This window comes from Canis lupus, chromosome 35 (assembly GCF_003254725.2).
Source record: "Canis lupus dingo isolate Sandy chromosome 35, ASM325472v2, whole genome shotgun sequence".
NCBI lineage: Eukaryota > Metazoa > Chordata > Mammalia > Carnivora > Canidae > Canis > Canis lupus.
Window position 1 is genome coordinate 7,411,670 of NC_064277.1, and position 71,667 is coordinate 7,483,336.

At 40.4% G+C, this 71,667-nt stretch overlaps 2 protein-coding genes across 13 annotated transcripts; one reads left to right on the top strand and one right to left on the bottom strand.

Annotated features, from left to right (window-relative positions):
• Positions 1-5,900: 5,900 nt before the first annotated feature.
• On the bottom strand, positions 5,901-33,366 carry CAGE1 (cancer antigen 1). Of its 11 annotated transcripts, none has more exons than XM_025444942.3 (9): positions 33,224-33,366; positions 30,592-30,808; positions 27,453-27,540; positions 22,514-23,043; positions 18,519-19,562; positions 14,473-14,583; positions 12,189-12,269; positions 8,302-8,436; positions 5,901-6,541 (listed from the first exon to the last, which is right to left on the bottom strand). In XM_025444942.3, the coding sequence occupies exons 2-9, from the start codon at positions 30,679-30,681 to the stop codon at positions 6,521-6,523; spliced, it is 2,100 nt and encodes a 699-aa protein (XP_025300727.1). In that variant the 5' UTR covers positions 30,682-30,808; positions 33,224-33,366; the 3' UTR covers positions 5,901-6,520. The 11 variants fall into 11 exon arrangements, with proteins under 11 accessions (XP_025300727.1, XP_025300721.1, XP_025300734.1 ...); XM_025444936.3 differs by having other exon boundaries at positions 33,186-33,343; XM_025444949.3 differs by having other exon boundaries at positions 30,592-30,788; positions 33,186-33,337.
• A 145-nt stretch (positions 33,367-33,511) lies between these two features.
• RIOK1 (RIO kinase 1) lies at positions 33,512-58,988 on the top strand. 2 transcript variants are annotated; one of them, XM_025444907.3, is made up of 17 exons: positions 33,512-33,803; positions 36,601-36,808; positions 38,785-38,875; positions 39,233-39,302; positions 41,143-41,185; positions 44,032-44,124; positions 45,008-45,120; positions 45,222-45,302; positions 46,638-46,724; positions 47,121-47,258; positions 47,636-47,739; positions 47,971-48,077; positions 50,807-50,872; positions 53,422-53,541; positions 54,323-54,376; positions 56,141-56,293; positions 57,090-58,988. In XM_025444907.3, the coding sequence occupies exons 1-17, from the start codon at positions 33,733-33,735 to the stop codon at positions 57,198-57,200; spliced, it is 1,710 nt and encodes a 569-aa protein (XP_025300692.1). In that variant the 5' UTR covers positions 33,512-33,732; the 3' UTR covers positions 57,201-58,988. The 2 variants fall into 2 exon arrangements, with proteins under 2 accessions (XP_025300692.1, XP_025300697.1); XM_025444912.3 differs by lacking the exon at positions 33,512-33,803 and adding an exon at positions 34,140-34,341.
• The last annotated feature ends 12,679 nt before the right edge of the window (positions 58,989-71,667 follow it).

The following is a 71,667-nucleotide window of genomic DNA, read 5'->3' on the forward strand; positions in this document are numbered from 1 at the left end:
CCCACCAAGCAGGGAGTCTGACTAGGGGCTCAATCCCAGGACCCTGGGATCATGACCTGAGCCAAAGGCAGACCCTTAACTGACTGAGCCACTCAGGTGCCCCCCACGGATTTTTTAAAAGATTTTATTTATTTGGAGGGGGGCAGTGAGAGAGGCAGAGAGAGAGAGAATCTCAAGTAGACACTGTGCTGAGAACAGAGCCTGATGCCAGGCTCCATATCATGACCCTGACATCATGACCTGAGCCAAAACTAAGAGTCAGACACTTAACCAACTGAGCCACCCAGGCACCCCAAACCATGGATTTTAATAGTATGTTCAAGCCAAGCAAATATTGTTGATCACCCTATACTCAGACTATGATGGAATGAGGAAGAAAGGTTGTGGATTTTCACTCTTGAGTTTTCTGTGACTTCTGATTTGGTTTTGCATGGAAAAACATTTATAGGGACTTCACATGGGTAGAAACCACAGTTGCTGTGAAAGGGCTGGAAATGTTACCTGTGAATGCAGTGTTGTCTGTAGGAGAGAGAGCATTGGAGGTATTTTTCTAGGACTCAGCGGGTAGTCTATGGATGATGGTAAATGGTGAATATATTACTGAAAAGGATACTGACAAGTGTCCTCAAAGTCTGTAGACTACAGTCCATGATGAATAGGCAATGAAATGGAAGATCACTCAGAATAACAAGGCAGCATGGCTGGAAAAGATGGAAGGCCAGGACAGTAAACGAACTGAGACTTTTTTTATTACAACTTTCTACCTACTACTCCATGGATATTTTATAGTGCCCTACTTACTTAGGTATTCTTTAATCTTCCAGTAAGGACAAAAATTTCTTCTTAAAGTTCAGGCATTTTTTTTTTTTTTTTGGTAGGGAACTTTGTTTGCTATTATAATAGTTTTATAAATTGCATTAATTTACAGTGTGTTGCTCTTGTACACGCTGTTCAATTGACTTTGGAAGTTTTTCTTGTAATTATCAATTTTGCTAACATCATTTATAAATACCCATAATTTATCTGTAGATTATTTTGGATTTTCTGTATAGGCAATTATATCATTGGACAATAATGACAACTTTGTTACTTTCATACTAATCTTTACGATTTTTCTTCCTTTTTTCTTATGGCACTGGTGAGGACAGCTAGCATATTGCTAAATAGAATTGGCAACAACCATTATTAATCTTGTTCCTGGGATCCCTGGGTGGCGCAGTGGTTTAGCGCCTGCCTTTGGCCCAGGGCGCGATCCTGGAGACCAGGGATCGAATCCCACGTCGGGCTCCCGGTGCATGGAGCCTGCTTCTCCCTCTGCCTATGTCTCTGCCTCTTTCTCTCTCTCTCTCTCTCTGTGTGACTATCATAAATAAATAAAAATTTAAAAAAGATTAATCTTGTTCCTGATTTTTAGATGAAATACTTGGAGTGTTTCAGTTGGTTATTATATTGGCTTCGGTTTTTTTGGAGGGAGGAGATGGGAACATAACCTTCTTAGTCAAAAAGTATATTCTCTTGCATTTTTGTCATGAGCTCTACAAAAAAAAATTATATTGTTGTAGAATTCCTGAACCTATTGAAATGGTATTTTTCTCCTATAATCAGTTAATGCGGTAGACTTCATTAATACTTTCTCTTTTTTTTAAGATTTTATATATTTGAGAGAGAGAGAGAGAGAGAGAGAGAGAAAGCACATGCACACAAGCAGGCGAGTGGCAGGCAGACAGAGAGGGAGAAGCAGGCTCCCTGCTGAGCAGGGAACCCGACTGGCAATCGATCCCAGGACTCCAGGATCATGACCTGAACCGAAGGCAGATGCCCAACCGACTGAGCTACCCAGGGGCCCGTATTAATAGACTTTCTAATGTTGAAACTTTCATTGCTGTGACAAATTCAATTTGCTCAGGATGCACTGTTTTTTTTCATTGCTGGGCTCAGTTGGTTCATAATTTTTGTTTAGAATTTTTGCATCTATATTTATGATGTAATTAGCTTATCATTTATGTCTCAGGCTGTCCTTATCTGGTTTTAATGTTAAGATTATATTATTTTTCAATCTTCTGAAAGAATTTGCTTAAGATCGGGTTTATCTGTTTAGTAAATGCTTGGGAACACTCATCCATAAAATCACTGGGTTTACTATTTTTGCGAAAAAAATTCAAACAACTGCTTTAATATGTCTAATAATTCAGATTTTCTTTCTTCCCTGAGTCAATTAAAAAAAAATTTTTTTTCTAGGGATGTCTGGGTGGGTCAGTTGGCATCATTCAGCTCAGGTCATGAGATCAAGCCCCATGTTAGGTTCTGTGCTTAGCAGGGAGTCACTTGAGATTCTCTCTCTCCTTCCCTCTTTGCCCCTCTTTCCCCAAAATAAATAAATAAAATCTTTTTTAAAAAATTTAAAATATTTTTCCTACAAACTTTCCATTTCACTTAATTTTTCGAAGTCACTGGTATAAAGCTTTTTATTATCTCTCCTTAATCTCTGCTGGACCTGTTGTCATTTTGCCATTTTCATTTTAAAGTTTTCAATAGTAGTCTTATTGTCAGTAAATGATTTGGTTTTGTCTAAAATTTCTGTATCTCATCTGCATTTCTCCAAGAATGCAAGTAGATAAAACAATCTAGGTTGTACTGCTTCTTATCAGCACTTTGCAGATAGTATTCCACTCTCTTCTAGCTTTTGTTGCTGCTGTCAACAGAAGAGCTGTCAGTGAAACTGGCTTTCGTTTTCAGACATCATCATTTCTCTAAGCCTGGTTTTAAGATCCCCTCTTATCTAATATTCTTCAGTTTCACATTGCCAGGTTTCATTGCCTTGGTTTCTTATATTTATCCTGCTCAGATTTGTAGAGCTCCTGAAACGGGAGTCTCAAGTTGTATTAATTCTGCAAAATCCTCCGTAGTTCATTCTCCACTATTCTATTCTCTTTCTTTAAAGTTCCAGATGTCTTGGGAGCCTGGGTGGTTCAGTAGTTGAGCATCTGCCTTCGGTTCAGGTCGTGATCCCGGGTCCTGGGATCAAGTCCCGCATCAGGCTCCCCGCAGGGAGCCTACTTCTCCCTCTGCCTATGTCTCTGCCTCTCTCTGTCTCTCTCATGAATAAAAAAAATCTTTTAAAAAATAAAATTCCAGGTATTTTGGTTTTTCTACTCTGAGCACTGTTTCGCTTGATCTTTATATGTGTCTGTGTGATACTGTGTATCAATTTTTTCTATAGTTCACCAATTCTTTATTGTGTGACCAACCTGCTGTCTATTCTGTTCATTGAGTATATATTACATATGTATGCATTTCTGTGACACAGAGGAACTGGAAAAAGGGTCATGTTAGATGTGGTCATGGAAGGCCTTCTTGGGGAGGTGACATTTGAACAGACACTAAAGGTTGAGAAGGACAAAATGTCAGCCTGGGGAAAAACATTCCAGGCAGGAGAAAGAGCTAGAATGAATGCCTTGAGAAAGGGAAGTCTTGCCAAGTTCTAGGAGCTAAAAGGAATAATGAGGTTAAGGAGAGCCCAAGCTGAGGCAAGAGAGACAGTACAAGATAAGATTACATAGGGTTTTAGAAGCTGAAGTGAAGAGTCTGCATTTATATTAAGTGCAGAGGAGAGGCTACTCAGGGGTTAAAACACTTTAAAATACTGCGATCTGATTTGTAGTTTTTAAAATAATTTTTAGAGAGTTATAAATGATGTAACATTTTATATTAGTTTTCAGATGTACAATGTTTCAGTATTTGTAAATATTGTGAAATGATCACCACAGTATGTGTCTAGTTACCATTTGTTACCAAACAGTTACACTAACACTTTTTTCTTGTGATGAAAAATCTTAAGATTTACTCTTAGCAACTTTCAAGTATGCAACACTATTATTAGCTATAGTCACTATGCTGTATATTACATTCCCCTGACTTATTTTATAACTTGAAGGGTGTACCTTTTGATCTCCTTTACCATTTCACTGAATTCCCCCAGCCCCCCACCAACCACTAATCTGTTTTCTGTATCTATGAACTTGTTTTTTTAGATTCCACCTAGAAGTGAGATCAGATGGTATTTGCCTTTCTCTCTCTGACTCATTTCATTTAGCATTATACCCTCAAGGTCCATCCACATTGTCACGAATGGTAGAATTTTTTGTTTCCATGGCTGAATAATATTCCACTGCATATATATACCATGTTTGCTTTATCCATTCATTCATTGATGGATACTGAGATTGTTTCCATATATTGTCTATTGTAAATAATGCTGCAATGAACATGGAGATGCATATATCTTTTCAAGATAGTTTTCATTTTCTTCAAATAAATACCCAGAAATAGAAGTGCTGAATCATATGGTAGTTGTATTTTTAATTTTTTGAGGAACCTCCATACTGTTTTCCATAGTGACTGCACCAATTTCCATTACTGCCAACAGTGCACATCTCCACATCTTAGCCAATACTTGTTACCTCTAGTCTTGCGAATAAAAGCCATTCTACTAAGTGTGGGGTGATTTCTCATTGTGGTTTTGATTTGCATTTCTGTGATGATTAGTGATGTGAGCACCTTTTCATGTACCTGTTGGCCATCTGTATGTTGAACTGGGATATATTTGTGAGAGGATCCACCTCTCACCATGATGTTGTCACAGATGTCATGGAGATTAGGGTAGAGATAATAAGTCTAAAATTTCACAGAAGTGTTCCTGAACCAGGAGTGTATGCAGCAGGAAATTCTACATCTGAAACTGATCTGGCTACAGGTGTTACAGAGAAAGCGGTGTTTGGGAGAGAGATGCATGATGACTGAATTTCTGCAGCATTTTGGAAAAGCTGCCTTACTTAGACTGGGAAGAAAGTGAATGCACCTTGGGATCCCTGGGTGGCTCAGCGGTTAAGTGCCTGCCTTGGGCCCAGGGCGCGATCCTGGAGTCCCGGGATGGAGTCCCACATTGGGCTTTCCGCATGGAGCCTGCTTCTCCCTCTGCCTGTGTCTCTGCCTCTCTCTCTCTGTCTCTCATGAATAAATAAATAAAAAGTCCTTAAAAAAAAAGTGAACACACCTCTAAGGAAAGGGCATTTGAGTGGGGATTTGAAGGACAGTAGGAGATAACTGGGGTGAGGGTAGTCTGAGCATTCCAGGTGGATCTGCCTATGCAAATGCCATGAGGCAAAAGGGAATATGACACATTTGAAAAGCTATAATATCTCCAGTGTGGCTGAAACCAAGGCAGGGGAATGGTGAGATGAGATTGGAAAGGCAGGCAGAAACCAGATCTTGAAGAAATTTGTAGGTCATGTTAAGGATTTTTGCCTTTATGTAAAAGTGATGGTTTGTTCCCCACCCCTCTTTTTCCCCTTCCCATATGTTCACCTGTTTTGTTTCTTCAATTCCACATGCAAGTGAAATCATATGGAAACAAACCATAAGAGACTCTTAACTATAGAGAACAAACTGAGGGTGGATGGGGGAAGTAGGTGGGGGCTGGGCTAAATGGATGATGGACATTAAGGAGGCCACTTACTCTGATGACACCCAGTTACGTATAACTGGGTGTTATATGTAAGTGAAGAACCACCACATTCTACTCCTGAAACCGCTGTTGTACTGTATGCTAATTAATTAGAATTTAAATAAAAATTTGAAAGCAAAAAGATAAAAGTGATGGAAGAAATCACTAAAAGTGTTTCAAGGGCATAATCAGATTTATATTTCAGAAAGATCACTCTGGGTGTATGCACAAAGTGGACCTCACCAAGTTCCTTCTTTTATTTAGTCTTTTAGAAAAATCAAATATCATTAATGGCTTTTATAAGTAAGCAGCTGTTTCTAAGATCCAAGGTATGTGAAATATTTGAAGAAAGATACTTCAAACACCACTATATTTTAACAGAATAGACTGGGACCAATTTAAAGAAACTTTGCTTTAATGATGTATTTGATAATTTTTGAAGCATCACATATCTTTTAATAATATTAAAGCTAATCCACTATAGTCTTTAAAAAACTGTCTTCATGAATGTAACAGGCTATATTTGATGAACAAGATGACAATCCTGATCACAAATCGACTCATATGATATCTGGCAGTGGTTCTTGAACTATCCAGACATTATAATCACCTGGACAGCTTTTGAAATACAGTGATGCCAGAACCCACATGGTATTTTAGTTTATTGGATGTTTTGTAAAAAAAAATTCAAAGGAATTCTAATAAGCAGCCACAATCACATCCATTTTGGTACAATTTATATATAGACCTCAGATGTCAAGTCTCTTCTTGAACACATACTGGATCAGCCACTTTTCTGAAAATAAAAGTTCAAAATATTTTAAGAATAACTGGGGCACAGTAATGTGGCCTGAGTGATGAGTAGATATTGTTTTAGAAACATTAGGTTATTTATTATTTTTAATTTCATGAGCCCGTGATGATTGAGCATCGGCTGAGTTTTCTCAATTATAAGCCAAAGCAGAGTCTTATTTTACTTCTCTTGAGTGTGTAATAGCATCCTCTTCTCTTTCGAATTTAAAACTTGCCAGTGTCAGTCTGAAAAACCAGAAAATTGTTTTAATATTCATTCTGCTTAGAAACAATAATGAAAAATAAAAACAAACTTCCCAAGATACAAATACCCACACTGACTTTCAATTATCTTGTGGTGAGTTAGCTGTAAAGGAACCTCGTCATATTTGGGGTGTCTTTTTTTTTTTTTAAGATCTTATTTATTTACTCATGAGAGACACACAGAGAGAGGCAGAGACAGGCAGAGGGAGAAGCAGGCTCCATGCAGGGAGCCCGATGTGGGACTCGATCCCAGGACTCCAGGATCAGGCGCTGGGCTGAAGGCGGCACTAAACCACTGAGTCACCCGGGCTGCCCTGGGGTGTCTTTCTATGTAAGATTAGACCTTTTGCTTAAGCTCTAGTGATAGCCAGCACAGTATGAATGAAATTGGGGGAAGGATGAGGAAACAGCATATGAGAAATAAGGATAATAAATAAGCAAAAATTTTTTCAGAATTTAAAAACACTAATTTTGGAGTGTTGTCAGCTGAATCTCATTCTAATGAGAGAGTTTAGTTGGTTCTTAATAAATGTAAATGTATGTTTCATTTAGCGTGCCTTCAAAACTTTTTGTGAATAAAGCCTAAGCATTGCAAGGTCATTTTACTTAAATACCATGGACTATCTTCTGAAATTTTGGATGCTTCTCACTGATCCTGTCACCTTCCCCCTCCCTGAAATTAAAGGGAACTCTGAGAAAGGAAGATGAAAATCTGGTTATTCAAGTAGTCAGACATTAAGCAGACTATTTTATTGAAGAAATGGTCTTAATTCATAAAAATTGCACTTTTTTTTCTCTTCCTAGCAGTCTATGAACATAAGTTTGGCAAGCCAGAGAGCAAAATAAAATATCAGTAAAGATTTACAAAATTTAAAACGCTTTTTCAACTTACTGTGCAATCTGAGAGTGGGATATCTCGAGCCTTTGGTCAGCACATTCGCTGATTTCTTCATATGAGGAATTTCTATTTTTTACTTTTATTTTTAAAAATATTTTATTCTTTTTACTTAAAAAAAATCTCTACACAATGACATTCAATTATGTGGCTCCCAGTAATTTTACACAAGGCAAAAATCTTACAGTTTGAAATCAGGAATATGAATAGAAATAGAATTATAAAGTGCCTACTCATCATGAAGGAATGAAGTGTCAGAAAGTAGACAACTGTAGCATGGGGTCAACTCTAATCCACTTGTCTTCCACACAAGCAGTGGATGCATCCACTAAGGGTTAAAGTTAATGCAACTTTTAGGAGGTAAATTGCAATGTTAAGTTGGCAAGATTTATATAATTATCCTCAAAATGAAATCCCAATACTAAGATCTGAAATTGCTGACAGTACAGGTAAAGATAACATAATGCTCTTTGCTAGGTGTCCTCTAAAAAGCTAATAGGAGAATTTTATAGGGGCACCTGGGTGGCTCAGTGGTTGAGTGTCTGCCTTCGGTTCAGGTTGTGATCCCGGGGTCCTGGGATCAAGTTCCGCATTGGGCTCCTTGCAGGGAGTCTGCTTCTCCCTCTGCCTATGTCTTTGCCTCTCTCTCTCTCTCTCTCTCTCTCTCTCTCATAAATAAAATCTTTAAAAAATTTTTTTCAAAGGAGCATTTTATAATGTTATGAAGTAAATAGAATCAATATAAATATGTTCCATCATTCCTCAGCTCCTTTGTAGCACCAAAATTCTATTATTTAAGTATTTGGCATAGTTTTTAAAAACAAAGATTTCTATTAAAAAATTATACCTTATTTATTAAGTTGCCTAAATGTCTTTGATATTTGTCATTTTCTTCAATGAGTCTGTTGCAGTGGTCTTCTTTTGACTCTAGAAGATTTCCCAATTTTGCAGTTGGTAAAAATACTAACCTGGAAACTGTTAACTGAAAAATACTAACCATGAAAACCATATATGGATACTGAGAACAAATAAGAACAGTGGCCTAATCTTTATTCCAAGATTTCTTAAACCAAGTTGTACCATAGGTAAATCAATAGATGCTAATCCCGGTTAGACTGCGTTTAGAACAGATAGGCAGAAATTATAATTTTATAATTAGTTATAATTTTCTCCACTTTAATATTATTAAACAGCTTTGCAAATAATTTGACACTTGGTAGTGAATAAAAATATCAGCCTCAAATCTTCACTACCTTTTTTTTACCCTCTTTCCATTTATAACCAATATATAAACATATTTGATTCTATCTGAAATAAAGCAGTAATGTGCTTGATGATACATATTCAGGCTTGAAAAATATTCTTGATTTGCACAAATGATGGCAGGTTTTTAAAAAGGTTCAGCTCAATGTATGCCATGTTCTGACCTAAGATCAATGTTTATTTGCAAACAAAAAAAATTAAAAATTTTATTTCTAAAAGTGACATCTTGAATTAATGATCAGAAAAGGGTATTCACAAGGTCCCTCAGCAATTACCTCCATTTTCAAATCAATTTTAGAAGAAAAATGACAGAAATGTACACATTAAATACCAATGTTAAGAATGGCCATAAGTCTTCTAATGCTTTAGATATACTTATGTGTCTATAGTGAAATCCCCTAGAAGAAGCAATAGCAAAACAAATTTGCTGCAGAAATAGCAACTTTCTTATTCTTACTTATTTTTAAAAGGTTTTTTAAATTTATTTATTTATTTATTTATTTATTTATTTATTTATTTATTTGAGAGTGTGTGTACAAACAGGGGGAGGAGCAGAGGGAGGACAAGCAGACTTTCAGCTGAGCATAGAACTTGATATGAGGCTGGATCTTATGACCCCCCCTTTTCTCAGGCCAAGTGTTTACTGATGAGAATTTTCCACACTCTGGATTTGTTATCATGGTGTCATAATAGGTCTCTTTATCTCCTGTCAAGGTAGTTCGGTCTAGAATCCTGCCTTTGGATCTAGTTATTTTGGTGAGAAGACTTCCTAGATGTGCTGTGTATGTCTTCCTGCATCACGTCAGGGGGCATAGCTGTGCGTGTCTCACCTTTAGTGGGGTTGAGATGTGATTAGCAGGCTCAGGTGCTTGTCAGTCTGACCCATTCATTAAAAGCTGCGCCCCTAGGGGTGCCTGGGTGGCTCAGTCATTTAATGTGTCCTACTCTTGATTTCGGCTCAGGTCATGATCTCAGGGTCATGAGATTGAGCCCCGCATTGAGCTCCATATCAGGCTCTGTGCAGGTGTGGAGCTTGCTTAAGATTCTCTTTCTCCCTTTCCTTCTGCGCCCCCAACCCTTCTCTCTCCCTCTAAAAAAAAGAAGCTTCCCCTCAGTCTTGAGTGAAGGTTTTTAGCAGCCGTTATAATTGCCCCCTCCCCCCGCCAAAGATGCGTCTTCTCTTCTGCTTTTGATAGCTTACCTTTTCAGTGAAGAGCTCTCCCTCCCTCATCAACTATTTGGTTTCTCTGAGATACAGTTTGTACAAGTGGACTGCAGCACATTTAAAAAATGATATAGTGGGGCAGCCCCAGTGGCTCAGTGGTTTAGCGCCACCTTCAGCCCAGGGCATGATCCTGGAGACCCAGGATCAAGTCCCACATCAGGCTCCCTGCATGGAGCCTGCTTCTCCCTCTGCCTGTGTCTCTGCCTCTCTCTCTCTCTCTCTCTCTCTGTCTCTCATGAATAAATAAATAAAATCTTTAAAAAAAATGATATAGTGTCCCTGACATGCTTGCAGGTGTGTCCTCTTTCTCATTCCAGCTTCTGGGAAGATGGAGGTCCACTTGCATCGTCTTTTATGTCCGAAGCACAGAATGTACTCATGAACAACAGAATCTACAGCTCTCCTCTCACCTCCCTGTGCTCAAATTTTACTAGTCTTCAAAGTCCAGCTGCCATTCCCTTCACAAGGTGTCCCATGACTCCCCTCCCTGGACAGTATCTGTTCCTCCTCTGAACTTAACATTAGACAGACACTGCCTGTGTTTGACACTGGTCACTGTATCGCTTTCTAAGAAACTTCCCCTTTATCCCTCATGAATATTTATGTATTTTATCTTCTTTTCTAGGGTCCTTGGAAGCAGAGATCATGTTTGATTTGGCTTTCTGTCTCCAGAGTGACTAGCATTTTTATTTTTAGACTTTCGTGAGAAGTCAATAATTACTTATTAAATTAAAAAAATTAATGAATAATAAGAAACTTGTGAGCCCTCACCACGTTGGACTTTTTCTTCCCTCTCAAAGATGGTTGGTCATGCTATGAGTTTATTGCAGAATGCCAATGTTTAATAATTTAGAAATATGATAGACTTTTCTCATTAACCACTATTAACAATAATCACCTTTTCGCTATTAGAGGGATCCAGTTGGACTGTAACTCTGTATCTAGATACCAAGATCACATTTTAATTTACTTGTAACATATATTTCCTATTTCATCTGCCTTTATGTTTCTTCCAGCTTTATTGAGATATAACTGACATATAACTCTGTAAGTTAAGGTGAACAGCATGCTGATTGGACACTTTTTTATATTGCCAAATTATCACCAATGCAGCATTAGCTGACAGCTCCATTAAGTGACATAATTACCATCTCTTTTCTGTGGTGATGCCTCCACCTTTAGATGGTATCTAAAGTGAACTATTTCCCAAAGTACTCCTTAATCATGGTGTTATAAACAGCTATTGATACATTGATATTAAAAATGATGGTAGTAGGGCGCCTGGCTGGCTCAGCCGGGAGAGCATGTGATTCTTGATCTCAGGACTGTGAGTTCAAGCTCCGGGTTGGGTGTAGAGAGTACTAAAAAAAATAAAAACGTAAGAAAATAGAATGGTGGGACACCTGAGTGGCTCAGCGGTTGGGCGTCTCCTTTCAGCTTAGGGCATGATCCTGGAGTTCTGGGATTGAATCCCGTGTCAGTTCCCAGCAGGGAGCCTGCTTCTTCCTCTGCCTGTCTCTGCCTCTCTCTGTGTGTATCTCTCATGAATAAATAAATAAATAAAATCTTTTAAAAAAAGAAAACAGAATGGTGATAGCATATGCAAAAATACAAATGTGTTTCAATCACTGTGAAAAACAGCACATATTTTTTATTTCTGCATTTTGAAAGAAATAGTCTAAACAATAGACTAAACAATAATCAGATAGGACAATATGTAAAATATCAAAACCTGCAAATGCAAAGTATAGAACTTAAACTCTACACATAATGGTTGAATAATACTGCTACAGTACCAGTGTGTGACCATTTTAACGAACACATTATTTGAAGGTTGATATTCTTAAACTTGTTAATAAAATGGTGCTATGGATAAAAGTGTTAGCCAAGCAATAAAAGGTCTTTCTTACTAAGAAATCAAGATCTTCATTCATATTGTGGTACTTTATCAGCGTGGCTCCCAATAAGATAGGTATATCTCTAACATTCTTGGCTTCATCTGAATCAAAGCCTATAACCTGAGATTAAATATGTATTTGTGTTTGCTTCCAATACTTTCACATTCCTTGGAAAATCTGACAATAAATACTTTATAAGTTTAATAATCAAAGAGATCGTCAGTGGTTAGAATAATAGAAGTGTAGAACTTAGAGCTAGAAGGATTTCAACAAACTTACCAAAAGAACACAAATATCTGAAATTCTATTTTTGTATGTTAAACAGTACACAGTAAATGTTAAACTCACCTCAATAATCTGATCTTGAAATGCTGTTTCTTTTGCAATTAACTCTCTAAAAGCTGTGATTTTGGCTCTATGTTTCAGTACCTAAGGAAAAAAAGCATTTTATACTTCAAAAAAGAAAAGGAGAAGAAATAAAACTACATTCAAATAACATTTATAATAAAATCATCAAACCATGCACCATCCACTCCCCAGTCTCCAAACATCAACTGTTTCTACAGCTCTTGTACAGAAAAGAGTTCACACAGCAGATCTGAAGCTGCTTCCCTAAGAAGGCCTGCTAGTCATGCTGCCCCCTGACTGCCATGTGGGAACCTGGGTTGCAGAAGGATTTTCATCATTCTAAAATATGAATGGCTCATTGTGCCTACCCTATTTGTACAAAGCGTGCAGCTTATACTGAATGCCTCTTTCCTTCTGGAGGGTTCAGAGTTTGAGTACGTGCTAGGCAGACATGACTAGGCGAGCAGCCCCCAGTAAAAACCCTGGGTGCTGGGACTATAATGAGACCCTGACACAAATTTCATACATAGTGTCAGAGCTCATTGCTAGGAAAATGAAGTGCTTCTTCTGTGACTCCACACAAGAGAACTCTTGGCAGTCTGACTCTGGTTTCCTCTGGACTTTGCCCCAAGCACCTTTTCCCTGTGCTGACTTTGCTGTGTAGCCTCTCACTGTGAAACATAGTTGTACCACCATATGCTCAATCCCATGGGTCCTACCTAGCACACCACAGAACCTGAGGGTGGGCTTGGGGTCTCTGGAAGCTTATCCCAATATTTAATTGTTTTTACAGTCAGGCTATCAGAATTCTTCTGTAAAGGAAAAAAAAAAAAAACCTACCCTAGATTTAATTTATAATCATTTCTTATCTATTCCTTCAGTATAATAACAATCAATCTTAATATTTAAGATTCAAACTTCTCCAAAAATCAGTGAGGTAAAGTGTGATGCACAGAATTATTTTTTATAAACAATGCAAAGCTCAATCTCACAACCCTGAGATCATGACCTGATCCAAAATCAAGAGTTAGACACTTAACTGACAGAGCCTCCCAGGTGCCCCAACAATTTCCAATATTTAAAAAAAATAGAAAAAAACTTTAATGAACCTCCAGTAATTATCACTCAGCTTTGACTATTGACAGTAGTGGCCAATTTTGTACCATTTACACCCCCAACTATGTCCTCCCTCCAATCCCCTTTCACAGAGTCCAATCACAGACAAATCATTTCACTTGCCAATAATTCAGTAAATTTACCAAAACACCACAAATATCTGAAACTTTTGTATTCAGTGGGGCTTATTTTTGAAGACTGGTTTAGGAAATGGAGGACAGAAGTTTTTCTTCATATCCATTATTCCCCGATCAGGTTAGCTAGGAGACAAAGAGGCTTCCCAGAATACCTGCAACAAATTTTCTATCCACCTCAGTTCAGAGAAGTAATTTCCTGACAGCATAAGACTGAATTTGTTCCTACAATCCAAGATCCCATATTTGAGTAGGTTTTTATTCTGTTACCTGATACACTTGCCACTTCTGTATTCCTCTCACATTAAAACTGGCGCAAGTTAACATCCTGTTACCACCTTCCCCATTTCACTGATTCTCTTGATTTATCCCTCCATCTCTGTACAACTACTACACTAAGCAAAGAACAATTGAAGAAATTCCAGGAATCCCTTCCTGTACCCTGTGCTATTTGAGAAAGAAAATGGTCAGTTTTCAATGTATCCACTATTACAAGTGCTAAAGTCTGAAGTCACTATCAAGATGTCAAAATACACTATTCTTCAGGTATCAGTAGAGCCAGGCAAAACTGGAAAAAATAATTATACCATATTTTTAGTAGATGAACAGTATTTTCTAATACAAATTTAAATTATAAAACAAGTCAAATACTGAATAATATACCTCTTTGGTGAGGGCCATAACAAAATTAATCTGGTCCCCCCTCCAAATTTTTTCCCTTAAGTATTTATTTTTTTTTGGGGGGGGGGAGAATGAGCGAGAGGGGCAGAGGGAGAGGAAGAGGGAATCTCAAGTGGACTCCACGCCAATCAAGGAGCATGATGCAGAGTTCAATTTCATGACACTGAAATCATGACCTGAGCCGAAACCAAGAGTAGGACACTTAACCAACTGTGCCACCCAGGCCCCCTCAAAAACCAATTCTTAAAAAAAATCCAAATTTGGAGACTTTCTTTATATTTTTGTGTTGCCTTTTTCTTTGACTTTTTTTCAGGAAAAATAAACAATTTTTATAAAAAGAATAAACACAGTACCTCTTTATCTAAATTTTCCTTTTTAAGATACAAGTGCTTCAATTTTTGTAGCATTATATCACTAACTTTCTTGCTCTCTTTTAAATGTTCAGCATCAGGAATGGTGATGTCCTAAGAATAACAGTTTGAGAAGTTATATTAAAAAGTTTTCCCTAAAGCTAAAGGAAGACAGAAAAGAACACACACAAAATTCCAGAACAAGTGACCAAACCAAAAGAGAGAAAATATTGGACTCAATTCTTCAATTACTCATAAGATATCTAGTAAACGGTTAGTGTGGAAAGAATTCTTACAGATTCACCCTTGCATATAAGTTATTTTGGTACCAATTAAATGATCACTGGGAAGTTAATCCTCACCTACAATAACAATACATGCTTAGGCATTCACACGTACATCCCGTTAGCCTGGCCTAATCAGCTTACAAATCCAAATTTCAGCCAAATTGCTGTGTCTGACACCAGGGTAATCAGATATCCTCAATAATATTGAAACTCTAGATATTTAAAGGTGCCTAGAATGAAGGTATTTGCATGTATAGCCTCAAAGTCAAAAATATGTGCATAAACTGGACTGCCTGAGTTAGTATCTGAGTTCTGCTGCTTAACACAATGTGAGACAAAGGACAAGAAACTTGACTCTTCTAAGCCTCAGTTTATTTTTCCATGATTTGATTTGGTCCGATCTGATCTTATTTTTCCCATTTGAAAAAAAAGCATGATAATATAAAGAATGGTATAAGGATTGGATGAGATAACCCATGAAAAATAGCGACAAACTTAAGACTTCAAGGACAGGTTGTGAAGTCAATAAATAATTTGTTGAGTGCTGATTAAGGGCTTTGCCTGTATTAGGTACAGGGCTATGAAGCACCAAGTTTCTGATGTTGAAGGCTTATTTTTTTTTTTAAGATTTTATTTATTTATTCATGATAGACACACAGAGAGAGGCAGAGACATAGGCAGAGGGAGAAGCAGGCTCCCCACTGGGAGCCCGATGTGGGACTTAATCCCAGGACTCCAGGATCATGACCTGAGCCAAAGGCAGATGCTCAACCACTGAGCCACCCAGGTGCCCGATGTTGAAGGCTTCTGCTGTAGTGGGTGTGGGAGACACAGAATAAGCAAACATAATATTTGTTTGGTATGGGATGACATCTACGGACAAGAGGGCTAGGGACACATTCCTCCTTGGGAGGTGTGGTACAGAAGCAACAGCTCGCAAATAAGGCAGAAAGAATAGCAGCTTCCAGTGACATGGTGGGAATCAAGCCTTAGGGTGAGTAAGCAAACGTTTGAAGGAACAAAATGGGATGTGAAAGTTTGTAGCTAAGAAGAGTCTGTGCCACATTCAGACTCACACACAGAAAAACAAAACTTCAGGTGGATGTAGTCTGTGGGCCACCACTCTGTGATCTCCCCATAAAATGCTCAGGTCCATTTCTAGCACTAAAAAAATGCTAGCATTTAACAAACTTAGCTGAAACAAAATAGATATAAGGGTTGTGTTGAATCAGGACCATCACAGATCATGCCCCTCAATTTTGGGTGAGATGACTGCACTTAAAATCCAAGATATGGACATTAACAGAAGAGGAAGAAACATAGACAGCTCATTTGAGAAACTATCAAATGCCAGTCCTGTAATATGGTCTCTCATTATAGCAGTGCTCGTTACCTCCCAGGGCAGCGGCAAGTATCATTTCCCCTACTCAGGAAGAGGAAGCTAAGGCTGACAAGGCACACAAGCCAAGAGCTGGTGAAGTCAGGATTCAAACTCACCTGACACCAATTTTGTTCTTCATTCCACCAGTGTACCCAACTCCCTACTGCTCTCCCTCTACCCAAAAGCTAAATTTTAGATTGGGTCAATGGCTCACTGATGGGAACACTCACCCATCACCAGGGGATTACCACTCTGATAGAGCTTCCAGGTCACGGAAGAAGTACTAAGTGAAGGGTTTTGTCTGATACCCTTATTTTTTATCTAATTTGGTTATCTTATTGGAGACTTGTGGGAATTAGGTATTGAAGAAAGATAAAAAAGCAGTAGGAGGAAGGAAGAGCTGAATGCTTGGCTTAAGGGTCTATATTTTGTCTTCCATTTTTTTCTCCCATAACTTAACTCTCTGTGGCTTTAGTTTGCCTCTTCTGTTTTGTTCAATCTTGATATTTCTCTCTCCCCCAACAAAAATACAATTTTTAAAAAATTACCTGGCATGTGGTGGTCTCTCTACCAACTAGAGCCAGAAGATTGTGAATTTTGGAGATCAGCTGAGAAGTTATTTTCTTGTCTAGGGGATTTAGGCTCTCTTCTTCACCAGGTGAGGAATTCAGGACCAAATCAGAATGCACCATCTTTTGGACACCTGGGTGGCTTAGCAGTTGAGCATCTGCCCCTGGCTCAAGGCATGATCCTGGGGGCCCAGGATGGAGTCCCATATCAGGCTCCCTGCATGGAGCCTACTTCTCCCTCTGCCTGTGCCTCTGCCTCTCTGTGTCTCTCATGAATAAATAAAATTTTCTTAAAAAAAAAAAGATTGCACCACCTTTACATCCTATGTGTACACAATTCAGACATGTCATGATAAAGACAAAGAGTCTGGATTGCTCTTTAAGTAAAATCTTGAATTTTTAAAAAAATATTTTATTTATTTATTTGAGAGACAGAGAGTGCAAGCAAGAATGGGGACTTAGGGCAGACAGAGAAGGAGAAGCAGGCTCCCAGCTAAGCAGGGAGCCAGACTCAGGGCTCGATCCCAGGACCTGGGATCATAACCTGAGCCAAAGTCAGATGCTTAACTGATTAAGCCACTCAGACAGCCCAAGCAATATGCTGAATTAAATATCACTCTTAGGGGTGCTTGTCATCTCTGCTTACGGTAGTGGTTCTCAGAGTGTGACCCTTGGCCCAGCAGCATTGTGAGAGACTTTGGCTCTTGTTAGAAATGCACATTCTCGGGCCCCAAGGCACACCTACTGAATCAGAAAAGTGGAGGTGGGCCCCAGGAATCTGCCTTTTCACAGCTAAGTCTCATAAATGCTAAAGTTTGAGAAACAAACAATGGGTTAGATCATCCTAACTTCTTCCTGGAGAAAAGATTATAGAGAGAATTTTTTAAACATAGAACAATATTTTCCTGAGAATCATTAAAAAATAATAGAACTGCTTACTTGCAAACAACACTTGTGTTCATTATAGATTCCTGAAAGTCCACTAAGGACATCCTCAAGGTAACATAATCAGCTCAAGTTGTTATAAAAGTTTTAAAATAAACACATTTTTTTAGTTCAGATTAGCCTTCTAAGTAGTCAGAATTAATAAGGTTGTACTATAAATATTTTAAGACAGGCCTGCAAAACTGAAATAGATGTGTGCTGGCTTGTGAAAATGATCACTTCCAGGACATGCTTCCAGGTTCCATGCCAAAAAAGCCATTTGAACTGCAGAGAATACAAAATTACAACCTCTCCAGACATATTGAGATGAGGTTCTCATGCTGTTTTTAACAGATGTTAACTTAGACTTAGTGTGGTGATGATTTTGCAACATATGCAAATAGCAAATCATGTAGCATACCTGAAACCAATGTTATATGTCAATTACATCTCAATAAAAAAGTTTATAATTTCATAAAATTAGTATGTGATATAGGTTTGTCTGACCTTGTAAACCAATATGTAATTGCATTATTTAGTTTTATTGTTAGGCAGATGTGGCATGAATACATGGAGATCTCCAACCAGAAGATCCTTCATCCTCAGGGATGCTTCAGATGATTGGTCACAGGTACCCAGAAGTTCCCACATTAATTTTCACCTCTACCAAAATAGACACAAGAGCTCAGAAATGGTTCTTCTGCAATGTGAGTACCTAAGAACTAGAGAAACTTCTCCAAACCTGTGGTACATTTTCCATTCTCTCTCTCTCTCTCGTTAGTAATTCTTTCTGCCAACAAATATGAGCACAGTGTCTAAATGTGCATCAATAGATTGTGGGCAAGTTGGAAAATTGTGAAATTCAGAATTGGAGAACCTGATGGATACCTTTGTGCCATCCGCCTCCACTGCTTCCCCGGGGTGTTCCTGTAACTGCACTGTCTCAAACTGAGGGGCATCACTTTGCACCTGCACCTGCTGCCGAAGCCTTGCGATTTCCTGCTGCACATCCTGGACCTGCTGCTGGAGTTGAGTGTTCTTTGCCTTTTCATTTTCTGATATGAACTGCAAATGACTAACCTGAGCGAGAAGCTTCTCGAGCCTCAATTTCAGGCTCTGCCTTTCTTCCAGGTTTTCCTTCTTGTGCTTCTGAAGTTCCTCCTGTAAAGATAGGAACTCTTGTTCGAGGGTCTTTTTCTCCCTTTTCAAGTCCAGAGCGGAGGTGGTAGCCTTTTCCAGCTCTCCCTTCAGTTGCTGCAGCCTCTCAACCTCTTCTTCTTTCTCACTGATGGTTCTGTTCATCTGTAGGCACAGGCTGACAGTTTTGTCTCTCTGTTGCACTGCCGTCATGTACTTCTCCTGTAGATGAACAAAATTGCCCTTGATCCTCTTAAGCTCCAGCTGCAAGGTCTCCTTTTCATTCTTCACTTCCTGAAGACGATTTTGGGTATGAGTTAAGACCTTGTGCAAATTCTGCAGTGTCTTGTTGGTGTCACTCTTCTCTAGCATCATTCTGTATTTGTCCTCAATTAATTCCTCCACCTTGGCCTTCAGCTCATTTATGATATCCACGAACACCTGCTGTTTGGTGTCCTGCATCTGTAACTCCTCCACCTTCCTCTCTAGATATTTGTTGCTACTCTGCAGGTCTTGGATCTGGCTTTGCTGCTTTCTATTTGTATGCTCTAATTTCCCCAAGACTTCGCAAGCCATCTCCTCTTCCAGAGATTGTGAGCTTTCCAATTCCTGCTCTGTGTCAGGCATCATGCCATCACCCAGAGGTGCTCCACCGCTCCAAGGAATGCCTGCAGGAAACCAAGGTGAGGCAATCCTTGGACTGGCCAGGCCCTCCAGGGGAGCTTCCTTTTGGCAACAGACTGGCATGTCAGGAACATCCTCAAAGCTCTGTACTCCTTTCGAAGACACTACAATCTGTAAAGTAGAGTACGTAAGTGTGAAAAAGAGTATAAAGATCATGAATTTTATTTATTTTATTTTTTGTATATGTTTTTATTGGAGTTCGGTTTGCCAATTTATAGCATAACACCCAGTGCTCATCCCATCAAGATCATGAGTTTTAAAGTCAGATAGAGTTTGCTTGAATCCTGGATTCCTAGTGTGGTTTCCTCAGCATAAAAGAACAATGATAATATCTCCTTCCAATAATAATACCTTTGTTGTTGTTGTTTTTTATTTTTTAGATTTATTTATTCATGAAAGATGGAGAGGTGACATGCAGAGGGAGAAGCAGGCTCCCCATGTGGAGCCTGATGTGGGACTTGATCCCAGGACCCCGGGATCATGACCTGAGCCAAAGGCAGACGCTGAACCACTGAGCCACTCGGGTGCCCAATAATAATACCTTTTTAATGAACATACTTACATAGGAACTGCTAAGTATATACATAGCACTGAATGGCACAGCAGAGCACAAACAGTATATATATATATATATATATGTAGATGTACATATATATAGATGTATCACATTTACTTTTACAAAAGAAAAACTCAGCTTTGATACTCTCACCACTTTCTATGATACAAACATTTCTGAGCTCATGTGAGGTACTTTCTTTGACTTCAAATGAATTAAGACAAATTTTTCAATTACTCTACAGTCTGTGAGGACTCTTGAATGAAGACTTCTGTTATTGCTCATTAAGCCATTATCTCACAGCTATGACACCTGTGAGTGTAAGAATATCAGATGGCCATGCCTCGTGATTGACTTTCTGCCCACAATACAGGTTTTGGGGGCTTTTTAAAAGGATAATAAGTTGTAGCAAGAAAGTGCTGATATGAGTAGGACATTTAAAACTCTGTAAAATATATCTGCAGGGGTGGGCTGTATAACTTTCTAGAATTTAGAGACAGTGGACTCCTATGTTTTAATGGTTCACCATTGCTCTGGGATAAAGACAACTATTCCTACTGAGGCCTATCCCTCCTGATGTCTAGTCTTGATGCCTGACCCATGCAACCTGTCCATCCACATCAACTGTCTGCTGCCTTTGATCCAGCAACACTGGGCTTCTGTCAGGTCCTACTGGGTGTCATGCTCCCTGAAGCCACAGGGTTCTTGTGTTACTGCTGCATGGAATGCTCTCCCACCCACAGTTACTTTAGTAACTCCTAGCTCATCCTTCAGAGCTCAGCTCAATATCCTCTACTTCACGAATGGTAATATTTGCATCATTTTATTCACAGCACTTATCATACTTCTGTTTATAGTTTATATGTAATATTATATAACATATATAACTTACACATACACTTTATATGTAACTACTCACCATATTTGAAAGTCTACATTTGTGTGATTATTTAATGTGAGTTTCCTCTACTGCAGTGTTACTATCATGAGGATAAAGACCTATATCTTTTTTTTTTTTTATAGCCAACACATAGTGCAGGGCCTCCACATAATAGATTCCTGAAAATATTTATTTAAAAAAAAAGATTTTATTTATTTATCCATGAGAGACAGAGAAAGAGAGAGAGAGAGAGAGAGCGCGCCAGAGACACAGGCCGAGGGAGAAGCAGGCTCCACGCAGGGAGCCCGATGCGGGACTAGATCCAGGGTCTCCAGGATCACGCCCTGGGCTGAAGGCAGCGCTAAACCGCTGAGCCACCCGGGCTGCCCTGAAAATATTTATTGACTGAATAAATTGCTAAATGCAGTGGACACAGGAAGGAGGAATCTGGAGAAACATTAATTAAACATTTTTTTAAAACGTCATTTTCCTGAATCAACAGAGGAAATAAAGTTCTTTTTAAAATGCTGCTTCCAAATAAATGAACAGAAAGCTGCTTACACTTGCAAATGAAACATAATATCATAGCTTTTCTCATCAGACTTACAAATAAAAGGTACTATTTTTGCTATTCTTGGATTATACCTATTTGCCCATACTAATTCTTAAAATTGTTACTTTAAAAAAATTTTCAGAGTACACAGAGTTTATACTATAGGCATTTTCAGTGTTCTTAGGATACTATATGTGTGCCCAGAAAGATAAATCAAAAGACAAATTAAAATGTTCACTTTGGTAAACTAATATTTTGTGCTTGTCAATAGAAATCCTTCAATAGAGGGCACCTGGGTGGCTCAGTGGTTGAGCGTCTGCCTTTGGCTCAGGGCGTGATCCCAGGGTCCTGGGATCAAGTCCCACATCGGGCTCCCCACAGGGAGCCTTCTTCTCCCTCTGCCTATGTCTCTGTCTCTCTGTTTCTCATGAATAAATAAAATCTTTTAAAAAAGAAATCCCTTGATAGAAAAATTTTAAGATTTTCTTGTCAAATAATCTAATATCTCTCCTTCTTCTCAATCTTTTCCTTACTGTAAACTCTGAGTTCCAGCCAATTGGATTCACCAAACATAAAAGCCCATAATTCAAGGTACCATGTGGATGCTAACATATGTAAAAGGATGACAGAGCCCTGATCCTGAAGAAATTATCATTCAGTAGAGCTAACCTTCAAGTATGGACTTAATTTCATTAGAAGAAATTTGTTTCTAAATTGATTAAGATCACATAAGGCATTTTTGCCAGAGAAGCAATGTCCCTCGTGCTGATTAGATTATCTAGCTACTTGGAAAAGTCTCAGCTTATATACATGTTGTTGTTGTTTTAGGAAAGCACATATTTTAACACTCTACAAACTATAATGCCCATCAAAAATCTTACCTCCTTGGGACGACTGGGTGACTCAGTGGTTGAGCGTCCGCCTTTGGCCCGGGGCGTGATCCTGGAGTCCTGGGATCACGTCCCACACCGGGCTCCCTGCACGGAGCCTGCTTCTCCCTCTGCCTGTGTCTCTGCCTCTATCTCTGTCTCTCATGAATAAATAAATCAAATCTTAAAAAAAAAAAATCTTACCTCCTCTGTTGTATAATTAGCTCTCAGATCAAGGAAGTTAAAGTTATTCTCGTTGTCAAAAGGTTTTTTAACATCACTGTGTACATTTTCCATATACAAGAAGCTTTGAGGTTGACTAGGTTTGAGTGCAGCCTCTGTGGCAGCACTTTTAGCTGGTGACGTTTCCGTGAATTTCAGTGTCTCTCCACTGCTATGGACCAGAGGTGGGCTTCTAGAAAGTTGTCTGACACATTCATGAGCAAGCTGCTCTTCCTTTGTGGAGGTGCTAAATTCAGTTCCCACTGAATTTTCTTCCTTAAACGAATCTTCCTTTATATTAGTGTCTTTTGGACAATTACACACATGACTTTGCATTTCTGGTTTCTCTGTGTAAGGTAAGCCTTCTGTCAGATTTTGAAATGTTATTGTTTCAGTATTAAATGCTTCTGTGAGATGAAATTTGCAAATGGGTTCAAATTGTCTGAAGAAAGAAAGGCTGGTGTCAACTGGCTGAGTTAGTAAGTTCTGTGAGTCACTTCCAGTGGTGACATCTCATTAGAAAGAGAAAGATAGAAATAATAATTAGCTGACCATAACTTTATATGTTAAGATATTTACATGTCTGAAATAAGCTGCTGGAGTCTTTTTAAAATTATATTTATTTCGGCTTTTTTTTTTTTTTTTTTTTTTTTTAGTGGATTTCAGCATGACTTTGTGCTAGCCAACCAAACAGAACTTTTACATGGGGGCCAGAAGTTCTCAAATGACTGCTACAAAAAAGCTTGCTATATGTCATTCTGGCCAAATACCATTACAACAAATCCCAAGATATATTCAAAATTTTTTGTTATAATTTTTAAGTGTTTTATGTTTCCAAAGAATACAAAAGCACAATAAATAGAATAACAAACAAACATAAACTTGTTTAATCTCACAACAACCCCATGAGCTAGGCACTGTTACTCTTCCTGTTTTATAGATAAGGAACCTGAGACATAAGAGATATTAAGTCACTTATTAATTGCCTTGGGTCACAGAGTGGGTAAGCAGTGCAGCTGGGATTCTAGAATACTATTTTTCTTTTCTTTTTCTTTTTTAAAATATAAATGCAAGTTAGTTAACATATAGTGTAGTATGTTTTGGGGTAGAATTTAGTGATTCGTCACTTACATACAACATCCAGTGATTGTCCCAACAAGCACCCTACAATACTCATCACCCATTTGGCCCATCACTTATCTCCCCTCCAGCAACCTCAAGTTTGTTATCTTAAATATAGAGTCTCTTATGGTTTGCCTTCTTCCCTGATTTTATCTTATTTTTCCTTCCCTTCATGTATGTTCATCTGTTTTGTTTCTTAAGGTCCACATACGAGTGAAATCATATATTTGTCTTTCTCTGACCTATTTTGCCTAGCATAATACACTCTAGTTCCAACCATGTCATTGCAATGGCAAGATTTCATTCTTTTTGATGGCTAAGATTCCATTATTGATACACACACACACACACGCATACTACATCTTTATCCATTCATCAGTTGATGGACATTTGGGCTCTTTCCATAATCTGGCTATCGTGGACATTACTGCTATAAACATTGAAGTGCATATGCCCTTTTGAATCAGCATTTTTGTATCCTTTGGATAAATACCTAGTGTAATTGCCAGGTCATAGGATAGTTCGATTTTTAACTTTTTGAGGAACTTCCATACTGTTTTCCAGAGTGGCTGCACCAGTTTGCGTTCCTGCCAACAGTGTAAGAGGGTTCCCCTTTCTCTGCATCCTTTCCAACATCTGTTGTTTTCTATATTGCTAATTTTAGCCATCTAGAATACTATTTCTAAATGCTATGGTATGTTGTTTCTCAATAAGACACATTATCTAGACTTCATATGTTTTTAAAAATCAGAAGCAAATAGGGATGCCTGGGTGCCTCAGCAGTTTATGCCTGCCTTCAGCCCAGGGCATGATCCTGGAGTCCCAGGATCGGGTCCCACATCAGGCTCCCTACATGGAGCCTGCTTCTCCCTCTGCCTGTGTCTCTGCCTCTATCTCTCTCTGTGTCTCTCATGAATAAAAATAAAATCTTTAAAAAAAATCAGAAGCAAATAAGGCAAGATGGAAAGAAATAAAATGTTACAAAATTAATGATGCCTCCCCTTTATTCTCTCCTTTCCTCCTCCCCAGAGATAACTACTGATGAATTGAAGCTAGTATGTATTCATTCGTCCCATCCATATTTTTCTACTTTCACTACTCATTTATGGACCTTAAATAATATATATCAACTTCCCAGAATTTCTAATTTTGTGACCATCTTACTAATTTTTTGCAGCACCAAAAGACCAAAAGAAATACCTAAGAGTTCCATTTATTAAGCTCCACTTAAGTATTTATTAAGCTCCACTTAAGTATTTCCTAACAAGTTTGTAGATGTTCAAAAACATACAATATGAGTTCCATTTATTAAGTAGTTAAGCTCAACTTAAGTATTTCCTAACAAGTCTGTAGATGTTCAAAAACATACAAAAGAAAAAACATGTTTTATTTCAACCAAACTTACTACTTGGATGTACTATTGTGTACCACACATCTCAAAACTTGAAATCAGATAAGACATTAACTCTCACTTTCTATTCCACATTGATTTTCGTATAATACTTTTTATCATAGCAACCATCAAAAATCCAGCTTTGCAAATCATATTTTATAGAAAGGGTTGTAGTATGGTTTTACACTGAAATAGTGAACTTTTGAGATCCCTGAGTGGTGCAGCGGTTTGGCGCCTGCCTTTGGCCCAGGGCATGATCCTGGAGACCCCGGATCAAATCCCACGTCGGGCTCCCAGTGCATGGAGCCTGCTTCTCCCTCTGCCTGTGTCTCTGCCTCTCTCTCTGTGTGTGTGTGACTATCATAAATTTAAAAAAAAAATTAAAAAAAAAAAAAGAAATAGTGAACTGTCTCAAGCTAGTAGTTTGTGGGATCCAACAGATGCTATCACTGTTTCCTAAATATTTCAAAAGATCCCGCAGCACCCTGGGATATACAATATAATTTTCTGTGTTTTAAAATTTTATGTAATTAGAATCAAATTATATTTGTGACCTATATGTTACATATAAAAATATAAAATAAAAATATAAATGTATATCCGTATGAAAGTCTTTATTTCACTTAAAATTTTGCTTTTCAGATTTAGCCATGTAAACACATGAAGATCTAGTTCATTTTACTGAAGGATTACACTTTACTTCCTTTTTGTTAGATATTTGTTTCTATTTTGCTATTAAAAATAACCCTTCAGGGCAGCCCAGGTGGCTCAGCGGTTTAGCGCCACCTTAAGCCCAGGGTGTGATCTGGGGGACCCGGGATGGAGTCCCACGTCGGGCTCCCTTGCATGGAGCCTGCTTCACCCTCTGCTTGTGTCTCTGCCTCTCTCTCTGCATGTGTCTCTCATGAATAAATAAATAAAATCTTAAAAAAAAATAACCCTTCAGTGAACATCCTTATATACATTTCAATGTACACTACGAATTTTTTGTTCAGGTTCTGGGTATATAGCAAAGTGGAATTGCTGGATTATAGAAAATATATATCTTCAAAATTTTTAAAAAGATTATATTTATTTATTCATGAGAAACGAGAGAGAGAGAGAGAGAGAGAGAGAGAGAGAGACAGGCAGAGGGAGAAGTAGGCTCCATGCAGGGAGCCCGATGTGGTTTCGATCCCAGGACTCCAGGATCACGCCCTGGGCTGAAGGTGGCGCTAAACACCACTGAGCCACCTGGGCTGCCCTATATCTTCAAATTTATTAGGCATTGCAAAATTACTCACCAAAGTGGTTGTACCAATTTGTACTTCCACCACAAGTTTCTTTGCTCTACTATAATGCACATTAAACTGATACGAACAAAATGGAATTTTATGGTCTTTTTAATAATCATGAAGGTTTACTTTTCTGTGATCTATTAGATACTGTTTTGGCTTGAACTATATCTCCCAAACATTCATACGTTGAAGGCTTACCACCCCCCACACACATCCAGTACCTTAAAATGTGACTGTACTTGGAGATGAGGCCTTTAAAACAGGTAGTAAAGGTTAAATGAGGTCATAAAAGTGCGGCCCTAATCCAATGACTGGTGTTCTAAGACACCAGGGAGGCATAGGGAAAAGGCCATGTGCAAACACAAGAGGATTGCTATCTGGGAAGTCTCAGGATAAATCTACTCTCACACAATTTGATCTTGGACTTCCAGCTACTAGACTGTGAAAAAACAAATTTCCATTGTTGAAGCCATCTGCTCTTTAATATTTTGTTATGGCAGCTCTAGTAAGCTAATACATATTCTTTGCCTGTTTTTCTATTGAGTTGTATCTTTTTCTTATTGAAGTTCTTTATTTGGGGTACTAATCTTGTTAATGCATACACTGCATGTATCTTAGTCTGAACTGGTTTTTTATTTTATTATCATTTGGTCATATAAAATTTTTTAAAAAATTTAATATAGTCAAATGTGTTGCTTATGGTTTGTACTTCCCATGTTATGCTCCAAGCCTTACATTTCTCATCTGTAAAATGAAGATAAAACAATCCTTATTTAAAAAGAAAAAAAAGGGGATCCATGGTGGCTCAGTGGTTTAGCACCTGCCTTTGGTCCAGGGCCTGATGCTGGAGACCCAGGATCAAGTCCCACATCGGGCTCCCTGTATGGAGCCCGCTTCTCCCTCTGACTCTGCCTCTCTGTGTGTGTGTCTCTCTCATGAATAAATAAATAAAATCTTTAAAAAGAAAGAAAGAGAGAGAAAATCCCTATTTCATAGGACAGTTTTAAAAGCAACTGTACATAGAAAGTGTGCATTAGCACCTGCCCACTACTATTATTGCTCTTATCACAGGACATACACACAAAAATCTTAGTTTCTGTTTGCTTATTGGCAACAAAGTGATACTCACCATCTAATTCATCATCTAGTGTGCCATAAATATCTTTGGAAAGTGTGGGTTTAGATTCATCTTCCCTTTTTACATTCTTTATTTCACTCTGTATTAATAAATAAGGCATTAGCATTAATACTTCAAACAAATATCATAAGCCTCTTCTGAATGTATACGTGCATTGCTATGTAACTTCTGTTAGTATTTTCTGTTGCATGAGTAGAATGTACTTTCTAGGACCAGTCCCTTCTGTATATCTGAACTTGTTAGTAAAACCATGCAAATAGAGACCTGATATTAATAACATTAAGCAAGTATCTTGCTATTTTAATATTTTGGTTTTTTGATATGTCAAGTCATGTTACTATAAACATGGGGATGTATGATAACATAATATCTCTGATCATCCTTTGAAGTTTGTTAAATCTGATCTAAACAACTATTAGGATAGCTGTTCTTCAAGTCTTTTTTTTTAATAATTTTTTTTAATTTTTATTTATTTATGATAGTCACACAGGGAGAGAGAGAGAGAGAGGCAGAGACATAGGCAGAGGGAGAAGCAGGCTCCATGCACCGGGAGCCTGACGTGGGATTCGATCCTGGGTCTCCAGGATCACGCCCTGGGCCAAAGGCAGGCGCCAAACCACTGCGCCACCCAGGGATCCCTGTTCTTCAAGTCTTTTTGAGGTGAAATCTGATTCTAATAGAAAGAAATCTAGTGCTTATTCTCGAAGGTCCCTTAATGTCATCTAAGATAAAAGGTTTTGGAAGTAAATTAATAGTATAAGTAAGGTAGTAAGGAAAGTTTTTTGAATGAGGAAAGCATTGGTTTAATCATAAAGTGTATCAAGAATGTGAGACCTAAATGATGCTCTAAAAAATTTGCGTCTCTTACTAAAGTCAGCTGGTTACAAACCTCAATTCAATCATGCTTTTTATAACATTGTTGCACTTATTGAATGCACCTCCAGTAGGAGAAAAACTGAGTTATATTTTACAACAATTTGTTTTTTAGACTTCTTGCTAATTTAGGCCATTTCTACTAAGGAGATTTTAGAAATATGAAAAATAATATACTTGGGAAATAAAATAGCATTATTCACATGTATTGATGTCATGTTTACACAGACTCCACTACTTTCATATTACCATAGCATTTCTATGATAATACCATTTTTAACTAGAATATGCCTTTTGTTCCTTCGGTCTGTAAATTCTTTGTGAAAAATAAAATACTCAGTGAATTCCAAGAAAGAGAACCTCTTGACATAATTTAAGACATTCATTCTTCATAATTTGATACATAATGGTTAGACTCTGATTAACACTGTAGTATTATAACCAAATTTTCTTTTGAAATTAAAATAAAAGTTATCATTATAAAAAGAAACTTTAACATTATTTTTAAAAAGAAAGTTAAAAAAAACACTCAAAAGCTCACTACCCAGTGAGAAGCAATGTGATCATTTTTCTACATCAACAAATACACAGTTGATCCTTGAACAACAGATTTAAACTGTTCAAGTCCACTTAAACACAGATTTTTTTATAAACATAGTACTGTAAATGTATTTTACCCTCCTAAAGATTTTATTAAATTATTTGACAGAGAGAGAGAGTGCACGCATGTGTGCACACAGGGGGAAGGGGCAGACAGGGAGGGAGAGAAAGTCTTAAGCAGATTCCACACTGAGGGTTGAATCTGATGGGTAGCTCCATCTCAAAACTCTGAGATCAGGACCTGAGCTGAAACTGGGTCAGATGCTTAAACAACTGTGACACTCAGGTGTCCCCTGCATTGTAATGATTTCTGTAATCCCATTTCTTTCCTCTAGCTTATTTTATTGTAAGAATACAATGTGTAATAAATATAACACCCAAAATATGTGTTAATTGACTATGTTGTTTTTAAGGCTTCTGATCTTTTGTTCTGGGGGACTCAAAAGTTGTATGAAGCTTTTCAACTTCGAGGGAAGTCAGTATGCCTAAGCCCTGCATTGTTCAAGGGTCAGCTCTGAATCTGTATTACCATATTTAAAGTTTACATATCTACTGACATCTGTGCAAATAATTTAACTCCCTACTGATAAAAATTTGGGTTGCTTCTAAAGTTTATTTTTTAATTTTAAATGTTACCTTTCTAAAAACTTTATTTGTGTTTGGTAATCTCTACACCTATCGTGGGGCTTGTACTTAACAACTCCCAGATCAAGAATCACATGTTCCTCTGACTGAGCCAGTCAGGTGCCCCTAATGTTTATTATAGGTAATTCTGCACATCTCATTTGCATACTTCCTTGAGGTACAATTAAAAAGAAAATGTGTTTTCTGGTCACTGAATAGCCCTTTAGATAGGTTATGCCAATTTATGGGCTAACCCACATGAAATTGTCAATATTTCTCCATTTTTGAACTACAAAGTGTCAGTTACATATGGCACAACCTAATTCATTTCTATTATTTACATTCCTCTAAATAAATGTCAAACTTTTAGAACAGCATCCATCATGATTTCGGACAGTATAATCTTTTATTTGGTGAGAAAGGGCACTTGGAATTTTCATTAAGATAGAAAATTATTTACATGCAGGGCTGTCAATGCCTTTAGGAATGATGCTTGAGGGCAGCTTGGGTGGCTCAGCGGTTTAGCTCCGCCTTCGGCCCAGGGCCTGATCCTGGAGACCCCGGACCGAGTCCTGCATCGGGCTCCCTGCTGGAGCCTGTTTCTTCCTCTGCCTGTGTCTCTGCCTCTCTCTGTGTCTCTTATGAGTAAATAAAAAAATCTTAAAAAAAAAAAAAAAAAAAAGGAATGACACTTGAATCATTTGCATGCTGACATTTTAGAACATGCTCTAGATGAGATGTCCTGTCCATTGACTCTTTTCCTGCCTATGACTAAATTGTTGTGACTATGTCCCCTGGTTGCACACTTAAGACTTCACTTGGAGTCCAGGAAGGATCAGTGTTAACACTATTTGTAAAATTCTTTGTTACATTAACAGAACTAGGAAAACCAGACTCTGTTTGAGGGTCTCCTCTGAGCCTCCACCAGAAATTCTTTTAGTGTTCTTCCTGTTTTTGAGGAAATTTTCATATGGGAGACAATGTGAAAGCTGAATACATCTGTACCTCCTAGTACTCTATAAGCAACGCTCACCTGAGGCGAGTCTGAAGTGGTACTGTTGGTATCCATATACAAGGGAAAATGTGAGTGAGTTAAGTCTTGAGAAAAACTGCTGAAATTCATGCTATCTGCTTTGAACACGCCTTCTAATTTTTCATGAGAGGCATCCACTTCAAAATGTGCAGGATCTGAAGGTGATGACCAAACTTTTTGATAGTCTTTGTTTTTAACTGTTGAATGATGAAGGTTTCTTTTAACAAAAACGTAATTTTAATGTTCATTAGTATATACAAACAGAGGTTATTCCTCCCATTCCCCCTCACATTCAGAAAGCAGCAACATTCATTGTCCTAAAATTTTTAAATGTCCGTTGTCAGGTTATTAGAAAAATAAAAATTTTTAGTTTGAGTATATCATGGGCACTTTGTGTAGCAGTAAATACTGATTTGGACAAAAACAAGTCAATATATGTGGCTACTATCCAATCATTCCCTAAAAGACTTGGGACCCAGATCATAAAGGGACCTCTCAGTCATTTAAGAGATATTTACAAAATATTATCAGAGGACTATCAGGTTCCACAAAATACTGTACTGATATTTACTTGATACTCTCTATTGTGTCATTACCAAATTAAATCCAACATTGTACATCAGTTTTCCTCCACTTTCCTATCCCACATTATTCTCTCAGGCATTTTGGTTTGAAAACTTGGGAGACACCCTTGGTATCCTTCTACTTCGTCAACTGGGCTACCCAGTTACCAAGTCCTGTGCATCTCTCCTTTAAAAATGACTTTCGGGAATCCCTGGGTGGCTCAGCGGTTTAGCTAGTGTCTGCCTTCGGCCCAGGTTGTGATCCTGGAGTCCCGGGATCGAGTCCCACGTCGGGCTCCCCGCATGGAGCCTGCTTCTCCCTCTGCCTGTGTCTCTGCCTCTGTGTGTGTCTTCCATAAATAAATAAATAAAATCTTAAAAAAAAAATTTCATGGGCACCTGGGTGGCTCAGTGGTTGAGTGCCTGCCTTCGGCTCAGGGTGTGATCCCAGGATCCTAGGATCGAGTCCCACATCGGGCTCCCTGCATGGAGCCTGCTTCTCCATCTGCCTGTGTCTCTGCCTCTGTGTGTCTCTCATGAATAAATAAGTAAATAACCTTTAAAAAATTTTTGGTTAAAAAAAATGTTTTTCACAACCCATGCTTTCTTTCCACCTCTTACACCTTCGCACTGGCCCATGCTCTTGTGACTTCCTCAGGCCTGTCAGGGGATGGGAGAGGAAAGGATGTCCAATTGCATGGAATCCAAGTTTTCCTCCTTGACTTTCTAGGTCTCCCACAGCCTGGACCCACATTACCTATTTGGTGCATCCCTGCTCTAGTCAGATCTTGCTCCTTAACTGCTTCAGTCTGAACTGGCAAATGCTTCTCTCTCTTGAGACCTTGCTGTCTACCCATTCATCTATCTTTAAAATTCCTGCAATGTTGTTGCATCTAAACCTCTATCACATGGGAGGCCTGGGTGGCTCAGCAGTTGAGCATCTGCCTTCAGCCCAGGGCGTGATCCTGGAGACCCAGGATTGAGTCCCACGTCAGGCTCCCTGCATGGAGCCTGCTTCTCCCCCTGCCTGTGTCTCTGCCTGTCTGTCTCTTGTGAATAAGTAAATAAAATCCTAAAAATAAAATAAAATCTCTATCACAATTCAGCACCTATTCATTTTACTGTTTTAACCTCTGCCACCCTTTCAAGGGTGTCAATATTTACACGTTTTTAAAAAGTGATGTTTACACCCAACATAGGGCTTGAACTCACCACCCTGAGATCAAGTCGCATGCTCTTCCTACAGCCAGCCAGGTGCCCCACAGTATTTACAGACTATAAGTGCGTCCATTGGAGTCCATGCGTGATTTTTCAGAACTCCTTACAGCAAACAGCAATGTCGTTCACAGAGTGACTATTGATTGAACGAACCTTGCAGTCCAAGGACTTACTTTTACTAAAACTTCTCCATCTACAGTCACTGGCCATTTGCCTGATTTTATTTTATTGAATTGCTGAATTAACGAATAATAATTGAGGCTTGATTCCCATCCCCTCCCCCTGCAAGCTACTATGTCATCCCGTAAAGTATAAAAAAAAGCCAGTGGGTCAAGCAGGCTAGCCAGGGATTAGTGAACTTTTTAATCACCTTTTCCATCTTTCCAAACACATAAATGCTGCCTGCGCTGTGGTGAAGGGCATCTGAAAAAAATCTTTGTTTTCTAAACGCAAAACAAAAACAAAAGCAACCAACAACAACAAAAAAACCAAGTGTCTTATTCCTTAAACTTTTTTGGTCTAGAATTTCCAATCACATTTCTGGACCTTTATTCATAGTGCACATTCTATCAACTTATTATTTATTATTTTTTTTAAGATTTCATTCATTCATTCATTCATTCATGAGAGAGGCAGAGACCCCGGCAGAGGGAGAAGCAGGCTCCCTGCGGGGGAGCCCGATGCGGGGTTCGATCCCGTGACCCCGGGGTCACGCCCTGAGCCCTCCAGCTGCCCCTCTAGTTCGGTTTTAAGGCGTTTTCAGTCGTATGACAAACTCTCTAAAAAAAAAAAAAATCACTTATCTTAGTTTACCCTCAAAACACGGCACCAAACTCCTTAAGTCTAACTACCAGGCTCCATAGTTTCCCGGACCGCGGCAAGGACCTCGAGCCTCCCGCCTCCGCACGCCGCGGCGCGGGACGAAGAGCAACGTCACACCCGCTCCCACCCAAGGCGTTAAAAAACGGCCGGAGGTACCGGGCGCGTTGGACTCGCGCGCGTGTGACGTCACCCCGCCGCGCCAGCCAATCTCCGCGAGGCTCGCGGCCCGCCGGGCTCCCACGCCCCCTCTGGGCCACGCCCCCCACCTGCCCAGGGGCCGCCACCGCCTCGTGAAGGGGCGGGACTTCCGGCGGGCCGCGCCTTCCGGTCGGGCGGGACTTCCGGTCAGGGAAGTTCCCCCCGCGCGTCCGGGTTGCCGGTGCAGGTGCGTTATCAGCGCGTGGCGCCCGCCTTTCGCGGCGGAGCCTCTGAGCCGCGTGCTGGGCGGGCGTCTGCCGAAGGGCGGTCTCATGGGCCGCAGGTAGGTTCCTGTCCCAGCGCGCGGCGGACGGCCTCCGGGGCTCTGCGCGCTCCCGGGATGGACTACCGCCGGCTGCTGATGAGTCGCGTGGTCCCGGGGCAGTTCGACGACGCGGACTCCTCCGACAGGTGCGCGGCCCCCGACACCCCGACCCCGCGGGGGCTCCGCTGCCCCCCCCCCCCCGGCCCCCTCGGCTTTGGAGGGAGACCAGTAGTTGTCTCGCTTCTTTCCGCACCCCCGCGGGGTCTTTTATCCCACTTTGCGGCAGAGCCCCCCAAAGGAGCCCCGGGTCGCTTAGCATCGCTGAGTCAGGCGACTGTCTGCAGCCGGGGACAGCGGGGAGGAAGCCGATTTTTCTTTAAAAAAAAATATTTTATTTATTTATTCATGAGAAGCAGGCTCCACGCAGGGAGCCCGACGCGGGACTCGATCCCGGGTCTCCAGGGTCACGCCCTGGGCCGGAGGCGGCGCTAACCGCTGAGCCACCCGGGCCGCCCAGGAAACAGATTTTTGCCTCTTGAGCTGCATCCAACGTCCAGAAGGTATCGGAGCGCCTGTTGTGTGCAGGTTCTGTCGGCGGCGCTGGAGACGGTGATGAATAAGACAAGAGTCCCTGCCGTCGCCTGAACATTGCCTTCTGCATGGGAGCGAGGACTTGACGATGGGGTACATAGAGATAGTCTAAGAGCCCCGAAACAGATGTTAGGCGCTAGTGCAAATAATTGAAATGAGTTGATAGGCCGAGTAGTTGACAATGTCAGGGGAGAGGTAAGTCCGGATCGGAAGGACAGAAAAGGAGCTAAAGTCGGGAAGAGCAGGAGGGAACAGCAGTTCAGCAAGAGGAGACAAGAGTGCAGAGGCCCAGCGGGGCTGCCCCTTCTGGCTGTGAAGGGAGGATCTAGAGGCCACGTACCTGGAGCACAGCAGGAATTGGGAGGATGGCGAGGCTCTGATGTAGAAACGAGAAGGGGCCGGGTCATGTACAGCCTCCCAAGCGATGACAAGGAGCTGGCGATGTTTTTCCAGGTCTTAATAGAAAGAAAGCCATAGGAGAGAATTTTAGCAGGGGAATAACACAATGTGATTTATGGTTTAAAGGAATTACTCTTCCAGAGAGGATGGGCATGGATGGAAGCAGTTCAAGGTTGATAAAATGGGGGTGCCTGGGTGGCTCTGCCGGTTAAGGGTTTGACTCTTGATTTCAGCTCAGATCGTGATCTCAAGGGTGGTGGGATTCAGGCCTGCATCCGGCTCAAGGTAGGCGTGGAGCCTGCTTAAGATTCTCTCTCTCGCCGTCTCCCTCTGCACCCCACCTCCACCCTCAAGTCATGCACTCTCTCTCTAAAGAAAAAAAATGATAAAGTAATTCAGTTCAAACATGACGGGAGCTAGAGATAGGGTCAAAGAGATATGTGTTGGAGGTAGAAGTGACAAGATCTGGTGGTGGATCGGATGTGAGCAAAAGGAATGAAGGATAACGCCTACGTGAAACTAAGAGTTCCTTTGGAATTACAAGCAGTTTTTACTTTATGTTCACAGTAAGGATTCATTACTTGTAGGTTTTATTAAATTGTTGATCGTTTTCTGTGTGTCACATCTAATGTCAGTGGGTAGGGATACATTGGTAAACACCACCCTGACTGACACAGGGCTTGCATGGGAGGAGGGGAAACATTAAATAATTAGACAGTAGATGGGGATCCCTGGGTGGCTCAGGGGTTTAGCGCCTGCCTTTGGCCCAGGGCACGATCCTGGAGTCCCAGAATTGAGTCCCACGTCAGGCTCCCAGCATGGAGCCTGCTTCTCCCTCCTCCTGTGTCTCTGCCTCTCTCTCTCTATGTCTATTGTAAATAAATTAAATAAATAAATAAGTAAATCTTTAAAAAATAATTAGACAGTAGATATTTGCATTAGAATTGGGTAAGTAGTACAAAAGAAAAGTGGATAAGGAATAGGGAAGACTTCCCTGAGCAATTGATCATAAGCTAATACTGGAAGGTTACATAAGATTTAGCCAGAGAAATAGGATTTTATTTCAAAAGCATTCCAGATTTTTGTTTCCAAAGAGGCATATATAAATCTTTAGGGAAGAAGTAGGAAGAAGAAACACAGCCCAGTGACGACTGGTGAATAAACAGTAATGAGTGTGCACTGGTTTACCATCCATCACTGGAAATATCCGCTATTCACAAGACTGAAGATAAATCAGTGGATTTTGTGACCCCACCACACTTCAGAGTTTCTTGGCAATCTTTAGAGACATTTGTTTGTTACAACTGGGTGGTGGGGGAGTGCAGAGTAGCATCTGGTTGGTAGAGGCTAGAAATAGTGCTAAACGTCCTACAAGGCACAAAACAACTTTCCACAACAAAGAATTGCCCAGCTGAGGTTGAGGAGTTCTGGTACAAATGAAGTCCAGCTTAAACATGCCACTCTAGGTTTATGGCAATTGAAGGATCAAATTAAGGATTATATTTATGGGGCAGCCCCGGTGGCGCAGCGGTTTAGCGCCGCCTGCAGCCCAGATCCTGGAGACCCTGGATCGAGTCCCATGTCAGGCTCTCTGCATGGAGCCTGCTTCTCCCCCTCTGCCTGTGTCTCTGCCTCTCTCTCTCTCTCTCTCGTCTCTATGAATAAATAAATAAAATCTTTAAAAAAAAGGATTATATTTATGAAAATGACAGTGTAAATCCTAACTTCATTAAGGCAGAAGTGGGTTTCCTACCTGCTGTACTTGTTTAGTAGGACTTGGAGAATGAGCAAACAATGGGAATGGCGCTCTGAAATCTGTTTTATTGGGAGGTGTGGTGGAAGGAAAACTTATACATTTATTAGTATAGATTTGGTCTGTTGCAGCACAAGTAAATGTTTGAGTAAGTCACATTAGAGTTATGTGTAAACATGCTGAAACATTGGTATTTCTAGTGAAAGTATTGATTTGAAGACCGTCAGAGAGCAAGGTGATGTTCAGTTTGAAAACCTGCAGAAGAATGTGTCTGAGAAGGCAGGTGGAGATGAGATGGAGGAGGAAGAAGAGGAGTATGATGAGGAGGAGGACGACGACTGGGACTGGGATGATGGAGTTGGAAAACTCACCAAGACTTATATCTTCAATGCAAGGTGTAACCCCCAGGTAATTTATAAATGATGCTATACATCTTTATGTTATTGTTTATGTCATCTTTTCTCAAAGGACTTTTTGCCATTCTGGAATCGACTAACCTGAAAGATTTCCCTCAGGTTATGTTGCCCCGTAGCCCCAGCCTTTAACCATTTTCATTCTTCATCCTTTTCATATTTCTGATAATTTCCTGGTTGTAGATTCCTTGCATAATCAGTAAATTTTTTTTCTTTAAAGATTTTATTTATTCATGAGAGACACAGAGAAAGGCAGAGAGACTACAGACAGAGGGAGAAGCAGGCTCCATGCAAGGAGCCCGATGTGGGACTTGATCGAGGGACTCCAGGATCGTGCCCTGAGTCAAAGGCAGATGCTCAGCCGCTGAGCCACCCAGGCATCCCAATAATCAGTAAATTTAAAAAGAGTTATTTAAACTATGATAAGATGATGAGCTTTAAGATCTGCGCGGGAAAGGACGTGAATAAGCAGTTCACTACAAATAGTTAGGAAACATAAAGAAAAAGTTCAACTTCCTTAATAAAATGCAGGTTAAATATGTAGAGATGCCATTTTTTTCAACTATGAAACAGATCACAACCCAACATCTATAATTGCTGGTTGAGTAAATAAGTACAGTTACTTGGAGGATAAACTGGCATGTAATAATAGGCTTTTAAAACATAAAATAAATGCTCTGACTCAACAGTTCTTCTAGGATTGTGCCAGGAATAATGTTACAAGAATGATTCTCCAGTATTGCTTATAGAGAAACATTGGAAGCAACCTTGATTAAATTTACCATAGGACTGATTTCACATGATGGGATATTAGGCAGCCTTAAAATAGGTTGCAGTGGAAAACTATATTAATGATATGAAGATGTGTTTATGATCTACCATCATTTACTAGGTACAGAACACAAGTTACTAAACTGTGTAGAGCCTTCTTCTCACCTGGAAGTACTTAGTGTTCCAGGAGTTTGCAGAGTCCTAGGATTAACATGGTACATTTTCCTGGAGCATAAAGGTTTCTGAAAGAGATGAGAGGGACAAAACCAACAATATTTCTTTGAATATTAAGATTACTATATCATGGACTAGAATCCATGCATTTAAAAAATAACCAGATGAATTTCACCCTTGTGGTCTTGTTTTGGTAACTCCTCCATTGATTCATTGTTGAGACATTGAGCTATTTCAACATAAAGAGTGTAATCCCTTTTAATAAAGCTAGAAAAACAAGTAAGTTTACGTGTGTAAATGTTAGCTATTTGAGTAGTGGGGATTATAGGTGATTAAACTTTTACCTGTGTTTTTTTGCTGTGAACCTGTGTTTAGAAATGTTTGAGAATTTATATTTAGTAGTAGACTTCAAAGAGGTCTGCAGCAAGAAAAAAGTCAGCCTCACACTTCCAAGTTGAAATAACAGGATCAAGTCAGCAATTCCTCTGCACCCTTTTTATCTTACTGTATTCTCTTATTTATGGGTTCTTTCTTCTCTTTTTGCTATTATTTAAGTTTGTACATAGTGCCACTATAAGTTGATAAGCCTCATACTTAATCTTTCCCTTTCTGTGGACAGTAGGCCCAACATGAGACTCTTAGAACTCATTTAATATTGGTCTAATTTGTGATACACTTCAAGGGTAAATGAACATTTTCAAATTTTAAATCTATAAAGCAGTCAAACTAGAAAAATGCACTTAATTTTAATTTGTTATTTATAATAATGAGGAATGCATTGTAGAGAGGTTAAAAAAAATGCAGATTGAACAGTCTCTTTTACCCATCAACTTTATTCTATTTCAAATGTCTTTTTAAAAACATTTTTGCACAAATATGATTGATCCTTAACCTGTTTTTAGGGTACTCATTTAAGTATTGATGCTTTAATAGTTAACTGTGAGCTAAGGAAAAAGGCACATGATAAAGAACCCTAGATCTGTATTTCTACGTAGGGCGTTCAACTCTGAAACTCCTGTCTTCTAGGCAAATCGACAGACTTCCAACTGCAATTCAGCCAAAATGTCTACTCCAGCAGACAAGGTCTTACGGAAATTTGAGAATAAAATTAATCTAGGTGAGTTCATGAAAATATATTTGGGCTCTGAGGAAGCTCTTCAGAAACTGTGAAGTCTTATAAAATGTTACTAGATCAAGAAATGAGTGTATTCAGCATTACTGGCTGACTAATGTTTAAGGAAGATAAAAATCAGTAATTTAGAAACCTGGCTTTAGGAAGAGACTTTAACTTTTGCTTTTCTAGGTCTGTTTTCTCTACTGTCGAGTTATAAAGTTACAGTTATCTATTTAAGTTTCATTTTTGAAAGATACTCTACATGTGACAAAATATTTATAAAATAAGGAAGATAGAAGCATTCTATTCAGAAAGTCTTTTTTTCTTAAATGTTTACATTGTGGATTTTTTAATTTTCAGATAAGCTAAATGTTACCGATTCTGTCATAAATAAAGTCACCGAAAAGTCTAGGCAAAAGGAAGCAGATATGTAAGTAATTTAACTATGAAACATGGTTTATAGGGACTAATTCTACACAAATTAAACAATATCTTGGTCATAACTCTTTTGGAAAGGATAGTTCTTTGTATACTTAAACCAGTTTTTTCTTTTTTTATTTTCTTAAATGAGGGTATCCTTTCCTTAATAAGTTGAAAATATTGAGTCTTAAGAAGTGTACAGTCAAGCTATAGTCTGTGAAATTCACAGATGTGCTCTAAGGATGGTAACGGGTTATAAATTAAAATGTAGATTAAAATGTAGTTTAAAATGTTAGAGTGTAAAAGTGTTCCCTTTTAAGAATTTATTAAAATTTTCTCTCTTCCATGAAATATTTTTAAAAATTCAAGGGAAGATTTAAAACTAGTAATATAACTAAGAATAGTTTCTATTTATTCTTTTCAAAACCAGTTCAGAACTGGCTAAGTTCTATATCCTAATAACTCTAAGGTGTTAACAATATGTTGTAGAAAGTGATACTAAGATTATACAACTAGTAGTGTTAGAACTGAACTTTAGGGCCACCTGTGTGGCTCAGTCAGTTAGTTAATTGTCCAACTCTTGATTTTGGCTCAGGTCGTGACCCTGCGGTCATGAGGTTGAGCCCCTCATCAGGCTGAGCAGGAGTCTGCCTGGGGAGTCTCTCGCTTGCTCGCTCACTCACTTGCTCTGTTCCTGCCCCCACTTGCAAGTGTATTGTACGTGTGCATTCTCTTCCTCCAAAATAAGTAAATCTTTTATTTATTTATTTATTTATTTATTTATTTATTTATTTATTTATTTATGATAGTCACAGAGAGAGAGAGAGAGAGGCAGAGACACAGGCAGAGGGAGAAGCAGGCTCCATGCACTGGGAGCCTGATGTGGGATTTGATCCCGGGTCTCCAGGATCGCGCCCTGGGCCAAAGGCAGGCGCCAAACCACTGCGCCACCCAGGGATCCCATAAGTAAATCTTTAAAAAAGAAAAAAAAAACTTAAAAACCAGTTTTCTTCTGGTTTATTGCTATACCCAAGAGATTAAAAAAAAAAACAAACTTTTTTCTTTTTAAAAGTTTACTTATTTTAGAGAGAGAGCACATTTGTGCGTGCGCGCACACACAACACACACACCAGCAGAGGGAGAGGGAGAGGGGGAGAGAGAATCTCAAGCAGACTCTCCACTAAGCACAGCGTGGGAGGACAGGGGAGCTTGATCTCACAACTCTGAGATCATAATCTGAGCTGAAATCAGGATTCTGATGCTCAACCCCAAGATAAATAAGCTTTTAGAGAGCTGCCATAGTCATTTGTTATTTCATGGAAGTGTTTATTTGAATCTTTATGAGTTTAGATGAGTTTGCTAATTGAGTCAGTAGTGAGCTGAAGCCAAACAGAGTTTGCACTTTAATGTAGAACCCAGTAACTATCTTAAGATGATAAAGACTCATGTCTTTGTAGAAAGGGACTCTAAAGTGAAGGTAGTATAAATGACTTTAATTCTGTGCTAATAGAATCATTAAAGATTTAAGAACAATATTAACAAATTCGATGTGTGTTTTTTTTGCAACATAGTTCACTTTACCCCTGCTGGTCTTTTTATGTAATCCTTCTGAAATATGGAGAGAATTATTCTTTCTTCCTGCATATGTGCTCCTTTTATTCTAGGGAATTGAATTGATGATTAAGGGAACATGAAGGAATCATCACTGAGATAAACTACAATGAAATTAGGAAATTTGTTTTTAAAGAAACTACCTATTTAGGAATTTCACAAAATGATTTACATTTGGGAACTTTTTATTTTGGTTTCTGAATTTTGATTGTCACATATACTTTTTTGGTTTTGGTTAGGTATCGCATCAAAGATAAGGCAGACAGAGCAACGGTGGAACAGGTACGGCTTAAATATGCTGCAAGCTCTCATTTTATTTTTATTTTTTTGAAGATTTTATTTTTTTATTTGAGAGAGAAAGAGCATGAACGGGGCAGGGCAGAGGGAGAGGGAGAGGGATGTGGGATTTCATCTCAGGACCCCGTGATCACAGCCAGAGCTGAAGGTAGATACTTAACAGGCTGAGCCACCCAGGTTCCCCTCAAGCTCTCATTTTTGAATAAGCATTACTTTTCTCTTGGGATTATAGCTTGCATTCATTCATTCTTGCTTAATGCTAATGTTATTTAAAATTACTCTTCTTGTGGTTTTGAGTTTAGAAATCTACATTTTGCTTCATTTGTAATAAGACTATTAATAGATAAATTAGAGACATGCTTCCCTCTGTGGCCATCATGCAGTGCTTTCATCTTCTCTGGGGAAGCAGAATTTACTAAAACCAGAAATCTTTTGTCTTGTTTTAAACAAGGTCAGCAGGAATTTTGTGAGCTTTTCCAAAAGATAGGTATCTGCCACAAAGCAGGTGTATGTGTATGTGTGTGTGTAATTTTGAATTAGGAATTTCTTACTTTAGAAGTTAATGCTTGTTTTATTCTTTTTATTCAAGACTGGTGGAAAACTTTCCCATATGTAGAGAGTTTATTCTTTCTATTCAAGAGTGGGGGAAGATTTTCTCATATGTGGAGAATTGTGCTTGAGTATTAGCATTGACCTAGATTTTTGATGTGAAGAAAGTTATAGAAAGGGTCAGAACATTGCTACTGCTGCCTGCCACCCTTCTCCACACCCCTACAGAGAGAAATAAGCTCATTTTGCAATAGTAGCCTCTTCTACCCACAGATCCTTGGTTTGAGATATAACCACCCCTGCTACTGTCCACCTCAGCCCACAAGGGAGGCACACCAACCTGAGTTCCAAAAGCACTTGTACGGTTGAAGAATTCCACCTGTAGTTAGGCGGGAGTAGGTCTGGGATCCATGTCTTCATTGTCCTCTAATGTAGTTACTTTGTGTGATGTGTGTGTGTGTGTGTGTGTATGTGTGTGATAGAAAACAAAGGGTAGTCCAGCCAAGAGAAGTGAGGCAGCTCTAGTTTTCAGACCCTAAAATAACTAAGGCAGGAAATCCTTTTTGTCCCCTTTCCAAATTAATTTGGAATAAGAGTGTGTATCTTGACCATAAACGGTCTTTTAAGTGTCTGTAAATTTATTCACTTTGTGTGTTTGTCTTTGCCTATTTGGCTTATAAGCCATTTTGGTGCGTTTTGCTCCTCCTGCGCCCTGACTTGGCTTCCATCTGATTCTGCCTGGCTCCTTCGGCCCCAGCTCTAGTTGCCATAGGTGCAGTTTGACCTTTAGTCGTGCAGTCTTCCAGGATTTTCTTCTTATTAACCTTAGGTTTCTGGTATGACCGCAACTGCATCGCTGCAGGACAGACCCTAAAGCATAGTTAGACTTTCCCACTTTACACCTTCTCCCTGGAGATGCTGCTGCTTGAAATTGTGTGTAAATATGTGGCTGCTTTAGTTCAGGCATGGACAGGACCAGGCTTTAAATCCGTTGCCTTCTTTTTTGTTAAAGAGGACTTTAGAATCCTTTTTACTCAAGACTGATAGGTCTGGGGCACCTGGGTGGCTCAGTCAGTTAAGTGTCTGCCTTGTTTCAGGTCAGGATTCCTGGGGTCATGGGATCAAGCAGGGAGCCTCCTTCTCCCTCTCCCTCTGCCTGCTGCTCTCCCTGCTTATGTTCTCTTTCCCTCTGTAAATAAATAAATAAATAAATAAATAAATAAATAAATAAATAAATAAATAAATAAAAATTTAAAAAGAAAGTTGATTACTCTGACTTCTAAGGAGATCCTTTTCCTGATTTACATGATCATCCATAGCGGAGGTGTGCAAATTCTTTAGAGGGTTAAATAAATACTTTAAGCATTGTGGCTCACAATGTGGTTTTTTTTTTTTTTTTTTTTTTTAACAACTATTTTAAAATGTAAAGACCATTTGTAGCTTACAGGCTATAGAAAAACAGGCTGTGGCCTGGATTTGATTCATGAGCTGTAGGGTGCTGACCCCTGACTTAAAGTTGCATGTCCAGTACAGTGGCCACTGAGCACTTGAAATGTCACTAGTCTGAATTGAGAATTGATATAAACATAAGCACACCGAATTATGAAGAGTTGGTATAAGAAAAACACAGTGTTACGTCTCTTGCTGGTAGCTTTGTATCAATCATGTGTTGAAATTGATAGTGTTTTAGATATACTGGATTAAATAAAATATATTAAAACAAATTTATCTGCAATTTTTTTTACTCCTTTTAATGTAACTAGAAAATGTAAAACTACATATGTGACTTGCTTTATATTTTATTAGCTAATATTAGTCTAGAGTCAATGTCTGCTTCCCTTTGACTTGGTAGACTTTCATTTCTGTGACTGAACAAATTTATTGGTTCATCTCTTATTCCTTTGGCTTTTGTGTCATATTTATTAAAAATTGGAGTGAATAAAAATATCATAATTGAGACTCATCTAGTCAGCCAGGGTAGCATAGTACTTAAGCTTTTCAGTTTAATAACAGTCAGATGTCTCAATGAGAAATATTTGATACAGGGACGCCTGGGTGGCTCAGTGGTTGAGGGTCTGCCTCCGGCTCAGGGCGTGATCCTGGGATCTGGGATAAGTCCCACATCAGGCTCCTTGTGTGTAGCCTGCTTCTCCTTCTGCCTGTCTCTCTCTCGAGAATGAGTGAATAATGAATAAATAAATAAAATCTTTTTAAAAAAAAGAAGAAGAAAAGAAATATTTGGTACTGTCTTACTAAACTTTCTGGTTTTTTGCTTTTTATAGGTGTTGGATCCTAGAACACGAATGATATTATTCAAGATGTTAACTAGAGGAATCATATCAGAAATAAATGGCTGCATTAGCACAGGAAAAGAAGTGAGCTTTTCTTTGGATGCCTGAATGTTTTCATGTTAGTTTTCTTACTTCAGCTACTAAATGAAACTAAGGCACTTAATAAATACATGGTGCCTTTAAAAGAAAAAGGAAAAAAATACACAAGTCAGAATAGTTTAGTATTTCTAAAAACAGCTTTATTAATATTTATGCGTAGGCAGGAGGTTGTACACAGAACTATACGTTTTCACCACTGTTACTATCCTGGTTCACTGAGTGCAGGTAATGCTCACAGTAAGCATAGATGGTCAGATTACTGCAGGCTTGAGTGCTTATCACATAGTTACTAATGGGCACAGGGGATTAATCTAGGTTCTCTGAGTAAATGAATCTCTTTACCATTTTTTCTTTGTATGTGGATACAGATGGCGTTATTTTTATTTTTTTAATAATAAATTTATTTTTTATTGGTGTTCAATTTGCCAACACATGGAATAACACCCAGTGCTCATCCCGTCAAGTGCCCCCCTCAGTGCCTGTCACCCAGTCACCCCCCCCCATGGCATTTTTAAATTAGCAACTCTTTCTATGGGAAGCAGTTCTCAGTAAAACTCAGTTTATAAATGATGAAATAAGAATGTCTTGAAATATTTTTCACACACTTGAGAGAGGAAACTGTTCGAAACCATTTCTTGTCTGTAAAGTGGATCTTACTATATGTGTAAATTAGAGCTCTACTTACTATACCTTTTGGTATGACGTTTTGTAATTGGCATATTCGGATGATGATGGTATTGCTTAATGCATGTCGCTTCAGTTCACTTGAATTTTTTAAACTTTTGAGGATAGAATCAAATAGAGTGAAAATTAAAATACTGTTTGTAGTTATTTAACACAAAGTTCATTTCTTTTTGACACAAAATAGGCTAATGTGTACCATGCTAGCACAGCAAATGGAGAGAGCAGAGCAATCAAAATTTACAAAACTTCTATTTTGGTGTTCAAAGATCGGGATAAGTATGTAAGTGGGGAATTCAGGTGAGCTCAGATTCTTTTTCCAGTTGGCCTAATTTCTGTTTCCTAAAATAAAAACTGGAATAATGGAATGTTTGGAATAACAAATATTTTTCTTGTTCCAGATTTCGTCATGGCTATTGTAAAGGAAACCCCAGGAAAATGGTGAAAACTTGGGCAGAAAAAGAAATGAGGAACTTAATCAGGTAACTCTCTGGGGCATGTGTCTGTGCTGTGCTCAAGATACTGGCCCTTGCTCCTTCCTGCTGGCTCCCAGTAGATTCTGTCCAAAGGTGGAGACTTGTAGTGATGTTCATGTCTGTTAGATCTGCTGAGGTAAGCAGAAGCAACAAATAAAAACCTGATCTTCTCTCTTTTGAGAACCCATTACAGAAAAATTCACATTCACATCCAGCAAGGCTGGATCATTTGAAGCACCTTGGAAGGTGTGTGAAAGCATTTAAAATTTATACTGAGGATGATAGGAGGCTATTGCAAGATTTTAAACAGGGAAATGACAATCAGGTTTTGAGGCTCACGTGTCATTTTTTATAGGCATTAGAGTTTTAGATAGTTTTGTTAGGTCCTATACTATTATCATAGTTTCCTTTTCTTCAGTCCAATTTTGGACATATTTATATATTCTTTGTGCTGACACTTCGATATTAGGTGAGGGCAACTAACCTAGTTGAGATCAAGTTTTCTCAAAAATTTGAAGGTATTCTTTTCCTCCCTTTTTCAAATACCTTTTAATTTTTTATATGCTGTGCATTGGTGACATATGTTGGATATTTTAGTATTAAGTACTTGTTTTGAAAGTCTTCTGAAATCTTCCTATGTTCACTTAGCTATCAGGTATGAATCCAACTGGTTTTTATTTTGTAAGTAAACTCTACACCCTGTGTGGGACTCGAACTCACAACCCCAAGGTCAAGAGTCATGTGCTCTACCAACTGAGCCAGTCAGGAGTCCTGAGACCCAACTGTTTGATTACTCATTGTTGAGTCTAATCAACTCAGAGGACATATCTGCTGCATTTCATCAGTTCTGAGATGCACATTGCACAGTTGGACATCTCTGGAATTGGGCTGAGCACTAGAGGCAATAATTTTTTTTTAAGGTTTCATTTATTCAGAGAGAGAGCGCACACAAGCTCCCTGCTAAGCAGGGAGACCAACTTGGGGCTGGATCCCACAAGTCCTGACATCATGACCTGAGCTGAAGGCAGATGCTTAACTGACTGAGCCACCCAAGTGCCCCACATGAGAGGCTGTGAGATGTAGTTAAATTGCCAGTGTTGTGTCATTCTTGGTTGTGCATCATGGTACCACTTAAAATCACTGGGCCTTAGAGTTGATGAAATACAGTAATGCAGTTGAGATATGTTGGGCCTTAAAGTTGATGAAATACAGTAATACAGTTGAGATGTGTTGGTGCTGTTACCTTACAGTGATACTGATCTTGTGTTCTGTAGCCATTTAATTTGCTGGAGATTCTGTGTCACCTTTTCATTTGTCCTTTTATCTGATTGAATACTACAGACTAAACACAGCACAGATCCCATGCCCAGAGCCTATCCTGCTGAGAAGTCATGTTCTTGTCATGGGCTTCATTGGTAAAGACGACATGTGAGTACATGGAATGCCTAATAATTACATGCTCAGAAGTGTGTCTTTAAGTGCTTTGGATTATCCAGTGTTATGACCATTTCCCATTTAAATAGCTCCTTTCAGCTTGGAAGGTTTTTTGTGAATCTTTTCCACTATCATGCACAGAGCTGCTCATTTATTCTACTTTAGGTCCCAAAATGTTTCAAAATAACAAAGTTCACCCTAGTTTTGAGGGATGTTTTATACAGTAAGCTGGGAGAACACCTGTTTCTTGACAATTTTTTGCATTGGTACATCTGTAGTGACCCAGATTTTTTAGTGATGATTTGTCAAAAAGTCCATGTAGCAATGTATTATAAACCAAGAAAACTTGTTCTGGGCATTTTCTCTTAGTTTATTTTATTTGTATTGAAGGCCAGCGCCACTGTTGAAAAACGTCCAGTTATCAGAATCCAAGGCTCGGGAGTTGTATCTGCAGGTCATCCAGTACATGAGAAGAATGTATCAGGATGCCAGACTTGTCCATGCAGATCTCAGTGAATTTAACATGCTGTGAGTGTGTTTGGTCCCCGAGGAACTTCCGGTATGGCGTTTCGTGTCCTTTAAAAAAATGAAATCTCAACCCAAGAAGTCATTTTTAAATTCTAAAGTTTTAAAGTTGGCTTCCACATGGTCATAGGATAGCTATGTGTTCTCTACCTGTAGTGGCCTTCGTCACAGAATTGACCAGCTGATCATTAATAGAGTGATAGTACTTGGGAAATTGTCTCAGTTTTCATCTCTTGCTAGTCAAAGTGGCCTCTTATCCTTACCCACTTTATTTGATCTATTGGTTATCTCCCTTGCTCTTAAAATAGAATTTTTTTTTAAACAACAACAACAAAAATACAGGAAAGTAGATCCCAAGTCCCTATGTGTCTGGCCCATAGGTACCATAGTGGAGATGTGTACATCATTGACGTTTCTCAGTCCGTAGAGCATGACCACCCACATGCCTTGGAGTTCTTGAGAAAAGACTGTGCCAATATCAATGGTGAGTGGAAATTAGAATTTCCTACCAGCTTATTTGCATATGTTGGTTCTGTACTCTGGTAAGCTCTTGATACAAGATGTTGGCACTAAATTCTTTGATGTGGTGATACTTAGCCTGTTTGCTGGGAGATGGTATATTTTATATTTTTATTCATGTCTTTGTTTCTCTATAAAGTAGTTGGAATAACAACCTTTTCCCTTTTAAAGCTGTACTGCATTTTCCTTCCAACAGATTTCTTTTTGAAGCACAGTGTTGCTGTGATGACTGTGCGGGAACTCTTTGAATTTGTCACAGATCCATCCATTACACATGAGAACATGGACGCCTACCTCTCAAAGGTGAGATGGGGCGAAGAAAAGAACAGAAAGTAGTAGTAATTTGCACTTACGTGGCACTTCTTGGAGACTCAGATTGCTCAGTGTTTGTTCATTACAGCAGCGTCCTGAGACTTTCTCCTGATTTCACACATAGGGAATCAAAAGCCAGTGGGAACGCCAGGTTTCTCGACTTGAAACATCAGGCAAGATTACATAGACCGCCAAAGTTTGTGACTGTTTAGTGAGAAACTTACTTGCTTCTGGTCTTTCCCTTGTTTCTCAGAGGCCTTTCTGAATCAGAGTTTTTGGAATTGTGATAAAATGCACATAGCATTAAACTTACCATCGTAACCACATGTAAGTGGTATTATGTACATTCACGTAATGTTGTGCAACCATCACCATGGTCCATCTCCAGAACTTTGTCAGCTTGTAACATACAAACTCTATACCCATGAAGCACTAACTCCCTGTTTCTCCTTCCCCCCAGCCCATTCTGTTTCTGTCTGTGACATTGTCTACTTTAGGTACTTCATATACATGGAATCATGCTGTCTTTTCCTTTTTCTGGCTACTTATTTCCCTTAGCATAATGTCCTCAACATTCATTCATGGTGTGCAAGTACATCCTGTTTATCCATATATCTGTGAGTGGACACTTGGGTTTCTTCCACCTTTTTGCTGTTATAAATAACGCTGCTGTGAACATGGGTGCACAAATATCTCTTCAATTCCTTTGGGTATCTACCCAAAAGTGGAAATGCTGTGTTGTATGGTAATTCAGCTTTTAATTTTTTGAGGAACTGCCATACTGTTTTCCTTAGTGGTTAAGCCATATAACATTCTTACCAAACAGTGTGCAAAGGGTTCCGATTTCTTCACATACATCTCACCATTTTCTGGTTTTGTTTTTGTGGAAGGATTTTTTGTTTTTTTCTTTTTTTTTGGATTAGCTATCCTGATGGGTGTGAGGTGGTGTTTCAGTTTTGCATTTCCCTGATGATTAGTGATGTCGAGGATCTTTTTTCATGTGCTTCTTGGCCATTTATATATCTTTTTTTTGAGAAATGTCTACTGCAGCCTTTTTCCTGTTTCTAAATGAGATTTTTTTTTTTTTTTTTTTTTTTTTTTGCGCTTGTTGGGTTGCAAGATTTCTTTACATATTCTGGATATTAACCCCTTATCGGATCTGTGATTTACAGGTATTTTCTCCCATTCTTTGTACTGCCTTTTCACTCTGTTGATTGTAGCATTTTGATTTTGGTGTCAGTTTATCTGTTTTCATTTTTCTTGCCTCTCAATCATAGAATACTGGGCACATGGCATGCACATCCTGACACAGTTTTCCAGGTTCTATACCTCTCCATATTCTCCCCATCTCTCCCTTTGCCCATTTTTCTCTACCTTGTCAACATTAGAGTTCTGTTGAGGAAGCTTTCTCTAGGAGAAATCAGACACATGTCATTGTTAGCAGGCTTATTTCTCAGATCATATGAGCCTATAGTAGAAGTGGTTGTACTGTTAAAAAAAAAAAGTGGTCGTACTGCCTCACTTGTCATTGAGTTGTTCTTTTTTTTTATTTTTATTTTTATTTTTTATTTATTTTTTTTTTAAAGATTTCATTTATTTATTCATGAGAGACAGAGAGGGAGAGGCTGAGACAGGCAGAGGGAGAAGCAGGCTCCATGCAGGGAGCCCTATGTGGGAGTCAATCCAAGGTCCCCAGGATCACGCCTTGGGCTGCAGGCGGCGCTAAACCGCTGAGCCACAAGGGCTACCTTTTTTTTTTTTTATTTTTAAGTTGCTAGACTTGGAGCCTAACCTGGGGCTCGAACTCACAACCCTGAGATCAAGACCCAAGCTGAGATCATGGGTCAGACACTTAACTAACTGAGCCACCCAGTACCTCCTGGGAATTAAGTTCTTTTTAATGTGGTCAACCTCTTACTAGACCACGAACCCGCAAGGGATGGGAAATTTATTCTTGTATTGCCAGTTCGTAACCAGTACCTGGAACATACAATAAATATATAGCATTTTTATTCCTAAATTCTTCAGCACTAATTTTAATATCTGAACATAAAATAAAAAAATTCCTAGCACCATGATTCTCTCCTTTTTTTCTGTATATTCTAAGTAGAGAACAAATTTCCAGTTTTATGTGTTTATAAGCCAAAACACATAAGTTTTATGTGTTTTATGTGTCTTGGTCACCTTAGTTGCAGTAATTGTTTGCTCAAAGAGATTCCTTTGGCGGTTTGTTCTTTCTCAGCGTTAGAGACACATACGCAAAATTAGAGGACGATCCACTTCTCCTCTTGGATTCCTTCATTGACTGCTCGCGAATTAAAGGGCAGTTCTTCAAAATCTCAGGTCTTGGTTTTCCTATAATATTTTTGCTAATCACTTAAAAATTGGGAAAAGTAGGGTCTTGAGTTCAAGCCCTGCTTTAGGCTCTGTGCTGGGTGGGGAGCCTACTTTTTAAAAAATATTAGGGAAAGTAATTTTACTCTTGAGGAAAGGGCTAGGAATCCCCTGAGGCTAGATAGTTTGACTTATGCTGTTACTTTTGAGCTGATAGCAGCCTTTTTGATGAGATCCAACAGCTAACCTGTATCACTAGAGGCCTTTCTTTCAGAAGTGTAGGGGTGATACTGATAGAAATGAGAGCAGGTTTGTACTAAAGTGAGAAATGGATGCATCTTCTGTAGGTTGAACATAAAGGAAAGTAACTTTTGTTTCTTTCCCAGGCCATGGAAATAGCATCTCAGAGGACCAAGGAAGAAAGGTCCAGCCAAGATCATGTGGACGAGGAGGTAAGATGTATTATCTATCCAAAGCCATAGGAAACACTTTGTTTTGAGGTTCTGGTTTTCTTAAGGGCATACTAGGTTACGAACTTGATTTTCAGAGAGAAGCAGTTTTCAACTGATGAGAATATTACCTTGTATGTAACATAACTGAGCCAAATTGTATAAATTACATTTAATTACTTCATTCCACTCAGCAGCCTATTAGCCCATTGTCCTAGATGGAGAGCTTTATTTATTTATTTGAACAATTGTTGCTGTGCAGTACTGTGTTACTTCAGGTGTGCAGCAGTGATTCAACATTTATGTACATACTGAGTGGTCACCACAATAAGTCTAGTTACCATCTGTCACCATAGTTTTTATAATATTATTGACTGTATTTCTTATGCCGTATTTATATGCCTGTGATATATTTATTTTAAAACTAGAAGTTTTATACCTTTTAATCCCCTTCATCTATTTTGCTCATTTCCCCATCCTCTCCCCGTCTGGCAACCATCAGTTCGTTTTTCATATTAATGAGTCTTTTTCTGTTTTGTTTGCTCATTTGTTTTGGTTTTTTTGGAATCCACATATAAGGGAAATCATTTAGTGTTTTTCTTGCTCTTATTTCACTTAGCCTAATACCCTCAAGATCCATCCATGTCACAACAAATAGCAAAATTTCATTGTTTTCTATGACTGAGTCATATTTTATTGTTCGTGTGTGTGTGTGTGTGTGTGTGTGTGTATCTACATTTTCTTTATTAATGGACATTTCTGTGATGCTTCCTCACCTTAGCTATTGTAAATAATGCTGCAGTGAACATAGGGGTGCAGCATCTCTTCGAATTAGTGTTTTTAATTTCTTTGGGTAAATACCCAGGAGTAGAATTCCCAAATTTTGTGGTAATTCTATTTTAATGTTTTGAGGAACCTCCATAGTGGCTGCACCATTTTGCATTCCCACCAGAAGTGCATGGGGATTCTCTTTTTCTTCACATCTTAGCCATCACTTTTTTTTGATATGGTTGTTCTGACTGGTGTGAGGTGATATCTCATTGTGGTTTAGACTTATAGCTCCCTGATAATCAGTGATGCTGAGCATGTTGTCATGGGTGTGTTAGTCATCTGTATGTGTTTGGAAAAATCTCTACTTGGGTCTTCTGCCCATTTTTTTAATCAGTTTGTTTTTTGTTGATGGTGAGTTTTAGGAGTTCTTTATATATTTTGGATATTAACCCCGTATTAGATACATCATTTGCAAATATCTTCTCCCACTCAGTAGACTGTCTTTTCATTTTGTTGATAGTTTTGTTTTCTGTGAAAAGCTTTTACTTTGATGTAGTTCCATTTGTTTATTTTTGCTTTTGTTGCCCTTGCCTGAGGGGAGAGATCCAAAAAAATCAGACCGTATTTAAGTTTACTACCATTGTTTTCTTTTAGGAATTTTAAGGCTTTAGGTCTTACGTTTAGATTTTTCCTCTGTCGTGAGTTTACTTTTGTGTATGCTAAGATAGTGGTCCAGTTTCATTCTTTTGCATGTGACTGTCCAGTTTTCCCAATACCATTTATTGAAGATACTATCCTTTCCCCATTATATATTTGTATCTCCTTTATTGTAAGTTAATTGATCACATATGTGTGGGTTTATTTCTGGGCTCTTTATTCTGTTCCATTGATCTATGTGTCTGTATTTGTGCTGGTGGCATACTGTTTCAATTATTACAGATTTGTGGTATAGTTTGAAATTAGGGAGTATGATGCTTTAGATAGAGAACGTTTTTAAACAAACTCTTGAAACATGATTCCAGAAGGAAAAGCCTGTTTCAGTTCACAAATGTGAATTTTTAAATGTTGACTTCAGTGCCATTGCAGACTTGAAATATTTGTGTGTGGTGAAAAAGAAAATCATTTTAACCTTGGGGATCAGTGTATTTTTTAAAGATTTATTTATTTGAGAGAGTACGCAAGTGGGAGGGGTGGAGGGAAAGGAAGGGAGAATCCTCAGGCAGACTTCACACTAAGCACAGAGTCCAGCGTGGGGCTTGATCTCATGACCCTGGGATCATGACCTGAGCCCAAACCAAGAGTTGGTCTTTTAACTGACTGTGCCACCCAGATAGCCCATAAAGAATTCTAACAAAAATTCTCAAAGCTTATCAGTGTAACGGATAAATATAAGGCACCCTGAATTTATCAACAGTTCTGGCTCCTTTTCACCGCAGCACAGGGTAGATAAGATTTCCATGTAAGAACATATTCCCCTTTCAAAGGCATAGCGAGGGGCAGCACTTGCTAACCACAGTTCCATTCCTTTCTTTCCCACCCAGAAAAGCTTTTGGGAGTGGAAAGAGGGGAAAGAAGAGACTTCGAATCATTTCATGTTTTATCATTAGTAACAAAGTCCTTTTGGGATGCCACACAGCCACACAAGTGTTTGCAGAGAGCCTGGCTGAGAATCAGTGCTGTAGATGATGACAGATTCCTCTGATATGATGGGTGTGGGATGCTCAGGGAATGAGAAAAGCTTGTGAATGACATTTTGGATTTTACTTTCCTCTGTTCACTAGGTGTTTAAGCGAGCATATATTCCTAGAACCTTGAATGAAGTAAAAAATTATGAACGGGATATAGATATAATGATGAAATTGAAGGAAGAGGACATGGCCATGAATGCCCAGCAAGACAATGTGAGTAGTTTGGTTTATTATGTAGCAAGCAAGTTTACAGAGGAAGCTACTGTCGCACACCTGCCACCTTGAATATTGGCTTCTAATCTCGTGAGATGGCTGATTCCATTTGCATTAATAGGTCCTCCGTGCACATTGGATGTAAAGGGAATTCACTGGTATTTGTGAAAGAAAATGGCACATTTGAGTTCAAAAAACTATATAGTTGCAGAAAATGGAAGATTTGTGTAGAAGTCTGGGCTGTAAATGGTTATTATCCTAGGTCCATTAACATACATATTTCAAGGTCTGGAACATTTTTTCCTGTGAAAAGGCCAGAGAGTAAATATTTTTAGACTTTGCAGGCTAAGAAGTAAAATTGAGGCAATTATGTAGGTCTTTATAAAACAAACAGTTTCCCCAAGTTTTTATTGATGAAATTAAAAGCCTTTTATTAATAACTAAATACAGCTTTTCACAGTTCCTGATAGAGAATAGAGTTATTTTGAGGCAGGGGAGGGGGTGAGAATACATTTCATTTAATTGAGAATCAAAGAGTTTTCTAGTATAAAATTGGTGGTGAAGATTCATTTGTAAAAACCATCAGGCTTTGGGTTGCTTGTGGGTAGAGTTTACTGTTGCCTATATGGTTGGTGGGAAAGAATTATATGCTATAAACCTCCTGTGTTAACCAGGAGATGAATTTTAAGCACTATTAGTACAATGTTCTTTTGTAATAATACATGTGTTTTTCGCTGCCTAGTTTTATGTTGATTCTTCTTTTTGTCTTTTTGGTGATAAGATTCTGTACCAAACCGTTACAGGATTGAAGAAAGATTTGTCAGGAGTTCAGAAGGTATGTGTTTGTTCATTTACGCGAATACTCTTTTGAAGCTTATGAAGCCTAGTGTATACTAGAATTAAGCTAACAATAACTAGTATAGATACTTTCAAAGTTTATGGGCATTTTCAGAAATGCTCTATGTTCACTTTTTTTAACTGTAAGACTAAAATACAGGAATTTGTGGTTTATTTATGCCCCTCTCTTCTGTTGTTGCTGAGGCAGCGATACTTTTTATATTTTGGTTTTCATTTATGAACTTATTAATGATAACCATGTGTTTCTTGATCTTTTTACAGTTTAAAAAAACGATAGAATCTGGTCTTATACTGGCACATAACCTGTTGAGCAATCTCATGGGTTTAGCAGCCTTCTAGTTCTGGATTCCTGTAGTGTTTTTTTCTTGAAACAATCTTGTTTTGTTTTGTTTTACATTTTTAGAATGGTGTGGATTAATTCTAATGTAAGCAAAAATAAAGGCAGTTCTTGTTTATATTAATGTTTTGTTTTGTTTTTAAAGTAAGCTCCACATGGGGCACCTGGGTGGCTCAGTCCCTTTAGCATCTGCCTTTGGCTCAGGTCATGATCCGAGGGTCTTGGGATGGAGCCCCACATGAACCCCACATTGGCTTCCTGCTTAGCAGGGAGTCTGCTTCTTCCTCTCCCTCTGGTTGCCACTCCCCCTGCTTGTGCGCTCTCTCTCTCCCCAAAAAAATCTTTAAGAAAAAAAAAAGAAGGCTCCACACCCAGCGTGGAGCCCAACATGGGCCTTGAACTCATGATTCTGAGATCAAGACCTAAGCTGAGATCAAGAGTCTGATGTTGGGCAGCCCAGGTGGCTCAGCGGTGTAGTGCCGCCTTCAGCCCAGGGTGTGATCCTGGAGTCCCGGGATCGGGTCCCACATCGGGCTCCCCGTTTGGAGCCTGCTTCTCCCTCTGCCTGTGTCTCTGCCCCCCCGCCCCCTTGTGTGTCTCTTGTGAATAAATAAATAAACCCTTTAAAAAAAAATTTTTTTTTTATTTAAAAAAAAATAGTCTGATGTTTAACTGACTCAGCCACCCAGGCGCCTCTATTTTAATGTTCTTAATTCAAGACTTAAGTGTGAAGGATCATAGTTTGCATTTTGAAAATTTAACTGTGTCTTTGTTTTGGAAGAGTTGAATTAGGAAAATTCACATATTCAGTCTGTGTTATAAATAGTATAAGGGCAGTTGTGCCTTAAGTTTCAGCATGTGAAGATTTTGTGAAAACTGCCTAGAAAACCTTTTGTACAATTGCCTATTAAAGATTATTTTTTCTTATAAAAAGAAAACTTGTTGGTTTTTAAAAATGTTTCCTACTGCTTTAAAAACTTCAGGGGGTGTGGGTAAGGAAAATTTCTCTTGTTTAAATATTTTCCCTCTTGATTTGATTAATAGTAACTGTTGCTTGAAATTCAATTCATAAGAAGAGAGCCGTGAAATTATGTAAATTGATCTTTATTTTTTACTTCTGCTGTATTTCTCATCCTTCCAGATGCTAGCTCAGTTCTGTCAGTGACCTGGGTCACCCAGTTAAGCCCCAGTTCCTTCATTTGGCTGTGTTTGGGAGCTTCATTGGATGCACTGCTCCCACTCTTCCTCGTGGGATGTTGACACTGTTGTTCTCGATATTTAGTACAGGATATGGTTTTTCAGTGTATACCTGCAGTGCTGAAAAATATGAATTCTAGCATTAACACATTTAATAATAGATAACTAAGTGGTTTAGAATAATGTGGTTTTATAATATTTTTCAAGGTTCCTGCACTTCTAGAAAATCAAGATAAGGAAAAGACTTGTTCTGATTCACAAGACGCTGGAAGCTCTGAGTGTTCTGACACAGACTCTGAAGAGCAGGGAGACCAGGCCTGCTCTAAGAAACCCACTGCTGACGTTGAAGTTGATAAAAAGGTTAGCCGAGAGCTCACATTCCCTTGTTCTTCAACATGGCGTAAAGCCAGTCTTGTTTCTCTTTGCTCAAGTATCTAGATTATGATGGCTGAAAATATTGATCAGTAAGTACTTCTAGTTGTAGTACTAGTTTCTAAGCGTGCACTTTGCCTTCAGAGGTCATGTTGTAGAGACTGGGCTTCTATTAGGAGCTCCCTGGGCACTGCCTAGAGAGAGGACACACTGAATTCATTGATTAGAAATGATTGTCATTCACCTGAAACACAAAGGATGTTGGAGTTGTCCCATGGTGAAATATTGAAGGGCCACTTCACAGAGGATTTGCAGCTCAGCCTGTGTTTCCAGATTTCAAAAGACTTATTCCACTCCCAGCCATTGCCATAAGAGACGCTACTGAGTGAATGACCGAGGACTGCTGTGTAAATGTTACTCTTCTTACCTCAAGCCTTCAGACCTTACTGCGTGTGGGCTCTGAGACTTCTGAGAGACATACCCAAGCTAATGAATGCATTTTCTGTCTTTGTCTACTGCACACACTTTGTTAGAATATTAAAAAGTAGTTGCAAACATTAATCTGTCCTCCCACATATTCCTGTTTGACACTCTTCAAATTTCTTTTAAGAAACCCTAAGGACAGATTTGGAACCAGATTGTACCACCAAATCCTAATCCTTTTCATCTTTTCCTGTTATACTCACTTTTATCCTTTCAACGTATTTTCTCACTTAGTTGCAATAGTCAAATGAATACCCTGTGTGAAATCTGCAGGTTCCTTTACTTTGTTTTTGTTTTACAGGAAAGAAAAAAGATGGTCAAAGAAGCCCAGAGAGAGAAAAGAAAAAGCAAAATTCCGAAGCATGTGAAAAAAAGAAAGGAGAAGACAGCCAGGATGAAAAAGGGCAAATAGAACCAGAACTCAAGACGTAGAGTGATATGTCAGTCGCTTTCCATGCATGTGTGGTGAGCTGTGCCTGGAAGGGGTTCTCCTGGCAGTGTCATGAAGGTGGAGTCATGTGTCCTTGTGTAAATATGTAACAAGCTTTCTGCTCTCCTGTCTGGATCCAGTCACTGCCTCTGGGTGGTATTGACAGAGGATTTATTTAAGCTACTCTTTTAATGAGAACTTTGTATAATTTTATTTTTATATATATTTTTTCCTCCAATATGCTTTTGGAAGCACCATAAATATTTAAATGTGACCGACATCCATAGTCTTTATATAAAAAGGCACTTTGAATTGGCAGATGGTTTTTGCTTTGCTTGTACAAGCCAGAGACCCATCTGAAATCATTTGATCCTAGGGCCACGGTTTCTGCAGAAGGGAGTTTTGCTTCTAAGAGAATTCAGTTGGCTGTTGACTGTTGATTCATTGCGACTCTGTTCTGTGTGCATCGCTGCTTATTTGGGATGCACTTATTCTTCATCATTGTTACTCTTTTAGTTAAGATATCCCAGGTCAGAAGCTGTTTCACATTCAGCATTTGGCTTATTCATTCATCGAATATTTGAGTGTTTTAGGTGCTAGGGATACAGCAGTAAACAAAATGAAAAATTACTATCTTCAGATAGTTTACGTTTAGAAAGCAAAACATTAAACAAATAAATAAAAAACAGTATTTGTAGGTGGTAAATTCTGTGGAGAGAAATAATGCAGAGGAGAGACTGCCTGGGGAAGTGGAAGTTTGCAATTGTAAAATAGGCCACACTGAGCAGCTATATTTGAGCAAATACTTGAATGTGAGTTATTTGCATATCAGGAGTGAAGAGTATTCCAGGCAAAGCAAACAGCAAGTGTGAAGGCTAGAGGCAGAAGTGTTCCTGACATGTTCCAGAAACAAGAGGCTCCCATCACTGAGAAAGAGATCACACGGTGCTAGGCTGTTAGAGGGTTTTGAGCAGAGGAAGGATATGATCTGACTTGTGTTTTGGAAGGATCTCACTCACTCTGGCCTCTGTGGAGACCTGAGTAGGAGGCGAGGGCGGGAGACCAGAGAGGCAGTTTCTGTAGTAACCCACATGATAGATGGTGATGGCTTGGTCCAGGTAGCAGTGGACATGGAGAGAGTGGTGGGATTCTAGGTATGACACAAAGGGGAGTGAACTGGATGTGCTAGGGGAATATATGAGGCATACGACAAAGTGAAGGATGACTTCAGGATTTATGACCCAAACAACTTGGGAAGGAATGTGGCTGGAGTGGGATTGGGGATAAGCTTACATTGCAACAAAGCACAAAGGTCAAAAGAAATGACCAATTTTATTTTTTTTCCCCATATACTTCATATTAGAAATCCCTATTTTAACCCTTGCATCAGAAACAATTGCTATAAACTTAATTTCCCTTAAAATGAAGCTTGCACCTGGTTGTTTGAGGATTGGTGGGCTACTGGGTTGGTGGGGGGAGGGGGTAGTCAACTGAGCTTTTAAAATATTAGGTCACATTTATTATGTTCACATACTATTCTCTTCCTGACTTTAAAAAAGTTCAAAATCGGGCAGCCAGGATGGCTCAGCGGTTTAGCGCCTGCCTTCAGCCCAGGGTGTGATCCTGGAGACCCGGGATTGAGTCCCACATCAGGCTCCCTGCATGGAGCCTGCTTCTCCCTCTGCCTGTGTCTCTGTCTCTCTCTCTATTTGTGTATGTGTCTCATGAATGAATAAATAAAATCTTTAAAAAAAAGTTCAAAATCCAAAATGCAGTTTCAATGAAATACAACAGTAGACCCTCTAAAATAGTTTACAATTAGCCAAAAAGAAAGCAGAAACAGACTTAACAATCCTGTATACGTTTAGAGGTTTTACGTTCAGGATCTTCCCTTTCATGTACTTGTTTGGTCTTAACTCTCAGACAAGGTGTATTTGAAGGGCTTAAGCCCCTCTTTTTGGTGAATGCAACTCAATTACAAAGTTTGCAATCAAGTTCTCTGGGGCAAAAAGCGGTGTCAGCATGATATAGAGACCATGCATTCTCATTTGCATTGCTGTACGGAGGAAGTGGTTTGTAAGACACCAAAATTTGGAACTGTTAATATTTGGGACTGTTGGGGGATTCTAATTTGAGGACCATTTTTCTGATAACTGTTTTGCTGATAGGCCATTTCCTCGTTTGGATTCAGGGCAACAGGCCGTACCAACTAGTAACCATTGCTAACTGGCTAATTTGTCTGAAGCCATATTTCCCCATCTTTGCCTTTCTCACCAGAAAGCTTGGACGAAGGAGCCTATTCTTAGGCAAACTTAAAGTAGGGCTACTTGCTGACTTTGATTGCTATTGAATTTTGACTACTCCACAGGTTCCAAGTGCCCATGGATTGATTATTGGTGGTTCAGTTACTTTCCATTTGAAGAGGTGAGGTTTGGGTCTTGACTCAAAGGCTGGTGTATAACTTTGTCAGTTATAGATGCATCTGTTTTCCTGTCCTATTTTGTTGATATTTAATCCTATCAGATAATGTTAAGTGTTCCTAAAAGTCTACTGGGAGAGATGTGGAGAATTTCTTCGAAGCACAAAATCACAGCTACCTCCTGTGCTGCTTCCTTCAGTAAAGCAGTTTCGGAATGGAACTTCCTTCCACTGGCCCAGGTGCTCCAGCATTTGAGTATGGCCTCATCCTCACACGAAGAGGCAGGAACCGTGACAACTGTTGGCCTTGGTCTGACCAAACAGGAACCCAGGGCTCTGGGCTGGCATCAGGTTTTCTTCAGCTTTATCTTTACTTGATGAAGATGGACTCAAGAGGTTGGAAGACTCTAGGGTTTGGTCCTAAGAGTTGTTTGAGACAGCCTCTCCTTTTCATGAATGTTATCTTGAATTCAGTGCAAGCTCTTTGCTGTTTCTTGGTAGTAGGCCTATCCTGTTCCGTGGCTGTGATTTCATTAGTCTTTCAGCTCAGAAAAGGAAGAGTTGGGAAGAAAAAATTCTAGAAGCTGGTAAAAATTCAGTTGAAGGACATCTCAGATGTCATGAATTTCAGATGAGGAAATGCAAAATCCTCTCATTTTCAAAAGCTTGACAGGTTTTCTAATTTTTAATTGTCTATACATGTCGTAAGGAGAGACCACACCCATCCAGAGCTCTACCTTGATTTCTTGGGGATTACTTTTTGATAAGGAAAGAGTTGCATGGATCAGCAACTCAAAATATAGTTTCCTGGGAAGATGTTTTGTGACCACATTAGATATGGACAGTGTTTCCAACCACATATGGGTGATCATGAAGCAAGAGTACTTTATGTTGAATTTGGATTAAGTTACCATACTCCCTATGTTTTGGTTGCAGTTTTTAACTTCCATAGCCTTTGGGTTTGTGTTGCCTTGAATATAAAGGCTTTTATAAATGTCCCAGGGGAAATTGTAGTACCAGGTATCGAGTCATTTAAGCTAGTTTCCAAAGGACAAGATGCCTTTCTTGCATCTGTGTCCTCCAGTCTGTCCCAGTTAATAGTGTTGTGGAAACTTCTGCACTTGAATTTAGAGAACCAAGACTTGAATTGGTGGAATTCTTGACTTGTTTTTTAGCCTTCCTTCATTTTGGGGGGTCATTCCACATCCTGCTTTGAGTGTTGACAGGCTATGATTATGAGGAGGTAGCTGTCCTACAGCTAGACTAACCGCACAGCCATAAAATCTTTGTCCTCATCCCTCCTCCACGCCAGTGGTAAGGGGGTCATTTAATGTGTGAACAGAGCTATGCCTAGCTCTCTGAGACGTTTCCATGTCTTATTAATGCTACTCAGTGGTTTTGTTTAAAGGCTGATCCAAAAAATTAAAAAATAAAAAAAAATAAAGGCTGATCCACTTCATCATCTTTGGGTGAAATTTTAGCCTTTGCAAATCTGTATGTGAATGTCATGGGGTTCTAGATTTGTCAGTGAAAAAGTGGTAGGTTCTTGGGGCCAAAGAATTGTTGGAGTCAGGATGCTAGAGTGCAGAAGTGAGAAAGAGATCAGAGAATGAAATATTTCAGGTCATACTCGTGGAGGGTTGCCTTTGGCAATATCTAAGGTGCAGCCCTAGTTGTAAGTGGCTGCAGGACAACACCAGACAAAAGCATTGAGGGCTGGAAGGTCAATGAACTGAGGCCAGGCCTTGGCAGGGCCATCTGTGTTAGGATAGACCTAGTTTTAGAGTGTTGGTAAGAGCCCTGCTTAAATCCTCAGGGAGGGAAGGAAAGTGGACCGGGGAGGAGATGGCACATTGATGCTTGGCACTTGTGGGGAAGTGAGTGGTGTGTCTGAAGCCAAGTGGCCTCCAGATGTGAGCCGCAGTGACAGGAACTACATAGCACAAAGGGATGGGGTAACAGGCAGAAAGAAATCAGCCCAATCCAAGTCAGAAGGTCTGTAAGGGTAAAGGGAAGAGCTATTACAAAACACAAAAGAAGTCTAAGAGACATGTGTCCCAGCACTGGGGACTTCATTTGGATCTCAATTAGACCAAACCAGTTGTAAAAAAAAAAAAAAAAAAAAAGGACTTTGTTAGACAAAGAAAATGTAAAATGGAGTAGGTATTGAATGATAGGAGGAAGGGACTGTAACTTTACTGGATATGACACTGGTATTCCTTTTTTTTTTTTTTTTTTTTAAGATTTTATTTATTTATTCATGAGAGACACACAGAGAGGGGCAGAGACAAAGGCAGAGGGAGAAGCAGGCTCCATGCAGGGAGCCTGACATGGGACTCCATCCCAGGTCTCCAGGATCACACCCTGGGCTGAAGGCGGCGCTAAACCACTAAGCCACCGGGGCTGCCCATATTGCTCCATTTTAAAAACCATGCTCCAGGGATGCCTGGGTGGCTCAGCAGTTGAGCGTCTGCCTTCGGCTCAGGGCGTGATCCTGAGGTCCCCGGATCGAGTCCTACATCGGGCTCCTTGCGGGAAGCCTGCTTCTCTCTCTGCCTCTGCATCTCTCTCTGTGTCTCTCATGAATAAATAAATAAAATCTTTAAAAAAAAATAATAAAATAAAAACTACACCATAAAAATCCTTGAAAAAAAAAGCTGCGTGCCATATGGACTGAAGTCTTTGTGCATATAACAAAAAGGATGCCCGGGATTGCTTGAAAATACTCCCATCTTTATCCCCATCCCTACTGTAGACAAAACAGGATCAGCAGAACACTAATAATTGCTAAATCAGAGCAACGGGTGCATAGGGGTTCATTGTATTCTATTTCTAAGTGTCCATAGGAAGAAGGGCTTTTTCTTATTAATGAGTTAAACTATATTAAAAACAGGGCTTGTGACATAGTAGTAGTGTCTATGTATTTGTCTTGTGATTATTTTAAGTAACTTTTTTTTTTTTGCTGAAGCATCAAGGTTCAATCATTGGAGCCAAAAAGATAGGTCTGGGTGGAATCCTGATGCCTGCTGGTGCTGGCCCTGCGTGGTGTCACTTGAAATGACCTTTTGGCTCTGAAATTGTGATGCTCCTAGTAGGATGCAGCTAGAGGACCTGTATATTGAACAAAGGCTGTTGGAAGTTTGAGTTCCTCCACACCTGAGGCTTGTTTTAAAGTATGATGCAGGGATCCCTGGGTGGTGCAGTGGTTTAGCGCCTGCCTTTGGCCCAGGGTGCGATCCTGGAGACCCGGGATCAAATTCCACGTCGGGCTCCCGGTGCATGGAGCCTGCTTCTCCCTCTGCCTATGTCTCTGCCTCTCTCTCTCTCTCTCTGTGACTATCATAAATTAAAAAAAAAAAAAAAAAAGTATGCCACCTTCTGCATGCCCTGTCCTAACCACTTCCTTTTTGGAGTCACGGCCTGGCCCTTCTCTGCAGCCCCCACATGCCTATACTGCCTTTACATTATTTTCCTAGAGCTCTTCCCACTTCTGGTGTCTTCGTTCAGCTCCCAAACACTGACCAGAATGTAAGGTTCCTGAGGGCAAGGATTTTTATCTTTGTTTAGTTTTGTATCCTAACACCTAGAATACTGTCTGAAATGTAGTAAATGCTCAATAAATATTTAAGTGATTAATAGGTTGTGTTTCTTTTTTTAAAAAAAGTATATCCAGGGATCCCTGGGTGGCGCAGCGGTTTAGCGCCTGCCTTTGGCCCAGGGCGCGATCCTGGAGACCCGGGATCGAATCCCACGTCGGGTTCCCGGTGCATGGAGCCTGCTTCTCCCTCCTCCTGTGTCTCTGCCTCTCTCTCTCTCTCTCTCTCTCTCTGTGACTATCATAAATAAATAAAAAAAAAACAAAAAACAAAAAACACAACCTAAAACTTTAAAAAAAAAAAAAAAAAGTATATCCACACACACCCCTCATGTTTGTGCCAACGAGAAGTAGGAATTGATGTGGACTTATTTGTACCCTCTCTAGCCCTATCCCGGCCAGTGGTGTCCATTTTAAGGTGTCTGACCTAAGCTTTGTCCGTAGGCTGGCACTGCCCCTGCGGCAGTCAAGCCAATGGAACTGATGGGTTTTAAACTAGATCGTTACTTTGATTTTGTTCTTTAAAGATTTTACTTATTTTTGTCTACTCTTTTTTTTTTTTAATTTTTATTTATTTATGATAGAGAGAGAGAGAGAGGCAGAGACACAGGCAGAGGGAGAAGCAGGCTCCATGCATCAGGAGCCCGACATGGGATTCGATCCCAGGTCTCCAGGATCGCGCCCTGGGCCAAAGGCAGGCGTTAAACCGCTGCGCCACCCAGGGATCCCCTTTTTTTTTCTACTTTTTTTTTTTAATTTTTATTTATTTATGATAGTCACACACAGAGAGAGGGGATTTTACTTATTTTTGAGAGAGAGAGAACGAGAAAGAGCAAGAGCTGAGGGGAGAGGCAGAGGGAGAAGCAGACCCCCTGCTGACCAGGGAGCCCAACACTGGGCTCAATCCCAGGACCTTAGGATCATGACCTGAGCCTGAGGCAGACGCCTAACCCACTGAGCCACCCAGGAGCCCTTGACATTGACTCGCGTGAGAACATTTGACCATTACGCAAAGTGCTCAGCCAGATCGGAGTGACTAATGACTAATTCAGTCCCCAATCACCACAATATATGACAATGGGAGTTGTTGAAAGTATAATCAACACGTTTTGCTATCTTTTCCCAAATACAGACGGAGAGTTTTTAAGATGAATTCATCTTAAAAGGTGGTTCTGCATTTGAACAGGACCTCTGCTTTACCTGAGAAGCTGACAAACTACCACTGTCCTGATCCTTTTCTTTAACGGCACAAAACAGTACGCTAGCCGCAGGACATTGGCGCGGTTGATAACCACGTATTTGGTCTCACCCAACCTGGCTTATCATTAAATGATACCGGTGTTGGCAGTAGCGTTGGGAGCTTGTCTCCTATTGCCCGATGATGTAAGCATCGTCAAGGCTTGCTTGAGAGGGATGCTCTCTGGGCGGCGGAGGAAAGGGTGAGCCACTCTCCGTTGAGGGTTGTGGGGGGGGGGATCTTTCATCTGTAGATTGAGAGAATCAGACGAGTTAGTGATAACATTTCTTCTTTACAATTCCATTATTTAAAAAAAAAAAAATGTTAGCAGATCAGTGATTTAGAGAACTTCTAAAGGCAAGGGACCAGGCTACAGCTCTCAAAAAGTTTGTTTATTAAACGTACAATCAATGGGTTTCGGTGCCAGTTACCAGGCAAGGCAGGTTTGCTTTTTTATGTGAATCCTAATCAGGCAACTTTTTCTCACCGCGTGCCATTTTAATTCCGTGATAGAGATTCTGTGCATCGTCCCTGCAATAACGTTTGCTCCTCTAGAGGGAGGTGTGCCCTTGAGTTCTAATTATTTACACATCCCGGAAGCTGCTAAGTGGCGGTTAGGCTGCTGGGACACACGGGACCTGTCAAGTTCATCTCTGTACCTTCCCCTTGAAGGATTAAACAAACTGATCCTGTGGATAGCAGACACATGTGTGCTGGCTTTTTATTTTTTAATGTTTGATTTACTTATTAATGAGAGACAGAAAGAGAGACAGAGACATAGGCAGAGGGAGAAACAGGCTCCCTGCGGGGAACCAGATGTGGGACTCTACCCTGGGACCCTGGGGTCACCACCTAAACTGATGGCAGCGCTCAACCCCTGAGCCACCCACGTGCCCATTCTGGCTGACTTTTAAACCAGTCCTCTTTCGTGTGTGTGTGTGTGTTTTTTTTATTTTATTTTTATTTTTTTTTTAAGATTTACTTATTCCTGAGAGACACAGAGAGGCGGAGACATAGGCAGAGGGAGAAGCAGGCTCCATGCAGGGAGCCCGATGTGGGACTCGATCCCGGATCCCATGAGCTGAAGGCAGATGCTCAACCACTGGGCCACCCAGTCATCCCTAAATCAATCCTTTTAAAGACCTCCTGAGGAAATACCTTCTCCATTACATTTTTCCAGAAGCTGTAGGTCCTCTCATCAGGAGTTGCTTTACTTTCACACAGCACACCTGCTTCGAGAAAAGAAAAACAATCACGCAAAAACAGACTGCTAAAGAGCCTTAGGCTGGGGGAGTCTGACATGCTATTAACTTGCTAGGGACCCACTTTCTCTTTCTGGCCTCAGTTTTCCCATCTATAAAATGGAGATGCTGGAGTGATGAGGACTCCCAGCCCTAGAGCTGCCGTCTGCGGTAGCCACTGACCACATGTAACTGGAGCCCTTGCAGTGTGGCTGGGCGGGAGTGTAAGTGCAAAATACACATTGCATCTTGAAGTATGGAGGGAAAAAAATGTAAAGTGACTTAGTAACTTTTAAATATTGATTACATGTTGAAATGATAATATTTTGCATGCAGTAGCCCCCCAGCCCTTACCCGTGGTTCCATTACCCAAGGTCAGCCGCGGTCCAGAAGCAGGTGATCCTCCTGACGCATCCTCAGAAAGTCAGTAGTGGCCTAGCACCGGGTCGCAGTGCCTGTGTGGTTCCCCTCACTTCCTCTCATGTGGCATTTCATCATCAAACATTCTCCCAAAAAGAAGGGTGATATAGTACAATAAGATATTTTGAGAGAAGAGACCACATTCACATAACTTCTATTACAGCATGTTCTCATTGTTCTATATTATTAATCATTACTCTCTTACTATGTCTAATTTATGAATTCGACTATCCTATGCATGTGTGTGTAGGAAAAAAGTGTTCTATCCGTGGTTTCAGGCATCCACTGGGGGTCCTGGAACGTGCTCCCCGTGCATAAGGGGGTGAGAGGACTACAGTACATCGGGTCAAAGAAAACATTACAGTGAATTTCACCTCTGTTCTGTGGGCTAGGAAATTTTAAACTGTATGTGAATATGTGGCGCGTAGGACAGCAACCTACCAAGGAAGGAATGAGCACCATACTCCCCGAAATCTGTCACAATCAGTCTTCTAGAAGATATGTTTAATATTTCATATTCAGGAATTTATTTATGGAGGAAAAAAAGTTGCCATTCCACTTGGTTTATTTATTCATTTATTTTTAAAGATTTTATTTATTTATTTGAGATTGAGAGAGAGCACAAGCAGGGGGAGGAGCAAAGGCAGAGGGAGAGGGAGACTCCCTGCAGGGAGCCCCATGCGGGACTCAATCCCAGGACCCTGGGATCGTGACCCCACCTGAAGGCAGACGCCCAACTGTCAGAGCCACCCAGGCGCCCCGTGTTTGGTTTGGTTTTTTGTTGTTCTTGTTTTTTTTAAGATTTTATTTATTCGTTCATGAGAGACAGAGAGAGAGAGGCAGAGACACAGGCAGAGAGAGAAGCAGACTCCTCACAAGGAGTCCCATGTGGGACTCGATCCCAGGACCCCAGGATCACGACCTGAGCCGAAGGCAGATGCTCAACAGCTGAGCCACCCAGGCGTCCCCCGCGTTTGGTTTAAATATAGATCATATATACAACGCTTGAGGGGAAAAATGGGACTTCTTAAGAGTAAGAGACTCAATGGGAATCCCTGGGTGACTCAGCGGTTTGGCGCCTGCCTTCGGCCCGGGGAATGATCCTGGAGACCCGGGATCGAGTCCCGCATCGAGCTCCCTGCATGGAGCCTGCTTCTCCCTCTGCCTGTGTCTCTGCCTCTCTCTGTGTCTTTCATAAATAAATACATAAAACCTTAAAAAAAGAAAAAAGAAAGGAAACTGAATTCTAGGCCAGGACATAATACACCTTCTTGTTTTATTCATAAACTATACCCCGTCCATGAAGAGTTCCTAAGCGGTTTCAGTAAGGAGCAGTACTATTAATAAAAAGAACAAAGCTGCTTATTTGGAGAAAGGGAGAAGTTACCACAGCAAATACCGATGGGCAGATAAATACTTGTTGCCCAGCTGAATTTCCCGAGCCGTGCGGCAGAGGATCTGCGAGCTTGGGGAGGTCCTTTGACCCAAGCTCCTGTCTTCCTCACTCTGGAATGCGGAGGACCCGGTGGCCCTGGTGATCGCTCCGGCTCCTCCAGTCCTCAGCACAGCACTTGCAAGTCAGACAAATGCTGGTGGCTTCAGATTCCACCTCCAGAATTCATTAGCAGGGTGAACCTGGGCAAACCGAACTTTCTGAACTTGCTCCTTCATCCGAAATGAAGATGGTACGAAAACCAAATGTGTCAGTCTTAGGAAGTAATCGATGCTGGTTTTCCGTAAGAATTCTAGGAAAAAAATTTTTTTAAGATTTTATTTATTTATTAGAGAGAGGATGAGCAGGGGCAGAGGTAGAAGGAGAAGCGGAAGCAGACCCTCACTGACCAGGGAGCCCGATGCAGGACTCAATCCCTGGACCCTGAGATCATGACCTGGGCTGAAGGCAGATACTTAACCGTCTGAGCCACCCAAGACGCCCCCAGGAAATTCTGGTGCAAGTTGACTTGTGCCACCTTGTTGCTCTGGTACCCTCTTCCAAAATGAATGTTTTATTTTACAAAAGGATAATTTGAAACTTTAAAACCAAGAACTCCAGAGCAAGTGGTCGTGGAGTCCATGGCACAGCCCTTACGGTAAGAGGCAACACCGAGGAAATGACCCTCAGCACCAACCCTGCTTCTGGAGTTAGGTTTTTAAGAGCAGATGAGGGATTTTATTTCCGTTTGAGAAACTCTCACTAAATAACAAGGCTAATTTCTGTTGAGCAGATCTTAACAAGGTGGAGGACAGCAGACTCCCCAAAGGGGTGTGGTGGGAAGTGAGAAATTTGCAGAACAGAGAGGGTGGAGAAGTCTAAGAGCCAAACTTACTGACTTCACAGTTTTACTTGGGGTGGGCCCTGCCCTCCCTTAAAACAGTGGGAGGAGTGGGTTAACTTTTGGGACCTGCTCATCCTGTTAGGAAACTGCTCCCTATTTGGGGCATGCGCTGCTCCTGGGCCAAGGTGGAGCTGGTTCAGGGAGCTCACGCCCACACCTAACACCTGACTAGGAGAAGCTGGCCTTCCCAATTAGGTGAAGGAGCCCGTGCTCATCCCAGAGAGTGGGCTGTGGGCAGAGGCTGTGAAATCAGCTGAGCAATGGCCGTCACTCCATCTCAGGACCCCCGAGTTCCTCTGGGCGTGTGGGCCAGATCGTATTCAGGATTCTCCAGTAGAGATGTGGGATGGGTTCTGTGGGTTGGTTTTCATTTTTGCGGTTTGGCTGTTTGTTTTGGGTCATGGCAGCTTTATGTCACATCTAGATACCCAGTTTAGCGGGAGGTAGAAAGCCAGCAGCTCTCCCTTGTCTTGGAAAGTCCGGTTATGGTTAGGATTTCACCTCCCATCCCGCACTAGCTTCACTGCTTCTTTAGTTTATGAATGAGTACATTATGCGTGCTGCTTTTAGCCTGTGCCAGCCGGGGAAGAAAGTGTCCTCACTGAAAAAAAGCAAATGAGCAGTCCTGGGCGTTAGCTGGATTCACCCTCCCAGCAGCTCTCAGAGCTACCTTAGACCTTGGGGAGTGGGTCTCAGTCCCTGGGATGGGCCAGAGGGGGCTTCAGTATTCCTGCCTCTGAAGTCCCGGGATGGGCCCCAAAAGAGCAGATTCTCAGGGGACGGCTCTCCAGAGTGAAGCAAAGTCTCTAAAAGTGTCACAGAGATGGAAATCGAGCTCTCTGACTGGACAGGCTTGCTGGAGGGAGAGAAAAAACCCCAACAATCCCAACAATGGGAAAACATTTTTATAACAAGGAAAGAGCAAGTCCCTACAGGAAGGCAAGTGCAGCAAAGATCTCTGAATGGTTGTATTTTAGGTTTGGGATTTCAGCTGCTTCTATCTTCAAGGCCAAGGGAGGCCCTGCCCAGCCTCAGTGGGCTCTCTCTGGTCCAGCCCCCCACGCCCAGGGCCCTGGGCCCCCATGGTGGGCCACATGCCAGCCGGTATCAGCAGCCCAGCAAGCATAGGAGTCTGTTTTCCAGAACCGAGTGTGTGTTGAAGGGAGGAGAAGCAGAGTAGATGCATCAGGGGTGCTCTGGATGCTGCTGCAGGAGGCAGGGCATGGGTGCGGCTGGCCGCCCTGCCCGGGCACGAGCTGCGGTCACGTTGAGGCAGCGCACGCACTGCTGTGCACGATGGAAGCCCACGTGTCTCCAGGCAACAAAAGACAGTGAAGAGGGCCGGCCATCGCGTGTGAACGGGTGGTGCAGGATCCATCTGGTCTGCGTGGCTTTTAGGAACACAGCTTGGGTTGCCCCCCAGGTGGGGGGAGATGGGTGAGAATCAGGCAGTCGTGGCCTTGGTTGGCCTGGCCTCTCGGGCTCTCCTGGCGTTCGCGCTCCCCTCCTAGATGCAGGCGAGCAAGGTCCACAGATCCAGGCCCTTGGAGGAGCTGGGAAGCACCTGGCCAGGGCCGTTGTCCCCAGCTTGGGTGAGGGCTGTCACACAGTCTATGCCCCGCCTGTGCAAACGGGGTCCCCTTTCCAGTGGCCTGTTAGAGTCTTTCTGAAGGGATCTGAGATGCTCTGTCACTCACGGTTCCAAGAAGACCAGGGGAAAGCGGGAAGTTGTAGACTGTAGATGTAGCTGTGATGTGACTGCCAGCACTCTGGTCTAGTTCTGAGGCCAACAGCTGTAGCGCCCTGACCGTCACCCACCCCCCCAACAAGAATGGCCAGGCTGCTGGCGGCTGGTGCCCTCGCCCCCTGACAAGCCTCCTAGCTGCCTATGCATCTTCTGGGTTTTGTGGTGTCGGGTCCTTTTTGAAGGAAAACATATGGACAGCGGAATGAAATGTCATCCAGAGCCTTCCTTGGGCTCTGGTTTATGTATCTTTCATGTCGCATTCTTAAGCTTTAACCACATGGAGTGTGCTCCGAGGTCACAGGGGACCTTGGGGAGCTTGGAGTCCTTTTTTACGACAAACATACACTTGAGTACCTCAGATTTATTTTCCCAACACCCATTCCCCCACCAAGAAATCACATAAAAACAAATCCCCCTGCAAACAGAAAGTCAATAAAAATCAACAATAGCCATATTATCCATTTGTTCTTTGTATGCACGCGTGTGTGTGTGTGTGTGTGTGTGTGTGTGTGTTTTCTACATTGATTATCATCCTAAGCCTACGGCTGATATGCTGTTGGGGGATAGACCGAGTAAGTGCCAGATTGTGCGGCACAGGCATTGTGTGCCGCAGACGTACAGAGTGGGGAGCAAACTGGGTGGTAGTGGCTGGCCGTGGCTGGAGCTACATCAAGGGATGGGTTGGTTTGGTTGGGAGTAGGAGGGTGAAAACTAAAACCACGTGGCAAAGAGCCATCCTCAGAAGGCTGCTCGGGTTGGCAGGAAAGCGTTAATTAGCGTGTTTTCGCTTGCAAGTAACAGTGAACCCTGACCCATGCGGCTTAAACAGTAAAGACAGAATTAATTTGTTAAATGTTACACCTGTTGCAGCATGCTTTTTAGTGCTGTCACCAACCAGAAGAGCCCCTGGCGATGGTGGAGTAGGGTCTTGGAAGCCTGCCTCTGCTACGACCAGTGTCTACCCATTGTGGAGGGGTAAGAGAAAGCCTAGCAAATTCCAGGGGAGGAATGAGGGGACTGGGATGCTAGCGAGACACTCAGGAGGCCCAGGACAGCAGCTCTTAACAAAGCAGCACAGACCTGTTTCAATATGCTGACAACCCGCGTGACCAGTGTGTCGGTGCTGAGAGGGAGGCCTGATCAGGGCAAGTGCGTTATCTCACACCGGCATTCAGAGGCAGGCCTGTTCTGGATGGTTCACTCAGCCATCCAAGGCCTTCAGCCAGGACCTGGTTCTTTTTTTTTTTTTTTTAAGATTTTATTTATTTATTCATGAGAGACACACAGAGAGAGGCAGAGACACAGGCAGAGGGAGAAGCAGGCTCCATGCAGGGAGCCCAACGTGGGACTCCATCCCAGGACCCCAGGATCACACCCCGGGCTGAAGGTGATGCTAAACTGCTGAGCCACCCGGGCTGCCCCAGGACCTGGTTCTTTATGGCATTCTCATCCTCT

Coding starts and splice junctions, on each gene's coding strand:
- CAGE1 (XM_025444924.3), bottom strand. Junction 27,541..30,591: donor CCACTTCAGACTCGCCTCAG/GTGAGCGTTGCT, acceptor TTATTAATACAG/AGTGAAATAAAGAATGTAAA. Junction 8,437..12,188: donor TTCAAGATCAGATTATTGAG/GTGAGTTTAACA, acceptor AGTATTTTTCAG/TTAACAGTTTCCAGGTTAGT.
- RIOK1 (XM_025444907.3), top strand. CDS start 33,733: ATGGACTACCGCCGGCTGCTGATGAGTCGCGTGGTCCCGGGGCAGTTC. Junction 44,125..45,007: donor GCATTAGCACAGGAAAAGAA/GTGAGCTTTTCT, acceptor GACACAAAATAG/GCTAATGTGTACCATGCTAG. Junction 47,259..47,635: donor CTCAGTGAATTTAACATGCT/GTGAGTGTGTTT, acceptor TCTGGCCCATAG/GTACCATAGTGGAGATGTGT.